The sequence below is a fragment of the Mixophyes fleayi genome, chromosome 4, assembly GCF_038048845.1.
Source record: "Mixophyes fleayi isolate aMixFle1 chromosome 4, aMixFle1.hap1, whole genome shotgun sequence".
Taxonomy (NCBI): Eukaryota; Metazoa; Chordata; class Amphibia; order Anura; family Limnodynastidae; genus Mixophyes; species Mixophyes fleayi.
In genome coordinates, this window is record NC_134405.1 from 78,721,015 (window position 1) to 78,781,962 (window position 60,948).

General features: G+C 40.7%; 1 protein-coding gene across 3 annotated transcripts; it reads right to left on the bottom strand.

Moving 5' to 3' along the window:
• Positions 1-13,072: 13,072 nt before the first annotated feature.
• FRMD5 (FERM domain containing 5) lies at positions 13,073-55,248 on the bottom strand. Of its 3 annotated transcripts, none has more exons than XM_075207512.1 (14): positions 55,073-55,248; positions 38,686-38,790; positions 35,265-35,307; positions 32,776-32,854; positions 31,274-31,371; positions 30,955-31,078; positions 30,349-30,436; positions 30,138-30,226; positions 27,428-27,491; positions 24,249-24,340; positions 24,061-24,135; positions 23,004-23,072; positions 20,024-20,130; positions 13,073-18,658 (listed from the first exon to the last, which is right to left on the bottom strand). In XM_075207512.1, exons 1-14 carry the CDS (start codon positions 55,175-55,177, stop codon positions 18,111-18,113), a joined length of 1,686 nt encoding a protein of 561 aa, XP_075063613.1. In that variant the 5' UTR covers positions 55,178-55,248; the 3' UTR covers positions 13,073-18,110. The 3 variants fall into 3 exon arrangements, with proteins under 3 accessions (XP_075063613.1, XP_075063612.1, XP_075063611.1); XM_075207511.1 differs by having other exon boundaries at positions 30,955-31,075; positions 35,247-35,307; XM_075207510.1 differs by having other exon boundaries at positions 35,247-35,307.
• Positions 55,249-60,948: the final 5,700 nt, after the last annotated feature.

Here is a 60,948-nt window from a genome sequence, read left to right on the forward strand (position 1 = left end):
GGTAAGGCACAATGATGATATACCGAATTCCCAACTGGACTTCCATGACCATCGCGATGATTTGTGGCACAGTGAATCGGATCTAAACATGTAGATATGGGTTCTTGATGTCTATAGATGCTAAAAACATGTTACACTCCATGCCATTGATAGTGCATCTGAGGAACTCCATCTTAAACCTGTCCACTCGAACCTGAAATCCTTGAACACCAAGCTTCAAGATGGGATGAAATTATTTGGCTTTTGAATCCGTATTGGTTCGAGTAAAACCCTCCTGACTCTTCTGCTCTGCTGGGATGGAGCCAACCAATTTGCATTTTATTTCTGGAGGCCCGTAGAAAAAAAAATCTGAGCCTCCAAAGGTCCAGGATGTAACCCTTCTCCATAAAGTCTGTTACCTACAGGGCTGAAAAGGAGACTGTCCACTTGTCCTGAAACAAGACGGTCTCCCATAGTAGCCTAATCTGTTTCATAGGCTCAGGCCTGTCTTCCCCTCTCTGTCATCTTGGATTCTACATCTGCATCCCTGGATAAGAGCCGAACAACACTAGTCAAAGCAGAGATCTTAGAGCTGGTGGTCAAGGTATTGTGACACCTCTTTAACATGATCTGCCAACAGGAGTAACTCTGATCAGATCTGCCAGACTGCAAGCATTCCAGCCGCAGATCAGATCATTTATATCTTGGCCTTGGCAACCCCACGCTGATGCTGAAGATAGGTCTGAGCATTGCACCATCAGCAAGATAAATGGATTTCAAAATGTTTTCACATTTCTTGTCCATTCCAACCTTGAGTGAAGCTGCATAGATATGGGTAAAGTGGTAGACTTAGAGATGCAATCCATGGGAGTACCCACCTTCGGTGGCTATTCCTACTTAGCCATGCACTCAATGGGTAAGGAATATGGCACAGGAAACTTAAGTTTAGTAAGAAATTTTTACCCGGCTTATCCCATGCCTCTCCCAGGAACTCAGATAATTGAAAAGATGAAGGAAAATAGAACACTTTTTTCTTTTAAATAATGCTGCTTCAGCAGTTGGAGGGTCGTCCACATCTAACATGTCCAAAGCTTGATGGACTGCCAGAACCAGTTCATTAATGATCTGGCCTCCAAACGATTCAGCCAAATCCAGACGGGTCTTCTGGGTTTGTCACCCAGAAGTTCCCCTACTTCCTGCATGTTCTGAATCTGAATTCTCACCTACGAGAACTTGTGTAACCTGCTTGCGTTTACATTGTCTCTGATCATTTGGAACTTAAAGTTTTTACAATGCGGAAGACACTCAAGACATTCGGATCTCTCCAATGTTTGGGGCAGAACGATGGCTTAGGGGTTAGCACTTCTGCCTCACAGCACTCGGGTCATGAGTTCGATACCCGACCTTGGCCTTATCCGTGTTGTGTTTGTGTGTTTTCTCCGTGTTTGCGTGGGCTTCCTCTAGACGCTCCAGTCTCCTCCCAAATTCCAAAAACATACTGGTAGGTTAATTGGTTGCTGTGAAATTGATCCTAGTCTCTCTGTCTGTGTGTGTGTGTGTGTATGTTACGGAATTTAGACTGTAAGCTCTATTGGGGCAAGGACTGATGTTAGTGAGTTCTCTGTACAGCGCTGCGGAATTAGTGGTGCTATATAAATAGCTGCTGATGATGATAATGTCTTGGCCCATACTGGACCAGCAGAGGGAGGGAATGAAGGATTTATACTTGCTTCCCTTGTAGTCGCAGCCAGTCTAGTCAGCTCAGCAATAGACTGAGCCAGAGATCTTACCCAAGCAGGTTCTGCAATCTTTGGTTCTGTTAAAAAAAATATTTTATAAGCTACAGACAAGGTGTCAGACAATTACCTGTGGGTGAAAGGATAAAAAGATTAGTTATCTCTCATACCCTCTTGCTAGGTGAAAACATAACTAAGATGAATTCCTGTATATTTTCGAATTATACCATATAATTCTTAATACACTTGTATCAAATACAGTTTGAGCAGACTATTTCTGCATCCATGCTATCTATGGAACCACAGAGCCATTACTGTTATATATAACCATATTGGAAAAGGGGGCTTTTTCTGCACTCAAATGGCCAAAGTAGATCTAAAATATATAGATTAATAGTTGGTAGGTGTGGAAACTAGGTGATGTTTAGTAAGATATGCTCACTGATCAATAATACCTTATTGAAATATTCAAATCACACAGTTAATAATGGATACTGGGAAACCTACAAAATAAGCACACAATATTGATAATAGTACAATAATAATCTCTCTGTTACATGGGGTAATTGATCAGTCTATCTCCGTGTTAATATTGTTCCCAGTGACAAGATTTCAAAAAATAAGTTCTTAGGTTCTTTCCTGGAATAATTCCCCCCTGCTTGAATGAGATAGTGTGTGGCTATTTACTCTAGGCTGACATTTTCTGTAATATATTTTGTAATTCCCTGGAGTATGTGTGGTGCAGCCCCAGTGCATCCAGATCTGTTTTATTTACAGGTCACCATTTCTAGAATTCCTCTGGTGAAGTACACTCAAAAGTAGAGAGAAATGCAAGAAACATTGTAAAGTTCTGCATGGATTACATTTTAGATTTCAAAGTTACACTTACATCATAATAGTAGATTTAAAATCATAACAGTAATAATTACAGAGTCTCTGGGCGGGTGTTGAAGTCCAGGTAGATTGCAATGCACTCTGACGGAGATTACGTGTGGACCTTTGTTCTCCAACCATGTACTAAGAAAATGTATCTGTAAATTAAGAATGCTTAACACCAGGGCTGTGGAGTTGGAATGTGGAACCTTCGACTTTCAAGTCTCTATTTTAGCACAGACCGACTCCTTCATAAGTGGCAAATGTATATTAATTCACATTTAGTGCAGCAGAATGGCAGCACAAGGCATTTTCATCACACACTGTAATTCAAAGGGCTATTTGGATTAATTGAACAGAAAATATATTTTATTAACATTTCTGAACAAGAAAACTGCTAAATTCCTCTGAAAGTAAATATGCAGCAAACTATGCATTTTATAAACAATAAGATAAATCTTCAAACTGAAGAACATATAATATATATATATATATATATATATATATATATATATATATATATATATATATATATATATATATATATATATATAAGCCTAACAGAACAGGATCATAATAAGCTGTCCTCTGCTTACAAAAGTTTTATAATTATATTAACATATGTTTTCCTATATATTTAACTCCTTCTCTACTGTGTATGGTAAATCGATAATATAATAATTACAGAAAAATGGGATTTCTCTTTGATCAACATTATATAAATAGGACTATTAGGGGCATATTCAATTGTCGGCGGAAACACCGAAAATCTTGCGTTTGTCGCACTATTACTGCAGTAATAGTGCGCGTAAAAACGTTAATACAGTAATTTTCTCGCTGGATTTCAGTTCGCAGCTCGCTGAGCCGCGAGCTGAAATCCAGCTTACTATTACCGTATTAACGGTAATAGTTTTTACGCGTCGTGGAAACGGCACAATTGAATATGCGCCTTAGACTACAAAATATATTTAATTGAGAAAAAAAGTGGAAAAAAAATGCTGCAAGATGAAAATAAACAATACTGTTACTCAGTGTACACTTAGGGGGTAAGTGTATCAAGCTCTGTTTTATTCAGTGATTTCAAATTGCCGTAAATCGCAGGAGATAACCAGCAATTTGAGTCCCCAAGTCGCCATATGAATTAAGTAGCGATTTTTAGTCTCTGTTTATCTCTCTCGATTTGCAGCGATTTTAAACTCGCCCGTGTTTAGCTCAATATTACCATTTGCAAACCAATACTCATTTCTGATTGGTTGCAAGTTTTACATGCAATCTGGCAAGTTTAGGCTCACTAACATTATATTATTTTAAAAAACAATGTGTGGGGTCCCCCCATCCAAGCACTATTAATCCAAAGTCCATGCTTGAAAAAGTCTTCTTTTTTTTCTGGTCACAAGGACCCCATTTTGTAATTCAACCGGAACATACTTGAATGAAAAAAACAAACTTGTTACATGGGAAACCCCCTTATTCTATAAATAGAACATGCGGCTCTGCTATTCTCATTTGGGTTCCGATGCTTGTGTGATACACAAGCATAGTAACGTCATCTATGATGGGCTTATTTTTTTTCATTCAAGCATGTTCCGGTTGGATTACAAAATGGGGTAATTGTGACCAGAAGATAAGAAGACTTTTTCAAGCATGGACTTTGTGGAATTACAAATTATATCTGGACATCTTCATAGACCTTATTTGGAATTACAATTTATTTGGACATGGCTTACCAGGCAATTACAAGACGCTGGGAACAGATGAATACATCACATTTGTGAGTATTTGGGGTGAAATGTTCAAATACTGCTAATTTTATGGGAAGCTTCTTTGGCATTGACAAAGTTTGTAATATATAATTTCACAATTAAAATTACTAATATGGTTCCTGAAAAAAGGAAAATTGTTGAAATATCAAAAGTATAAAATGATATATTTACTACATGTAAAATTATATATTTACCATATATTGTGTTATTTATATATGTCCTAATCCTCACCTCTGCTGTACCAACTACCAACATTATTGGTACTCCTCATCTATCCCCTGTACTATATTATCATTTTGTGTGTTATTTAGGCTAGGTACACACTGAAGAATTTTCTGACCTATGTGTTATCTCAAACGATTGTACCTACGACTGAAGGTCCGATCAGTCTGATGATTCATGCATACACACTAACACGATTTACCTTCAGATCTGTGCTCTTCATCTGGTCCTTCATCTGGTCCTCTAGTCTTCAAAGAATGACAGCACAATATTCATTCATTCATTCTTGTCACGTTGTCACACTGATTAAAACGCCTTGTTATAGCTATCCACATGTCCTAACGAATTTCGTTAGCTTCTGTGGATCTGAAACGAAACATTCTGTCTCAGAATGAACAAATGAATTATTCCTTCTACAGCAGTCTCTACATTTATTCACCGGGACATTCATCGCTAGCATCGGCTGAAAAGAGCCCGACTCTGTAAACTCTATGGAGATCGTGTGTATGACACCCGACACGGACAAAGGCAAATGTTATGATGTCAAGATCACCTCATTTTCAGGCAGTGATAAAAATGCTCCTATAAGAGTTTCCATGAGTGCATACACGCTACATGATCATTCGGTGATTGGTCGGAAAATATTAAACAGTGCAACCAACCAAATGAGCCGACAATCGACACTTTGGAATGACTTTGGACCATTGTGTCACTATACACACTAACCCTACTTCCGACCAAACGGTCGTATGTCGGCTGATTTGCCCGATTATTGGACATAAAGGGCCTGAGTCATTAAGGAGAGCAAAGCATAAAAAAGGAGTAACATTTGCACCTGGGTAAAACCATGTTGCATTGTAGTGGGAGGTAAATTTAAAATGTGGGGACGGATTTATAGTTGGAGTAGGGCATGTAATAGATCAACTTTACATTTCAGTGTAGTAATAAAGCTATTAAGTATTTGTGTGCTAGATGAAAAAACAGCCAGTATTTAACTTATGTGCAAAATAATAAACTACTTTGCACCCCTTGCATTGTAACATGGTTTGTCCCAGAGAACATTTACCCATTTTTTGCCTTAATGACTCAGGCCCAAATGCTCCAGTGTGTACCCAGCCTTACTCTCACCGATCTCAGACTCTCCCTGGACAATGATCACTTCAACTTCACTTCATTAATCAGGTAAAGTGTTTCTCCTCTTGTTTTCAACCAAGAGAAAACTACCCTGCCCTGCTATTCTGCTATTGGTTTCTTCCTATGCTGTGCTTGTATCGGGTCTTTCTCCTCCTGCTATTGCGCAAAATACATGTTTTCACTGTAATATATTTTCCAGTAACTAATGCACAATGCTGCTAATCTTCACCCCTGCTGTACCAAGCTACCAACATTATTAGTACTCCTCACCTATCCCCTGTAATAGTACCAACATTATTAATATTATATTGTATGTTACTTACAGTCACAGATCTATGCTGGACAGTGGACACTTCGTGCTGGTGCAGCTACAGTTTTCTCCCTTCTTGTTTTCTATCAACAGAAACAACCTTGCCCTGCTCTGCTTGACTTAGAATGTATTGGAATGGGGGGCTGCAGTATGAGGTGTTCTCCAGCACCTCTTTAATGCTTTTAGCGCACAGGGCACGCTAAGCAGCCGGTCAACCATTGTGACTGTGGCAGCAGCTGAAAGTAATCACCTACAAATAAACCTAAGTTAACCATTTAGTGCTGCCCTAGGCAGCACAGTAAACAGAAGTGCCCTGCTTTTTACAAAAAAAAACAACTTGCTCCTTGCTAGTGTATATAGAGGTGCTTAGACTTCAGAGAGATTTTTTAAAGTGTTCAAGCTCCTGCTTGCCCACACCCCTATACCCTGCCTGGTTCCAGTGCCCCCCAGCGGATGCCAGAGAAAAAAAGAATATTGAACCTCAGAATCATTGTCACCATTCATCATCACAGCAACAGTTACCAAGGAGTCAGAACCCCAAAGCCCCATCTCTGCTTGTTTCCTTTTCTTCCAGCTCCTGTCCATTAATGAGAGAGCTATCCACACCTTTTGTCCTATATGTATTGTATTTACTGTCCACTCCACCAGGGCCGGTGCTAGGGTCCTTGGCGCCCTAGGCACACTTTCAAAATCCAGGCCCCCCGTCTTTCCTTACCTTAACTTGCCTCCATAAAGCTGCTCCTCTCTGCTCCATCTCCTCCCCTCCACTCACTGACACTATCGGGCCTTGATGATGATGTCACGCCCGACAGTCAGTGAGTGGAGGGGAGGAGACGGAGCAGAGAGACGGCGGTGGTGATCCATAGCCCCTCCCCGTGGATTTATCGGAAGCTGTGCGGCTGCCGTGGAAGATATGGTCAGCGGTTGCCGCAGTTTTAAAGTAATTTTAATTCTGTGGCACCCTCCAGAGCCCGGCGCCCTAGGCAACTGCCTAACCTTGCCTAATGGGAGCGCCGGGCCTGCACTCCACATTGTTAGGTAAGACAAACACATGTCTAACCAAGGTACCTACAGGAAGCGCCTGTTCTTCATAGGGGTAATCTGTACACAGTATTCCCCAAGAAGATCTTTGATAACCCCTTTCTCCCAGTCCTAATCCTCTCCTAACATATTATCAGGGATAAAAAAAAATCAGTTGTGATTAGGAGCTAGAATCTGTGACACCTGTTTGTACATGTGTGTAAATACATTCTACAATCCCTGCTTCTTACCCCCTATCTGCACAATATTACTGGTATCTTAGACATGTGTATAACTTCTGCCTGCAGTTGTCATTACTGTTAATGGTGAATACCCATAGCTCGTCAGTGACTATGTGCTTACCTCCTCATGTCAGTTTATTCAAAGGTATAGAATTTCCTATTGGGTACAGCATCCAGCTTCTTATAGAACCTTGTCCCACCCCCTTAATGTGCATGCTGGCATGAGCTTGCAAATTGGATCCTTTGACAAACCATTTATTCTTTCCTTCAAATTTATGGGTAGATGTTAGGGGATGTGGAAGATCCAGTGCATACCATTCTTCTTTTCCCAATGTCTTATTTTATGACTTGTAAAATGAGAACCTTTATTTGTTTAACTTCTTCAGGCACCCCATAAAAGTGATTTATCTATCCGAGCAAATTATTAATGAACAGCTGAAAGGAATGTATCATCTATCAGCTTCAGGTAGCTATTTGGGGACGTTTTTGTTCTTAATTGGATGCAATGTCCATGTTTTTGGATCATAAGTGCTCATTATTTTGGAATACAATCTTTTGAATGAATGAACCTTTTAGATATTTAGATAACAGAAAGACTTTAAAAATTCCTTTGTTTTATTGTGCTTGAATATCTATAATTTGAGGATCCCCAGCTGATTTTTTGTTATTTCAAAGTGTGCTGTTTTTTTTTTTAAAAGGAAGTTGCTTCATATATATACTTTATATAGATATATATTATTTGTATACTATTTTTCTATATTTTATACATGAAGTGAAATATTAATTTACATAGTTAATTAGCTTTTAGCCTAGATGTATATTCTAGTGCTGGTTTCACTTCTGGTATATTGTTGGCACCAGATATAGCTCTTCATTATTAGACTCCACAACAGATGTGGCTCAGCATATTATACATGGCACCAGATATGGCTCTGCATATAGGACATAGCACCAGATATCGCTCTGCTTATAAACCTGACAGCACATTATATTAGGTATCAAATATGGTTTAGCTTTGTGTATCAGGTATCCAACATGGTGCATAAGCCAAACTTCTTTTTAAAGCTGGCTCTTAGAGTTCAGACATAGTTCTTGAGATCTGTTCATACTTTAAGTGCCTCTGGAGTAAGCTGTTTACTACAGCGTTGGTGAACAAGGATAGTACTGCGCAGGGTAATACAGTCACTTCCGGTTTAGAAAACATAAAGCACAGCTGAGACACTATGGGCTAGATTTACTAAGCTGCGGGTTTGAAAAAGTGGGGATGTTGCCTATAGCAACCAATCAGATTCTAGCTGTTATTTTGTAGATAGTACTAAATAAATGAAAGCTAGAATCTGATTGGCAACGTCCCCACTTTAGTAAATCTAGCCCTGAGTGAGGGAAACGTGAACTTATTTAGTGCGGCTATGAGCAACCTGACCAACTGCAGAGTCCAACTGCAGAGTAGTAGTTAAAAACAATATATAGTAAAAGAATGGTCTGTGTAAATTGTGGCTTATATGATGGGGTCTAAACTGTGGCTTATATGATGGTCTGCATATACAGTATGTAGCTTGTAATTAGTGTGTTCATATGAATGCCAATGAGGTATGTGAAGCTGTGTTTGGTTTCTGACTTAGCATTCAGCATATTGGATTGCCCCACCATGATTTCTGCCCATTGCTCAATTTTGTGTAAAACAGGGCCTGCTAACATCTTGACACGTGCCCCAGTCACATTCACATGGTAGTAACTTTTGTTAGTTTTTTTCATTTTAATATTAAAGTGGACCAACCAACCAAATATCCTCCCCTTTGATTCATTCAGGAGAGACTTGGTACGTTGCAGGCAATTAACATGCATTGCTAACCACAAAATGAGCACTATTCTGCTTTTCTATTGACTCACACTTCCTCTATGTCAGTGCTCTAGACTAATGAGCTAATATGGAGTAGAGGGCTTGTAACGTAGGGACAGAGTGTTGCACAGTGAAAATTAACATAAGGAGTGAGCTTCTTAACTGTCCCTTTAATTGGGGAGCCCATGGGGAAGACTTTACAGTTAATAAAAAAAGGCTTGAAGCTTAAATTGGTTGGTAAGAATCACTATGCTCCCTCTCCTGTATCCCCGGTGGTCTAGTGGGACAGGAAGTGTGACAGTGACGAGGCCGTCCACATGACGCTACTGTGCATGTGCGAACCAGAAGTGTCGCTTCTTCCATTTTCAGTGTGAAGAGAAGACGCAGCATTATTAGCTGCGTGGAGGCACATGTAGTACAAGTGACCTGAGGCCATTATATAAACGGAGCCTGTCCCATAAACATTACTGCATGGAGGTGCACTGTACCAGAAGCTTACAACCGCATGTATGTGTATAAGGATACTGCTCAGTATACATAACTTGCATAAGACTGTTGTATTACCTGAATGCTGCTGCAGCCATGAGCACTGCAAGTACCTGCATTACTATTACCATTGCAAGTTTTCAAATAAACAAACAACTTGGTTAAATGTAAACAAACGTGTGTAGACTGACATCCATATCCACCACTGCTGACACCTTACAAACACAAGGTTCAGCCAATAATATTGTCTTACCCCTACCTTACCTTTGTGTTGGGCCTTATTGGTAAAATATGTAGTTCCAGTCTCTTCAATAGTGGGAAGTCCACAGTGTTTCCTGACAGCACAGTAGCTGTCAGGGGAAGGCTGCCAAAGTTTAGCCTGGGGGGCAAGACGCAACTCAGCAGCCTATTAGGAACAAAAATGCAAGTGGCCCAGTGACCCAGCCCAAGGTAGCCGGTTATGGGACTGGCCCGGGGGCCACATGCCCCCCTCCCCAGCCTGCTCCTGGTAGCTTTAGTACTATTACTGACGATCTGAAAGGAAGCTCAAGCCCTATGGAAAAAAACATTATCTTCATGGCCTTGTCTGTTCTGGGATAAAGATGTACTTATCTGAGCATTCTTCCTAAGTGAAGGACAGTTATGATAGTTATGAGAAATGATTACTATCTGAGCTTACTGTCAACAAAACTGGCACTTTGCTCACATGAGTGACTGTCAAGTGATGAATTTCCTTGAACTAACCATGAGAGAAGAATCTATCTAGCCCGCCTCATAAAGTGAAGGATACACATGTTTTGCCTTCTGAAACCTGGGTTACTCAGATTCCATTATTATCCACGTTTCAATTTACATTTGCAATAAAATCTATCCTACATAATCTGTACATTGAATATTGTTCATGCAAGACAGAGACCACTTGCACTGATAGAGCAGCAATACAGTACACAGAAGGAGCAATAAGGGTCATTTCGCGAAATTGCACCCTTTTGTGCAAATGCCAATATGGTGGCAAATGCTAGAGTACAATTTGTCCTATTAAGTCTGATTTCTGTCTTATATTTGTTTTATCTGTAGTTTTTTTTAAGGCAAACTGCATGAGTACTAACAAAAAAATAATAAAAAAGTATGTGCAATAAAAAAAGTGAAAGTAATCTGCCATTAGAATCATTGCATTGCTCTGCACTAATGCCATTCATTTATTTTGTGAGTGCTCCCCCTACAGGTGACAGATTATCATATACAATACTATTTAGTAATATATGCATGTGTTTAAGTGCTTTTATTATATTAAGCTACAGTAATTTCATAAACACTATATGATCATTACATGTTTTTTTTAAATCATTACTACTGCACTCTATTTCACACATTATTTTCACTCACCAGCCTTGTAGATACCAAAGTTCTAGTCTCTCAATTAATTTGTGCTGATCCAACAAATGGCAGTGACATCTCTACCCAGGGTTTCAGCAGTTCCCAGCTGCCTTTTATATTTTAAGGTTTTTTTTCATATGATTAAAAAGTGGATTATTAAAGTGGAAATGTCAGATGTCCATAAAAGTGCACTACTCAGTTTATTCTGCATTAAAGTAAGGATACGATCCTGTAATTCACGTGGTTGGAGCCTTCGTCATTCATCTTGTATGTAGCGATCAATTTGGATTATAGGTTTAAGCCCCAAGTACCTGCTTCTTTTTATTCCAGGACATATTTGACATCTAGTACCTTCGATACCAAACTGATACTTGACCACATTCCCAGTTAAAAAAACTGAAAGATACTTGGACATGTCTCCAATTCAATTAAACCACACCCGTTTAATAACCGAGCCCAAAAAAAAACCATGAATGTTGAGAGTGTCAATCATGATAATTATAATATTCAGGGTTTAGGGAGAGGCTAAGAGCAGAGATTAGAGAGAGTAGTTTGGAAAAACAAGAAGAATGTGATAAATTAAATGGGGATGAACCCAAGATGATGGTGGGGATGTCAGAAGATAAGGTATCTGAGAGCCAGGCTGAAAAAAGTTCAATGAATTGTTGGGATAGTCCAGGGAAGAAGAGATCACAGCAGCAGCCAAAGAAGAGAAGGTGAATATTCCAGATACGCTTATTCCCCTGCCCGTTCCACCCCATGAAATCATAGGCTGTAGTAAGGGTCCTTTGTGTTTAAAGATGAATTGGATGTTACTGCGTTCACTGACGTATACACTGGTTCTGGGCATGCGCAGAACAATTTTATGCAAAATACGGCATTTACATTCTTTGAACATTCAGGACCTTAATGTTAAGCCCTTTTCTAGGCTTTTCAGAAATTCTGTTTATTCTAGAGGGAGCCTGCTACTCACTCGAACATTAATCTGGTGCTGTGACTTCCCCTGTCTTCCTTTCAACCCATGACCTTTGATGAGTTCAAGCAGCTTACTTGAAAGACTCTTTTTTTTTTACTAGCCATTTGCTCAGCCAAATCTAGGAGCTTTCTGGTAGATCGCCATGGAGGTGCATCTATAATTAAGGAGATAATTCTTAAGAGTTATATCTTGGCTTCCAGGACTGGTCTCTGACTTGAATCAAGTGGGTCTTGGAAGATTCTTTCTCTGCACTTTTTCTTGGAAGCTTCAGATATCTACTGGGCACATACGTACTGTATACACAATACTGCTTCCTATCATGAACTGGAGTCTACTGCTATGTTTAGATATAGGACTTGAAAGTTAATTGATACAATTAAGTTTTCTCACTCTGTCAGTTTGCTTTTCAGTGAAGAGCACACTACTAGTGGGTATTACTTCTGCTTCATGGGTTCTGCATATATAGCTTTATTTAGCAAATTTTTAAGATAGCTACATGATTGTCCAGACATGTGTTTGTGTAAGAAATGTAGATTTATTCTTACCATTCAAACCCTTTCTTGTAGGCTTGTACTATCAGTAAACTTAGTCCAACACAATTTTTCAGGGACATGTATTTCTCTTTCACTGTCCACTCATCTTTTTGTTTTATCTATTTCCCATCTATCTATCCACTTCTGATAAATGGAATACAGAACCCACAGGGAGTGCAGCCACTGCTCGGCCCAGAGGTGAGGGGGGATATTATGCTGCCCCCATTCGTCTCTCAACAGAGGAGAGTGGAGACCTCTTCTGGGCCTGTGCAGGACCGTGAAAGCTCAGAAGATCCTGCTCTGGAAGAGAGGGGGCCCGGCGATCTGCATTTCTGACCCGGACTGACAGTTTAGAAGAAAGGTATTTAATGGTATGCATAATATACATTAATATATCAAGGTAAATCTGGGCAAATTGTTTGCACCAAATATATCAAGACAACATTATCCAGATTCTACTGTTTTATTTGTCTTTACAAAGATTTGCCCGATTGCTTTGATTAATTCCTTTAATCTTTCCCCGTCCCCATCTAGAGAGTAACCACTTCATGCACAAATAAGCCACACTGAGCCCAAGCAGATCATGATAGGACTTTTATTCTTGTTTCAAAATATTGTCCAAGGTAAGGACTATTATGCAAGTCACTTCTCCATAACCCATGGCTGGCGCAGTGGAAAACATGACTCGGAATTGGCACAAGGACGTCATTATTGCCTCTGTATGAGACCTATAAGATTCACAGTTGCAGTACGTTTCCTCAGCAAATACATCATGCGGTCTATTGGCTCATGCGTGAGCGCAATATATGTGCAGGAAACAGGGAAATCTGGGGAGAATACATGACTTTTCTATGCCAAAAAACAGCAATGGGATGTGCCCTTTAAGGCAGCTTTTTGTTCTAATGCTTGATACAGTCACAAAGCAACTCAGCACCAGAATGAATTAAATATTTCTAGATCATGTTCTAGAGAGAAAACTGCATAGAAGATTTTCTTTTTCTTAACACACCATGAATATGAATTTAAGCTTACTACATAACTAGCCCTGGAATCTGAGCCCTGCCTGTTTCTCAGTCTGTCTGCTAAGGTACCCTTCAGATGTTACCAGTGCAGTATTGCCAACAGAGTGACAATGGAACTGGATTACAGTCAGGTTCATCATTGGACAGAGCATAGAGACCAGCTATGCAAGAAGGAAAAGGAAGAGGACAGACATGCACTTGTAACAGAATGGAGGGAATATAAATGGCTACTTTCATCTGTGTGGCTTTATTTCCAAAGTCATTTAAAGGCTTCTTTCAAGAAAAAAAAAATGCTGGTTGTTAAGTCAATGCATTGTGTCCTCTTGCAGAGGCATAATTCCAAAAATGATGCAAAAAAAAAAAAAAAGCTTATTCTAAGCACGGTCCAGCACTGCCCTTCTCTAATCTGATCTATTTTTAATGTACCAGTAATGTGCAAACGCATCTTTAAATTGGAAACAGCTCTTTGCTTGCAGTTCTGACTTGTTTTGCATAGTCCAGTTTTCCCAAACTGGTTTGGCTAGCAGGTGTCCTTACAGCAAGCCCTGAACAGCTGTCAGGGGAAATGGCTTGTGATGTCACTGTGCATTGCTTCTTTCCAAGTGCACCAGAATATGCTACTTCAGCATCACCCAGGCCTGTTCACAAAAATGCAGCAAACAGCCTTAACACAGTCAGCCCAGCGATGTGAAGCTTGTGTGTGGCTCTGTAATGGTCATGCTAGATTTTATATTGTGATTACAGCCTTATTAGGCAGTCTGCTGTCAGACTGTTGTACACCTCATCACCTCCTGTACAGGGCTTGTGCCTTGTTAACAGGTAGTCTCCTGCTGTCATGTCACATTGACAAACCACCTCGGTGGATTCCACTTAATGCTGGGAGTCTCAACTTGCCCTTGTGCATTATGGGAATCTTAAATTTGTGGATTGCCCTGAATAATAGCTTTTTTCTCTCCTTTTTGCCATAATGTTGCTCTGTGACTATAACTCACTACATTTCTAATTTTTTTATTTTTTTTTACACACCAACAAAAAAACTCTAAAAAGCAATTAAAAAAACTAAAGGTAATTTTGATAACAAAATAATACTATTTTCTTAAAATATAACCTTAAAACAGTCTCTGCGATACAAAAGTAAGGTAATAAGTTTGGAGGCAAAGAGAGATCCCCACATATGCGAGGAATGGGTAGAAGGTCCATTGAAGATGATAGAGGCCTTTAGCTACAGAGCACAAAATAACAACAGCAAGAAGGGGGGAGGACAAAGGACAGATCACTCGTTCCATAACATACAGGCCCCAGGGAGCTACACCTCCTAATCAGACACTAAATTGGTTCATAAGCATCTATAAATAATGGCTTTCCTATAGGAGCCATATAATCTGCTATACTTTCAGAAAACGCATCAGGGGCATCAACTTCTCACCCCACCATTTAACTAGACATGTATTGATCACCTCTTTCTAATACAGAGAGATAGGAATCTCTCAGCTTGTCTAATACAAAACACAAGGACAATTTATGTTTCTAATGCAAAGGGATCAAAGACTTAAATGCGAACACTATTGGCAGTGACAGAAATGCGTTTTATGGTGAAGAAAAAAACCCATCTGGCACATACTCCCTCCTCTAATAGAGGCATCGGTTCCATAATAGCGATCATGCACAGCTGTTTACCACAGATATAAAAAAGAAACATGTACATAAGGGCTGTCTGTCACTGATCTGTTCAGCCACCAAATACACTTCACCCAGTCTGCCTCCTAAATGTAAGCATGTATGTCTCACATACTAAGGCACATGTGACACCATACCCCTGGAACTCGCTTATAAAGATATGGATGCAAACAGTAGGACGGAGACTTCTCTCCTCCTCCTAAAACACAGACATCAGGACACAGACTTTTTGACTCCTCCTGAAACACAGACCTCTTGCCTCCTCCTAATACAAGGGCATCAGGACACAAATCTCTTGCATCCTTCTAACACACAGACATCAGGACACTGACTTCTCATCTGTTCCTTACACAAAGACATTAGAATACAAACCTCTCACTTCCTCCTAATACACAAACTTCTCACCTTCTCCTAATACACAGACATCAGGACACTGACTTCTCATCTCTTCCTTATACAAAGACATTAGAATACAAACCTCTCACTTCCTCCTAATACACAAACTTCTCACCTTCTCCTAATACACAGACATCAGGACACTGACCTCATCTCTTCCTTATACACAAACCACTCACCTCCTCCTGATACACAGACATTAGGACATAAACCTCTGTCCTCCTCCTAATACACAGACATCAGTACACAGTTCTCACTTTCTCCTAATATACAGACATCAGGACACTGACCGCTCACCTCCTTCTAATACACAGACAACTCTCCTCTTCCTAATACAGACATCAACCTCTCTCCTCCTCCTAATACACAGGTATCAGGGCACAGCCCTTTCTATTACTCTAAATACACAGACATCAAGACACAAACTTCTTGCCTCCTTCAAACATACTGATATCAGGACACTGACCTCTCACCTCCTCCTAATACACAGAACTTAGAACACAAACCTCTCATCTCCTTCTAATACAAAGGCATCATGACACAGAGTTCTCATCTCCTACTACACCGATATCAAGGCACAGACATCTCACCGCCACCTAATACACAGACATCATGATCACAGACCCACCACCTGTTCCTAATACAGAGACATCAGAAACAGACCTCTCTCCTCCTCCTAATACACAGACATCAGGACCCTTACTACTTATTCTAATCACAGACAATGATGAACTTTAAGCAGCCTGTTGGGAACTATAGAAGGGTATCCTATAAAAGTGGAGTAAGCAGAAAGTTGACTATAGTCTTTAACATAAAGGTAAATTAGTTCCATATCCTTTACAAAATACAACCACTTCAACTTACCACCATGGTGCTAAACTAGCGATAAACATGGTGGTATTTTTTTTAGACTATGGGGTCCATTTTTTGAAATATATACTCTCCGCTTACATCACATTCTATGGAACACCCCTTATGTCTTTGAATCACTGCGGAATTGAGGTGATGCACTGTACAATCCAGTCATATGATCGCACCAATAATTTGCTGCTTCAGCTCCACTCCTGCTTTCAAAACACTTATGTTCTCAAGGGGAAGTATCACTTTATTTACCGTGCTGTTTGAAGGAGCATAGCTGATTTCAGTATAATAGTAAAAATTTGATTGTAATATAAACAGAGCTCGGCTTTCTCTAATAGTCAGTCTTTAGTCTGTGTTCTGCTATCTATGGAAAGCATTTTGCTGGCAGAAACAGCACTCGCCATAGACAGCTATGTGATGCTCTGCTGGCAGGCTCTGTGCTACAAGACAATTATACTTCATTTACATAATGTATTAAAGTTTAACAATACTTCCCCTTTAAATGAACAGCAGATTAGCAAAGCAGCCTATTTATGTATTATAATCATGTACTTCCAGCCAGCTCCTGGGAAATGAAAGATCACAAACTTGATCTTGATATAAATGTTCAGTCTTCCATTCAAGAACCGCACGCACAGTTTGCATATGGAAGCTTACAATGACTGGATAGTATATAATATATAATACGATGCAGTGATTGTACTATTGCTCCATCTGGGATGTACAGGTTTGTAACCAGATTAAAACATTATCCCTTCAAATAGAAAATGTTATTTTCAATGGCTGGGAGCACAGGAAGCTCACAAACACGTCTAGCGAGATGTAATGTTACAGACTGTGGCATCTTACACACATTCCACTATTTATTTGTTATAAAATCAGCCAGTGAGAAATTACCTTTCATCAATCTAGTGCACAGTAATGAAAGCTAATGTCGGATTGGTTGGTTTATAACACATTCAAGGCCTTACTTAAAGGGGCGATAACAATAAAATATACATATTTTAAAATATATTGTGAAAAATATAACATAATTGCACTGTTTTTGTTTGTTTGCAATTTAGGTCTATTGACCGGTTCAGAGCAGTGTTTCCCAACTGCGGTCCTCAAGCCCCCTCCAAACAGTCCAGGTTTTAAGGATATCCATGCTCGAATGCAGGTGGTTTTATTAGTGGGGAGTTGAGGACTGGATTTGGGAACCACTAGAACAACGAAATCTCTCCATGTACAGCGGTGGAAACCAAACGCACCTGCAGGATATAAAGGACAAAGGTGCAGTAACCCATAGGGATCGATCTAATATGACACAGTGCAATGATAGTATGTGAGAACCTGGCTTATGAATGAAGTAGAAACAGGCTGCTTGATATCTGGAGCTGAATAAACACAATCCTGTGGGTCCCAGACTTGGCACAGATGAGTGTGACATTAGAAAGTGGTTGCAAAGTAGATCTGACTCCCATGCAGTGTATCAGGGCAGCCTTCACCTCTCTCTCACGTTCATCCACCCATTCACACCTGGAGAGCTCGAAGTAAAGGATTATTCTGATAACCTTTGAACCAAGAAGGGACTGTGAGACAAGACAGGGGTGAGAAGGGGAGGACACTGGAAGACATCACTCCTCACAGTCACAGAGAGCCAGTGTGCACTACCTCTATTAGATCAGGAGTCAATGAGGCGGATAAAAGGGTGCAGTTTGCAGGACACCCATCGCCGCAGAGGACAGAAGTACTGATAATGAAACTGCTGAAATTCCGGGGTGAGCCGGATGTCCCTCAGAAATGCTAACTCCAGGTCAGACTCTGCCAATATGACCAGCAGCAGAAGCAATGCCAACAGCAGGCATAGTGTGACTGCCAGCAGCCGGAGAACGCTTTGTAGAAACTTATTGGCCTGTTCTGGTTCAGGTTCCTTCTGACCAGCTCCCTCTGGCCCAGGTAGTGCTGGTGGAGGGATCTCCATGTCAGGAATGCTGGGAGCAGCCAGGTCACCCTCCTCATCCTGGGTAGTGCATGTAGTCCCATTTACCTGCTGCCCGATGGATAACTCCAGGTTGGACTCACACACAGGGGTTGGGAGAATGCTGCAACAAGGAGTGTATGCCTCATCACTGATCACTGTCTCCCGGGAGCCTCGAGGGGATAAAGCATCAATGTGGTCAGAGGAGTGAACTGGAGTAGAGTGGGCACTGTCACGAAGAGATTCCAGACCTGCACAAACAGGGACACTTAACAGACCGTATAGAGAGCAAATGAAAAAAAACTAGACAATAATAGAAATAAGCAATATGAACCTGTACACTAGTACACACACAATCATGCATATATAAGACCCTATAGTTTCTATATACAGCCATGCTGCACATTTTGATATTCACCTCTTAATCCAATTTCTCTAATGCTTGCAGTTTGTGGAGTTGGTGCAGGGACCCCTCCAAGTAGAGCTGGAAACAGGGGCAATGCTCCCAGGGCTCTCCCTAAGAGACGGGGCCCAAGGCTGAGCACACGGATCTTCACATCGCGATAACAGTGATTGATCATACGCAGGTGTACATTCACCTTGGTCCTGATACGGATCAGACACTTCACCATGATGAAGGAAGAACAATATTCCAGTATCTTGTTGTACTCCTAGTGTCACTTCCAATGTAAAGCACTCAGCACATCCAGTTGTTCCTCTATACACCACCTTCCTTTATGCCTTTCTCACACCGAACGTGTCCTTACAGTTACCTAATAACCTGCCGCCTCTCTCTGCTTATGCACTTTCTATACACTCTTTCTTCTACCTCCCTCTTTTTGCCTCTCTCTTTCTCTCCTCAACCCAAGCCTCTGTCTCTCTACCATCTCACTCCCTCTGCTCTGACATACAAGGTGAAGCTTCTGACTCCCAGCAGCTATTTTGGGAACTTATATATTTACTACTGAGCTCAGGCAGATAGAGCCGAATCTGTGCCCAGCTGTCACTTACCACTCCCACATAAAAACTAGCAATCTAGCACACACCTCCTTGCAGACACTCACAGTTCCCAAACAAATGTACACTGCCCACTACACACTTCAACCTCTTATGAAGAAGCTCTCTAAGTGGGCTAACCCTTCACCATTCATACAAGAATCCTGCACAGTATCCCATTATAAACACATTAGACTAGAGCAGGCATTCTCACCCTGTGATACGTGTACAGCGAGTAGTGCATCTATATCATACATGTAATCATCCTATTACATTTATGTAAATGGAAGGAATTAGGTATATATGATAGATGCTTCTAAGAATAGTAATCAAAGCTTATGTGACTATTGTAAACTTTATAATTGTGTCTATTACTATTTTAACAAGAATTCAAGCAGCCACTGTGGGTCATTGCATTGATGTAAGGCAACAAACCGTCCCCAGAAGTGAAACCCCCCCTTGAGTACACACAAACCTACAGACATGGCAGGAATTTGTAACCATACGGAGATATGTGGAAGACCATTATAGACACAAGGGCAGGTAATTGTGAAAGGATTACAGAGACAAAGCTGGTACCGGGTAAGAGAAAGGATGAAACACGAGAGAACCATACGTACCTTCCATGATAGATATGTGTACAGCTCTCCTGCGTGTCCGGGGAACACTGCTCAGCCGCAGTCCATGACTAATTGAGGGACAACTGCGACTTGGTACCATCCCTGCCCTGTGACACAAACACATGGTCAATAAGTGACTCCCTCAAATGCCAAGAATGGTCCACACAAATCAAAATGATGGTTAAAACATTATAGTGGAAATAAAATAGTTCTGCACACCACATTCTAATGTCTAACAATATGTTGGTAATGCTTTTTATGCATGCACAGAATCTGATATTCGTAATGAACCTGTTTTGTGTGGGAGCCGGCAATTCTCTACACTGATCACATTGGGCCTGATTCATTAAGGAAAGTTGAATGAAAAATTTACTCCTGCACAAAACCATGTTACAATGCAAGGGGTGCAAATTAGTTTTCTATTTTGCTCATGAGTTAAATACTGACTGTTTTTTCATGTAGCACACAAATAGTTGATAGCTTATTTGTACACTGAAATTTAAAGTTGATATTTGTGTGTTACATGAAAAAACAGACAGTATTTAACTCATGTGCAAAACAGAACACTCATTTGCACCCCTTGCATTGTAACATGGTTTTGTCCAGGAGACTACTTGCTTAATTTTTTACTTAACTTTCCTTAATACATCAGGCCCATTGTGTAGAAGTGGAGACTCTCCTGCTGTGGTTTATTATTCAGTTACAATATGAGTGCTCCTATCTTCTATATGTCTGTTCAAGTCAAAACACAAAGGTATTTATCAATGGGATATGCATAAGGAGCAGACTAGGGTACATACTGTATGACTATGGAGATTTAGGGAGCACATACATGTAGTATTAGCTCACTATATAGGGTACACAGAGGAACAGCTGGAGATATAATTAGGGTTCACATTCACACAATAAGCTAAATACACAAAAGATGTATTGTTTTTGAAGTTTAAAATCAGTTTTAAACACCATCTTAAGGCCGTTACAGTATATATCAGAAATAAAATATTTTCATTCATGTTACAAAGAAGAGAAAAATAACATTTTTATTCCACTATAAACGGAACAGGTTTTCTTTAATAAAAACAAAATATGGAAAATAAAATTTCAGCCATTTTAAAACATTATTATATGAATAAATATGTAACAAAAGACCACAGAACTGAATTGGTAAGAGTCTTGGTGGCATCTTGGGTAAGAAAAGGGCATATTCTGACAATATTTCAAAAGTGTAGGTGACAGGACTGGCGGAGAGGACTGGATGTGAGGAATAATGCAAACGGCGGAGTCAAGTGTGACACCAAAGCAGCGGGATTTGGAAACTGAGGAACTTGTGGTGATGTTGTCAGTGAAGAAGATTTGAGGAGGAAGAAAGACGATAAGCTCTGTTTTGGACATGTTGAGCTTTAGGTAGTGTTTGGACAATACATGTGCAGACGGTCTAATGAGATACAGGAAGAAATCAGATGATGAGGGGTAGATTTGAATGTCGTCAGCATAGAGGTGGTCCTGGAGGACACATGAGTGAATTAGTTGCCAAAGAGAAGAAGTACAGTGAGAACAGTAATGGGCCGAGAACAGTGAGAGTGGAGGGGCTCACTCCCTTAGGAAAAACAAGGGTAGAATAAAAAACATATGTATGACTCTCCTCGCAGATCCCTGATGTGAATGACAGAACAGGAGACCTGTCAGTAACTAACTATTGCAGAACGCGGCCTTATCCTGATTGACGACGTTTCCACTTGGGGTCTAGCCGCCACTTCATTGTAGCAATGAGGTTCATTGATAAAGTGTATGAATGAGCCTCCATTCGACTAGGTCCACACTGCGTGTTTTTCCTGTTATAGGGTGAACAAGCCTGTCATAGCCTGTAGCTGGTTGCCGCTTTTGAGGGGGATGTCTTAGCCTGTAGCTGGTTACCGCTTTTGAGGGGGGATGTCATAGCCTATAGCTGAGTGCCGCTTTTGAGGGGGGCTGTCATAGCCTATAGCTAGGTGCCGCTTTTGAGGGGGGCTGTCATAGCCTATAGCTAGGTGCCGCTTTTGAGGGGGGGATGTCATAGCCTATCGCTGGGTGCCGCTTTTGAGGGGGGGGGGCTGTCATAATAGCTATGTTGACAGCAATTATGTGAACACGCCCTGACTGTACTCCCCCTACACCTCCACGCCCCCATTCCCTCCAGTGTTCCACCTCTTCAGGTGTAAGGAGAGGTAAGTCAGGTATACGCAATGCGTATTTTACGCGAAAAAAAGGGGGCTTGCTTCCGACTCAAATGAGCCTGTGGTGTACATTATCATGTGAACAAAAAAAGTTCAGGATAAAGAGACTAAGGGGTATATTTACTAAACTGTGGGTTTGAAAATGTGGAGATGTTGCCTATAGCTAGAATCCGATTGGTTGCCATAGGCAACATCTCCACTTTTTCAAACCCGCAGTTTAGTAAATCTAGCCCTAAGAGTGGAACACTAAGCACCGTAAGTAAGTCAACACAACACATAAAATGTGAGAAGAATACAATATATTTTTGCTATCTTTTGAGAAAATTGAAAGTTTAAAAGTAATCTTGTGAAAACCCAGCTTTGTCCCCACAACAAGCAGTTTTGCTTTCAGCGACATATTTTTATATGAATTCCACATCCTGTGGCATCTTATACCCACGCACATCAATATCTAAAATGTACAGTATACATGATACAGGGTGGAGAGAGAAAACAGTTATATCTGGAAAAAAGCAAACTATTTCCACTAAAGTCAACAGTAAGATAATGAAAACATAAAACGGAACCACTGAAATGGAACCATGGGTCCAGAGAATAAGAATAAGATCAAAATGAATCTGGGTCTCAGGATAAAAAAAAAAATCTAGAACCCTGCATTAGCACAACATATGGACAATGAAGGTGGAACAATGGGTGTAAGTTAAGGAATGCATGAGGGTATATTTATAATAAAGGAACAGAATTATAATATTATACATATCACATGCCTGTGAATCTCAGGAGGCTCTCTCTTGATTTTGGCACTTGATTCCATAACTTCTTTGGCAACTCGACCACTAGGGAAAAGCAGGTTTTCAAAAAAGAAGCACGAGAAAAACAAGAGCAAAGTAATATAAATGTTGTGGTTATTAGGATTTACAATATGTACAGAGCAAAAGACCCGGGAGAGCGACATAGAGGAGAGAGATCAATTACACAGCACTGGGACAGAAATACAGTGGGGAGACTTAGGGGCTTATATCGAGATGGATGCATATGCACCTTTGGAGTATGGACACACGCAGGAAAAAGCGTATCTGTGTTTATATTCAGAATCGGACACATCTTGTGAACAACTCAAAAAGTGATACTTACTGGCATATCAGTGTGTATATGTATACCTGACGGTAGTATAGACTACGCCATTGTTGGGCGTATGTGTTTGTACTCAATGCGAGATGCAATTACCCTATTTGTAGACAACGCTGTAATGTGAAAAAAACATGACTTAATACATTTTTTTGTTGAGCACAAGTAAGTAATGCGGCCAGATACACAAGAAAGAATAATGTCTTATTAAAAAAGCAAAACGTAAACGGCAACTGTCTTTCCTGCAGCAGATCAAAGGTAAAGCGAATAGACAGGATACAATATAACTGCAACACTAATGGTTTCAGTGCTGTCAGCTGGAGAGGTCAATCCACAATCCGCCAATCAGAAGCGGTTACACAGTACTGCTGATAATAATCATCATTATTGCGTATATTTGCACCAGCCCTTTAGCACCCACAAAACATAAGCCTCCTGCATATGCATCCACATGCAATAGAGTCGCAAGTATGGGAACATGCCCTCACTGTTCTCGGCCCGCCCCCATTCCACCTCTCCAAGTTAAAGAGTTGTAAGTCGTAGATAAGCAAAATATCTTGACACAAAAGCATACGCAACATGAAAATGCGTGTCTTACAAAAGGAAACACTAACATCCACCTCCAAATAAGGCCCTTACTGTTTTTCAAAAGAATATGGTAGTTTGCATTCGGAACTTAAGCATTTTTTTACCTACCTGTATCGGAAGCGGCTGCCTTTGAAGAACAAGTTACTGCTGGAAACTGTGCGAACCTGGTTGGAGTTCTCAAGTCTACACAAAGAATGCACAAGAGGAAAGCATTGATACCGTTTGAAAGAAGGCTTGGGAGAATGTTCTATCTAAACATGTGGAAATGTGCATGGATAAGAAAACGGAATACTGACTTGTAGAAGGATTGGTTCTCCACTCCACATTTCCACAGGTGTTTGCAGGCCTCGGGAGTAGGCGCCAGGAACGTAAGCACCAAGCGCTTTTCCTACGAAGACAGACATTTTAAAATAAGCTGAATTTCCCATTGAGGTGCCAGGGTCTATGTTATACCTAAAATTCAGTGAGCTGAAGAGATCTAATTAAATGCTGTCAAACATGTCATTACTACAAAGTATTGCAAGGTGCCTCTGGCAAAGGGGGCCTACGGTTTGACAGCCCTCGATCTATCTGACTTAAGTATCCAATAGCCCATGTACATTATATATATCCTGACTGACTGGTATATATAGGGCCTATATGACTGATGAATACACACACTGTGGGTTAAATGTACACATGCAAACTTTTTCATAACATTCACAAATGTAAGAACGGTGCCAAATAGCCCAGCAGATAAACATGGGATATGCTCAAAGACACATTTATGATAAGTGTTAACATATAGGAGGAACTGATGGAATTCTGTCAGTCTTATAGGACAGTTTGGAAAATAAAAACAAACGTCTCATTTGTTGCTTAGGGTTACAGCAGTTACTTGTCCTATGCTATGTTCAGGTATTTTCTTGTAAAATGTCCTACGTTCTGCCAAGCTGAAAATGAGACAAAAGTAGTCTCTCACAGGCAGCTGTAATGGTTTTATCCCAAGAACACCAGAGTACTAACCATCCAGAGAATAGGACATGTTTAGGCTCATTTTCAGCACCCTAATGGGTCCAGGAAGAATGTGTTTTTGGACATGTTCCCCTACTCTGCCCTCTCTCACGCTGTCCCCCTCCTCTGTCACGCTGTCCCCCTCCACTGCCCCTCTCACGCTGTCCCCCTCCTCTTCTCTCACGCTGTCCCCCTCCTCCCCTCTCACGCTGTCCCCCTCCTCTGCCCTCTGTCCCCCTCCTCTGCCCTCTGTCACACTGTCCCCCTCCTCTGTCACGCTGTCCCCCTCCACTGCCCCTCTCACGCTGTCCCCCTCCTTTTCTCTCACGCTGTCCCCCTCCTCCTCTCTCACACTGTCCCCCTCCTCTGCCCACTGTCACGCTGTCCCCCTCCTCTCTCATGCTGTCCGCCTCCTCTCTCACGCTGTCCCCCTCCTCTGCCACGCTCCCTATCTCTGACCCCTCTGTCATGCGACAGCCATAGTAAGAGCAAACAACACAAAAACTTACCAATCCGCGCGGCGCCGGGACCCAGCATCCTCCTCTCTCATGCAGCTTGTCACTGAATGTCGATATTCAGTCACACGCTGCTTGAGAGAGGTGGATGCTGGGTCCCGGCACCGCGCGGATTGGTAAGTTTTTATGTTGTTTGCTTTTTCTATGGCTGGCCCGCGGCACCCCTGTGACAGCGCCGCGACACCCCTGGGAGATGCGGTGCACACTTTGGGAACCGCCGATTTAACACATCGAAACCACATTGATCGCAATACTTGTCTCCTGGAGAAAACCGGCTCAGGGTGCCCATACACTCTGCAATGTTGAAGGTCAATCTGGTAAAAAATGGGGCTCTGTCCCAAAAAGACAGCCAAACCGAATCAAAATCTTATTGTAATCAATCCACGGTAACATATACAGTGTATATATATATATATATATATATAATATATATATATATGTTGCAGACCACTCTAATAGTACACTATAGAATTCAGCCACTTGCTATGACAGAAGCTGACAATGGTCTGGCTCAGATCTCTGTCAGAGAATGTCAAGGTTCCAATTCCACTATGGGCACCTTAGCTCTTGCTTCCAGAGCCTGACATGGGCAAAGTAACACTTGCAATGTGCCCCATATTGCCCATTTTCATTAATTAACCCGTTGACTGTGGAGACTTTTCTCACCCCTGTGAGTAGGCACTTATTGGGCTGGTCACATTCCAACATCAATATCAGTAATGTGTTTATGTAGTAGCCACACAATTTATACCACGTTTCTTTCAGAAGACTTTGAATTTTCAGAAAATACCATTAGTTTGCTTATACCACACACGGCAAAGACAATCTAACCAACATGGCCTAAAAAGTGCTTTTGTTTTTTTGTTTTATTTAAATTGCAAGAAAGTGAACTAAAAGCAAATGTGTGCATTATTTTCTCACCACAACAACCACCACAACCACTAATAAATATTTTGTGGTTCTTGCTTTGGCACCAGTCCACCTTCCCAAGACAGCAAAAAGCAGGATTCTACACTTAGGTTTTCATAATAAAATTTTCTCATTTTTTTTTTACTAATTTGCAATATCTTTAATGAAATGTACAAAATGTGTAAGAACAATATTGCAGCCTAACAAGGAATACCATTTTGAAAACTAGAAAACCTACTGCATCAAATGACCGTATCCCTGTTTTTATTGAAACCAGGATAGGGGAGATCAGGGCTTTAGAAATCCCCCCATCTCTGGACGTTAAAGGAACATTGGTGTAAAAGTTTGCTACTACGCTACTAAGATCAAATCTAGTGACCAGACCACCATTCAGCCTTCGTGTCTGCAGGACCACAAACAAAGCCCTCTGGAATATTATGTTAGAAGCACACAGACTATATAATTGTGTGACATTTTTACACACTGTTTTCCCCAAAGCAATTGGATTGAAATACGGGGAGAACTGGAAAGCTTTAACCCAGGGATGAAGACCAACTATCTGCACAACAAGTGACAGGTTTTATACAACAATTATTTTTGACATATTGGCCAGTCATTCCCCTACTGAAAACAGCTAACCTTGCACTGCACAAATAACGTTTCATGCCTAGCATTGCATTTAACCTTCTTACTCACTGATTAGTTTCTAGGTATGGACATGGCTCTAGAATGGATGTGTGCTTGTGTGTAATCCCATCATGTTGTGAATGATTACATATTCTCTGTAAAGAGCTGTGCAATATGTAGGTGCTATATAACTAACAGTTCATAACTAAAATAGTTCATGTAATAATGTTCTGTATGTATACACATCAGTCATTCAGAAGAGGTATATATAAAATCAAACTATTAGTCCCTAAGAGGCGTACAGGTTAATCAGGCAGTATAAAGATCCCAGTCAGTTAGTGTATATATATTTATATATCAGCTAGTCACCCTGTATATATACCAGTCCATTTGTATATACCAGTCTGTCAGGGTATATATTGACATTTTACCTCCTTCTCTCTCACATATAAATGAAAAGTTTTTCCTTCAAATTTCATTTTTGTGGCATCACTCCTGAAATAAAACAAAAATAAATAAAAATCACAAAGACTTCCACAAGGATAGACATAATGACAGGACATGTACAAGTACAGTGGGTTGCAGGAGCAGCAAGAAGCTAGAATGACATTACAGAGACAGAGGTAGGATTTGGGGGTGTGGGAGGGATTGAGTTTCACAGTATGAACACATTCTAGTGTTAAATAATAAGGTTATAATACGGCTTCTCCACATTATAGCTAAATGAGATGTTTTCTTCTTGTGTAATCTAAGTGGTTACATTTGTCCCATCTCTGAAATACAATCTACAGTTCACTAGTATCACCTCAACTGCAGCAATAGGTACTAAGACCAGTCATGGGGGTAAATGTATCAAGGTCCGATTTTTTCAGTGATTTCAAATCGCAGCAAATCTTGGGAGATAATCGATAGCGGCTGAATCCCAAAGTCACTATATGTATTAAGTTGCGATTTTTAGTCTGAACTCGCTGTTCATCTCTCGCGATTTGCGTCGATTTCAAACTATTCCGTGTTTACCTGAAAATTGCCATTTGAAAGACAAGACTTCTTTCTGATTGGTTGCAAGTTTTACATGCAAAACTCTGGCGATTTTAGGCTCACTAACATTATATTATTTTTTTTTTAAAAAAATGCATGGGGTCCCCCCTCTAAGCACTATTAACCCTAGTGCTGCCAGCCTACTGCTGTTTGCGTGAAAATCGGGCAAAAATTTGCGTGGTGTCCCCCCGATTGTTACGCAGCCAGCACTAGGCAAACCAGCCAGGGTGGCACTATAGCAAGGGGACACACAGCAGGGGTCCCTCTGCCATAATGACAAACCAACCACAGGCTGTTCAGCGCTGGGTTGGATTTCCTAGGGAGTGGGGTCCGCAAAAAAAAAACATGCAGCCCCCCCTCTAGGAATAACCAGCCCACTGCTGAAAGCACTAGGGCTCTTCTTACACCCCTGGGCATTGGGTGTAGGGTAAGAATGGCGATTAAAGTGTAAACAAACAAAAAAACAGACGCCATTTTTGTTTGTGGAACTACAATTCTCAGCCTGGCCGGGCTGCCCTAAACAGTCAGGGCATGCTGAACTACAAACACTAGCATGCACAAGTGCAACGTATCACCAGAAGTCTATGTGTACTTTCCTGAAACAGTGGAAAAAGCTAAATATAAAAACAGTTATAAAAACCCTGTGATGGACATCTATTCATTATAGGCATCTATTGATACTGACAGACTCCACTTTTGCTGAATAGGGGCTAGAACGATAATTACTCTCAAATTGGGCAGTGCTGTGTTTGAGGTCCAAGAAAATTCTATAATGGAAATTATATTTTTAGCATTGGGACCTTTTTTAATGCTTACCCGAATAGTACGGTTCACCATAATCACAAACATATCAAAAGACGATTACAAAATAAATAAATGTAGAATTCGGGTGCCTGTTTCAAATGACTATGGTAAAGTACTTGATGTAATTCATATTATACTAGACCTTTACTGTAGACTGCATTAGGAGTCTATTTATTAATATTGGGCGATATGGAAGATTTTCTATCTCTGTTTATCGCAATCTTCCACCCACCCAGGAAAATCTCACTAGGACAGTTGAGCTATGCTCAGCTCTCTGGCCATACTGACTGTCAGCATTAGGATGCGGCTGACCACATGGCCATTGCAGGGTCCTTCTGTGTGTGTGTGAGCAGGCTTAGTTCTTCTATGGCCATCCTAAGATGGAGATATTAATAGGAGTACAATGGCAGTATGTGTACTGCCACTGTATATGGTACATAGGATTCTCCATGCTTTGCATGAGAGGAGATCTGCTACAGGTGAATAGGGAGGCCGAACATCTGGGAAAATCTCCCCTTCTCACAGATCTAGGGCTTTTTTCCTATTGATAAATAGACCCCTTTATATTTATCGTGATTAAGTATACCATGAGGACAGAACCAGCTCCTATTGGGGGAAGTGGTACAGTAGAAAAGAGTAAGAACTGGGAGCAGACTGTACAGACATTAGACACACAGTAAGATGAGGACATACACACTGCAGCACAAGTCACAAGACAAGACTCAAAGTGTCTTCCTTCTGGATTCAAATCACCTATCCCTCTTCTGAGAGCATTATAGAGGTATACATCACTGTGTTAGCCTTTAAAAAGTGTCTGACCTAATCATATAAATGTGACTACTACTGTATGTTGTGGCGGTTTGTACATAACTTAGCATTCTGGTTTAGTATGTCAAGCAGTCAGTCGTGGTGTGTGCATGTGGCAGTGATTTGCTTTGGAAAGCAATGAGGTTACACAGTGTATGAGAATGCAGAGGGACAGAGTTGGAAGAAAGAGGAAATTACAGTGTATACATATGGCGAGGGCTTAGTTGCACGATGGGTTATGGGAGGCTTACAGGAAGATAGATAAGCAGAGAGGACTTACTGAAAAGAAAGTATCAGGACAGGAAGGAACAATGTGAAAACCTGTAGCAAATAAGAAGGCCTGGACTAGAAAACATGGATTTATTTGTCTTTCTAATTAGCACATGGCGAGTTTAAATGCACCAGGTTAATTACTCACCCTTCAGTGGGAGGACAGACAGGGAACAGAGAGTGAGAGAAAACACAAGCGAGACAGTGGTCTTCCAGACTCACCATTTTATAAAGTGAACCCTCTTATTTCCCTGCAACACGATAAAGCCGAAAGGAGTAAAGGCCAAAAATGCAGAGTTCCCAGAGACATCCTGAAAGATAGGGAGACAGGGAATAGAAAGCACAGGAAGAGAAGAGACGGAGGGGAGCGAGGAAGGCAAGGGTTGGACAGAGAGGATGATGGGTAAAGACGATTGAGCTGACAATGAGGTACCTTACACGGATGAGGATCCACTCCATATGTCTCCAGGGTCTGAGCTTTCCTCAGAAAGCACAACTCTGCTGCAGCAGGTAACAAACCACTAAGAGGAAAGCAGGAGAAATAGGGCACACTACTTAAAAACGGTGTAAATGGCACTGTGAGCCCCTAATACTACAGCCTAATTTATAACGTGAAACTAAACTCCAAAAATGAAAGTAATTATTATAAAATGCATTCATGTGAAAGTGATAAACGCGGACTCGTAATATCTAGTAAGTGGTGTATGTTTCTGCTACACCAAGAGCAAAGGAAAATGCTCTCTTCTGGTTAACTGCTTATGTAAATGTGTAACATATGAAGAAGAATAGGGAGTAAAAGAAAAGCCTTCTGAATTATACATTACTGCTGTTAAATGCTTGTTTGTGGATGTGGGATGGATTCTCACAAAAACATGCTAGCACTCGGCAGCATGCAGTGAGCAGCCTTCAGATTAATTTTCTGACTAACCATAGATCTTATTATACTCAGAGTATGATAGACAATGTAGACAGTCCTCCTCTACAACTTTTTTTCAGGTTAATTTCCACTTTAGAAAGGGTCTGTCAATGTTCTGCTCACCTGAGCTCATTCCTGTGAATCTCAGCGATTCTCCTCTCCAGCTTTTCGGAGTGTTTGGGCAGGAACTGAAACTTAGAACTATAACCTTCTGGATGCTTTCCAGGGTCATAATCCCCAATCTCTGCTGCAAGACAGACAGAATATGAGGGGCAGGAAAATCCCATTCTATGCAGGTCAAATACATTGATCACACGAGCGGCAGCAGGAGAAGGAGTTAAGATTATATTACATAGACACAAAACACTACTACTACTACTGGAAGCATGAGGAACACAATAAATCATAACATAGGAAATTACAATCTGTCAACAGCACTTACCCTGTAATATGTAAGCTGCCAGCAGAGCGGCATCAGAGGTCTTACAAAGCAATCGCCCATGGTACAAGTCCCTCTTTACTTGCAGGAAAACCATATACCTGTAGTATAGTTACTTAGATGGTTAGCATGCCCAGTATTAGAGCAACAGCTACAGCATAGGAAAGGGAACTTTTAGCTAATAAGAAGTGGTGGTAGAAATACCATAAATACACTGTAACTCATAATACTCAATTAGACATTTCCTTTCATTTATCTAACTAACTTGCACTTGATTGAACAAAGACAAGATCTGCCTGGTTGCTAATGCTTACATCTGTGCTATTTGTAGCGAGTTATTAAATGTATCATTTCAACACCACAGTTATGCACTGAACATTTTTTGTAAAGTAACATTGATATAATACATTTATGTAGTTTATATGGTGAGCAGACACCTCATAATGATCATTTTTACATGTTTAGCAGACTGTTAGTGATGACCCGGAGTGTAATGAGAGTTTATCGTAATGAGTTAAGGATTTGTTGGCTATTGAGATACAAGATGGACGGATTAAGACACAAGTGAGTTAATGCATGGCAACGGCTCAAGAGACGATAGTACACAGAGACTGTGACAGATGCAGTAGAAGTTACTCTAGTGTAACTTACTGTCAGGGAGGGGGCATCGATTCACGACACTATAACAGAGTTATCCAGCAGGTAAGTCAGTGACGGCTTCTACATAACCCAAGGGTGCAAATGCACAGGGCAGCAATAGCAGTGAGGCTCCTTTCACACTGCATGATAATGAGGTCTATTGTACTGGGGGAAATGTTCTGGCACTGCTGCGTTGAGGATTTAAATGGTAAAAAATAGGTGCCACCAGGTTCATTATTTAAGGCACATGAAGATAATAGTCAATACGTTTCTGCTTGTTTACATCTTGCATCAAAATATATTGTGCTGTGATACCATATATGCTGTGCCAATAACTGCATAACAAATGATTTTTATTATATTTAAGGATCTCATAAAAAAAATAATAGTGCATATGTAACTTTGTGTACATTTCTATCTCAAGCCCTGTAACACAACTGTCTTAGCTTAGGGGTTATATGACTAGGACACTATGCTGTCTCGACTATAAAACCTATTTTTACCCTTTGACTATGAGATCAGATACACATGATATGTATGCTGACATCTTATAATCAGGATGAAGGACTCTCTCATGCTTCTCTTTGTGACTATTACCGTGCCAGTTCCTTCCTCTACAACACAAATGGGCATATGGTTAATTTCTCATATCTAACGTAATAGATATGTCACAAATGTGGACTATAGATATACGTCTTAATCTATGAAATGTATCTTTAAGGAGAATGTTCACACTACAACTTTCCCAGGGAATACAATAGGGGAATTACCACATGGGTTGGCTGGAGGTTGCAAATGCATGTCTGCATGTGACTGGTAGTGAATCCTGGGACAGTGTACGTGTACAGTGACTGCATGCCACTCACCTGGTGATTTCTTCCTTCAGAGCTGCCGGGTCTGGGGGATAGAACTTTACTCGAAAGCACAGGATAAACGGGGGGCGAGCTGGAGATGGACAGCAGATGATCACAAGAAGCTCAGTACTACATTCAGACTTCAACAAACAGCAGCACAACTGATATATGTGCAGATCACTTTTAAAGTTTATTATTGTAACAGTATAAAGGTGACATGAAAATGAGCTAATCTTTTTCAATCCTTACTAATTAAGGGCCTGAGTCATTATGGAGAGCAAAGCAGACAAAATGAGTAACTTTGCACCTTGGCAAAACCATGCTGCATTGAATGGGGAGGTCAATTTAAAATGTGGGGACAGATTTATAGTTGGGGTAGGACATGCCCTAGATCACCTTTCAATTTCTGTGTAAAAATAAAGCTATCAAGTATTTGTGTGCTACATGAAAAAACAGCCTGTATTTAACTTATGTGCAAAATAATAAAAAAAATAATAAATTAATTTGCATCCCTTGCAGTGTAACATGGTTTATCCAGAAGCAAAGGTACTCGTTTTTTTTTTAGCTCTCCTGAATGACTCAGGCCCTAAAGGTTTTTCAATAAAAAAATAAAATAATTATGTACTACCAGTGAGTGCCGCTAAGCTTTTAACTTTGTGTTTAGAAATCTTTCCATTTCTCTACATTGTGCCTGTTGCTCAGCACTCATCTCCAGTCTATACATTAAAGACAGATAATCAATTGTTTACTTTTGAACTTATTAATGAAAATATAATTTGTTGCATGTATTAAGTGTTTAATATATATGCAAAGATCGGTAATTGGCAACCTGATAGACTTCAGGGGCCACAAGGGGCTTCCCTCTAACCTTCAAAAGGGCCGCACATTACAATTAATCTCAGTAATAAGTTGAAACAATACATTTTAGTCAAAGAAAGAGGCACCTGATAGCAGATCAGCAGGCATTTTAAACACGTTACAATTATAACAAATCTGACAAATAAATCAGGAAGGAGCTGGAAGTGAAGGCTTGGATGACTGTGTGTGGCCCATCACTGGTGTAGATAAAACATTTTTTATAATAAAAAATAATTTAAGCCAACATTGTGAGAACATTCCAGTACCAGCTTAATGAAACCTAGTGACCCACTTATCTGTTGTAATACATTCCTTTACCTTTTGGAGCAAAGAGCCTCATTCTCAATCACTATTTTATAATAGTTGTCTACTGCTACAACTACAAAGAATGTTTTACTATGACACAATTGTTATACATGTTTGTTTTTTGTTTTTTTAAAAAAGCACATTTCTGCAATGACATCACATTTCTACATGCTTCCACAATAAGAAGGTGGCTATGTGTCCTGACTGTAGGGCTGGTCCCTAAACAGATATTTCAATAGTAAAGACATTAATAAACAAGATAATTTACTATATGCAGCACAAAAGAATGCATATGTGACTGGCATCATTACGGGTAAATGACATCATTGCTGTCAATTTACACAATATATGCTATTTATAAGAGAAAAATCCACACCCTTTTGAATGATGTGGTGCAAAGTGATTTTTAACAACTAATGGTGGCATATGTAAAGCAAAACACTAACGATGTGCAACATAAATGATTCTGATACAATACTCCACCAGGTAAACGCAATTTGTATACATTACCACTACGGGCCTGAGTCATTAAGGAACGTATCTGCTGATTTTGTGCCTATTGTTCGCAAAATCAGTCTGTGCATGCTCAGAACCAGACGATACGCATCAGAACACAGCCAGGTCCAAGTCATCTTCCAGCGCAAACGACACTTACTACAGCATACGATTTCAGGGTGACAACAGGCTGGGGAATGTGCGGATGCACATAGGCACTGTGCAGTAAGGGCGATCCCGTGCAGCCACGTCCAAGTCAGACTCGGGCGGACCTAGAAGTACGCTGGTTTTCTGGCATATCTCTTGCACCAGTCCTGAGTCTTAGTTATGTCAGTGTCATATGCATGCTATAACATGCGTCTGCAATTAGGGGCAACTATAAAAATGTCTGTTATGTAAAAAATATTTTTAAAGAAAAAAAAACATTTTTTAAAACATTTCCATGTATAATCATAAATGACTATAATATGGAGATGTAACATTAATTGAATATGTATAAATTTTTTATGCGCGTTCTATTGAGATTTTATACTCCACGTAGGTATTGTACGTATCCTACAGCGGAGTGAACCTACACCTGTATTCATCACCACACGTATCATGAGATCCGTTCCATGATGACTTCAGGAGTGTGCAGAGACGAGTTACGTGCAGTTTAAAACAAACATATGCTGCGCTCAGTATGCGTTCCTTAATGACTCTATATGAAGATTTCTCGGTACAGGACAGTAATGATTGTGTACTAAACAGGAGAGCTGGCCATGCTGTGGAACAGACATACAAGTTTAAGATATGCATCATCAAGCACATTATGTTATACGCACATTCAGACTCGGAGTTACCTCTCATTTGTTTGGCAATCCCTTTAGAAAATTCCAACCAGTGCTGAAAATAAGAACAATACAGTCATACATTATACAATGTCCAGGGACAATTTACTTCACACTCAGGACATCGCAGGAAGCTTGTCTCATATAACTGAACTTTATTCAATTAAAAGCATCGCAAACAAAAAGAACTATGTTTCAGTTGTTCTTAGTCATGGACATAATATTCTACTGCAAACTAAATATCCACCAACAAAAAATAGCAACATAATAAAATCAATTACTGAGCATTGTATAAGGCATCCAGAACAATATCCAGTATTGTTCTGAATGCTGTATGTACTCAGGATTAAAATCTTAAATACTGAAACATTACCAGAGACAGAAGAAGGGGAAACAAGTGTCTGTATGTAACTATGATATACCATGACAGTGTACTCCCGCACAATCCACGTAACATGTGACTCCACACCCCTCTCTTAAATAAATATATCTAGAAATTTCGGCCCATTTCAGACAATCCATAATTTTACATGTATTGTTCACTGTGATTTTCATTTCTTGGGCCCATAAACAAGCCTATGTGCATTGTGAAATACATGCAATAATTGCAATGACATATGCATTACCCTTACCCAGGTGTGTTTTCTTACAGTTTTGATAGCTGCTACTGTGTCTGTAACATGTACACTAATTACTATATTAAACATAAGTTTGTGAATAATTGAACGCCAAAGCTGCAGTGCCACCTAATGGCCACAGTATAGAACAAACTATGCTGGTTGACTGGGCATAAATGCTAAATGAATTACTAAGGTAACATACACAATATACTGGTACAAATGTTTAATCACAAGCATTTCAGTTCTGCAATTACAGTGAAGTTCTGAAGTAACCATTAGTCTACTGTTAGGTACGCTGTAAATTGTGTGCAAAAAAATTGAAAATATTTTTGATCAAAATTATATCACAGTAATCTGATGGTTTTACCAAACAGTTTCTCATTTCTAGCTTTTCCTGTAAATTCCGGATTACTACCCACTTGTGGTAGGTTGGTGGTAATTACCAGGGAGCTGTATAACTGTATAAACTTGTATATACTTAGATAAGTGGAGCCATTTGCTTGCATTGATTTGTTATACAGCTCTCATTGGCACAATTTATGGTGAACTATATGTCTAATGACTTTCAGATGGCAATGTACTGTTTGCAGAAGGAGATAACTTCAGCCCACTTGGTTGGAGCAAATGTGGTATCTAGTGAAACTACCAGCAAACATGTAAACTTGTATGTAATGGTGTAATTCTGGACATGGAGTAATCAGGTTGGGCAATTTGGTCATTTTTGACTATGCTGCTTCTACAATAGTTCTGTGTGTGTTGGGGGGGGGCAACCATGAAGACGTATTGAAATATTACAAAGAAATAATTTCTACTGTTCTTGTTAGGAAATTTGATCTACCAATGACCTATGTGTGCAGTCATCGACTAACTTCACTGCTTGTGCCCCACATGATCCAATTGCTGCCCTGATCACTAAATACTTGCATCTGTCTCATTAGACCTACCAAGTTTGTAGCCAAATTGGACATACAGAAAATCATTTGGCAATTATTCTGAATGACCTGATATAACTATGAATGATCATCTTAAAAAATGAGCCTGTTCACTGTGACAGCACTAACATGAAATATGCAGTGCTACTTGCAGCCCTTTACTCCTTACAAGGTTTCTCAGTCCTTTTCCTGACAGCTGTACTTTATTTTTTAATAAGTACCCTCTAATGAATGTATGTTCTTACAAAGTATTCCCTAATGTATGTTTTGGGAAGAAGAGACTGAACACGTTGTTTAACTGCCATGTAGACACTGGGCTCTATTTATTACAGGTCAAGAAGCCCTATCTTTGGTGAAAATGGGTGTTTTCACTGGAGATAGTGCTTCACCCTTCCTATCAAGGTGTTACCACCCCTCGTCGGCGAAAGTCTCACAAGAAAAGCTTCTCCATGCAAAGCCTGGGGAAGCCTATTTAACAAGGATGGCAGCGGTACAAGTATGTTGTAATCCTTCTTATGTTATCGCCATCTCGGGATTATTGCCTCTCTCATCGCAACCAATAGTGGGCAAAAATAACCACGAAGACAGATAATATTCCCATCAGATCAATATTGCTCATGTTTGTACATGCCGTCAGAAGATGTCTCTATTAGCATAAATAAGTATTATAGTGTGCTTTTAATGCATTTCATTTGATCTCATCCTTTGAGGAAACTATCTCATTGGGTTGGCACTTCTCATTCTCTAACAGCCTTACTGACTCCTTCTTAATGTGACTAACATAACTGCAGTTGCAATGACAGCCAAGCTCTGGGTATATTTGTATCAACTGTGTTACTGTGTCACCCAAGTGAAACAGGACTATTTATAGAGTAAGTGCAGATTACTAAAGTCAGTTAGTGAGTGGGGAATTCACTAAGAATAGTCCCCATGTGAACATAGCAATAAGAATAGTACTGAGAAGAGGAAACAGTTCACCTGGTGTTTCCACAATCACATATTTAGAGGTCTATTTGACATTGGTGTGCCATTTGTGGCAGTACTTATGGATCTGCATCGCTACTGATAACAGTGATATAGGAAGTTGTACCGCCACTATTTAAGAATACTTACCAGCTGAGTAACCACCGGTGAAAATTTCTCTCTGTAACAATACTCCGGCTTCGTTGCGAAAGGGACAGATTCCATTGAAGTGACAGAGTTGACTTACTGCGCATGCGTCTTTGTTTTGTTGCGCAAGTGCAGTAAAGTCAACTCTGGCCTAAGGATGGAAGGAGCATACAGCCAGCAAAGAGGATCCTCTCCAGCTGGACCGCACGCCATTGGAAAAGATAAGTAACGTCATCCTGAGAGAGTTCTTTTTTTAGAGCTAACGGTGCTAAACAGCTGAAGGTTGCTTAAGGCCAGAAACATCTCTAATTAAACCTTTGTTAAGTGGGAAGAAGCAGTAAAAGGGACTTTTTCAGGCATTTTGATGGATTTTAGACCCCTTAGTATACTTTACAGTCTTTATAAATGACTGAATATGGTGCTGTACAGTATATTATTACATGTATACACCATACACAATATGGCTCATTTATGAATTTGCAACATGTGCAAATCAGCAATGCCACTACACCCATTGTTGGGTCATTGAAAACACTACTATAAAATCAATGTTCATCTACATTTGCACTCTTCCTCACTCCCGCAGCTATCTTGGCCCACAAATCCATGTGCTTCCCTGTGAAAATGGGGGAATTAGTGCAAAAGTAGGAATGTGACATCACAAAACAGCATTTGCCCAGCAGGATTGTACTTTTGCATGGTCATACACAAGCTTCAGTCTCACGCTGCTACAGAACATTAATATACATTGACAGGTGTTGCCACACATACCCTCTGCTTGTCAGGATCTACATAGCGGATTCCAAAGTAATCTTTCTCCAGCAGATTCAAATGATGGCACAGAAGGTCAAACAACTGCTGGCCCTTTGCATCTCTCTGCAAGACAAGACACAAACACTTAAAATTCATACCACAGCTTGAATTGAGCACATTGGGGGGCAGTGGAAGAAAGGGGAAATACTAGGCAAGGGGAGAAAGGGAGTGAATGAAAGATCAATAGAGAAAATTAGAACAAGGAGTATACAGAGAGTGTACTTTGTGGAAAGCTGTGATACTCAATATACAAATATGAACAAATCGTTATTCATAGATAAACGCAAGGAAAGGAGTAGAGGAAAATAGCTGAGATTTAGGTGTTCATTATATCCTGGTAGCTTGTATATATTACAATAACAGGATTTCTAAACATAACTATACTTAAAACTACAGAGTCATTATCTGACTGAAAGAAACAAAATATATATATTCAAAACCAAGCCCTCAGATCAATGCGGAGCTACTGTACATACAATACTGGAGCAGGATCAACTTATTTTGTTACTAAGAGCGATAGTTTAGGCTGAGTGTGTGTAAAATGGAAGTGTGCAGCTGTGGGAGAGTTTTTAATTTAGAGATAATTAAAATATAACTAACTTTGTTTCTACAGATTCCTGAAAGCTTGGAGTGAGGATAAATGGTAATTTTTTAATTGTTGTGAAAATACAAGTACAAATGTAATGACTGTAAAGCCTCACTGGAATGTATGGTAACTACAAGGAAAATGAGTCATTTTATATAATATGCTCTAGCTATGTACTGCTCTTTCTTCCGTCAGCATTTACAATCAGGAGACTTAGAAGTGTGGAGTATAGGCATGCACTGATTTTTTTTTGACCCAATTAAATGTATTACAACTTTTGGATGACTGTCTAGTGATAGAGTATCACTGTAGATACTGTATTAAGTACCAGTGTGCCACTGCTATGCATGATGGCATTGTATTAACTTTCCTAGTATAGCGTTCTGTCTTTATACCGAAAACTCTTACAGTACCAAGCTTGCAAGTGTTTTATCTCAAGAAATGCGGATTGAAATAGAATAAATATTATTATTATCCTTTATTTATCAAGCGCCACAACATTTCCGAAGCGCTATACACAATACAAACAGTAGACTATACAGGGTGAAACAGTAATGAACAATAAACAAACATGCCTTTTCTTTATAATGCCATCCTTGTCATAAGGCCAATTGCGGTCTGTATTAAATGTCACTGGTACAAAGAGGAAGTATTGGATTTTATGAAAAGAAAACTTAATTGCGTTATCCTGTTCTGGGTTTGCTTCAGTCTTACCAAAACACAGAGCAGATTTAAATAATTGGAGACTGTAAGCACACGACCCTTCCTAAGCCTACATGTACTAGGAATACCGATTTACACAGCACATTCTACAGTCATGGCCAAAAGTTTTGAGAATGACACAAATATTGGTTTTCACAAAGTTTGCTGCTTCAGTGTTTTTAAATCATTTTGTCAGATGTTGCTATGGTACACTGAAGTAAAATTACAAGCATCTCATAAGTACCAAGGCTTTTATTGACAATTACATTAAGTTTATGCAAAGAGTCAATATTTGCAGTGTTGCCCCTTTTTGAAGACCTCTGCAATTCGCCCTGGCATGTTGTCAATCAACTTCTGGAGCACATACTGACTGATGGCCGCCCATTCTTGCCTAATCAATGCTTGGAGTATGTCAGAATTTATGGGGTTTCCGCCTCTTGAGGATTGACCACAAGTTCTCAATGGGATTAAGGTCTGGGTTTTTTCCTGGCCATGGACCCAAAATTTTGTGAGCCACTTAGTTATCACTTATGTCTTATGGCAAGGTGCTCCATCATGCTGGAAAAGGCATTGTTCGTCACCAAAGTGTTTTTGGATGGTTGGGAGAAGTTGCTCTTGGAGGATGTTTTGGTACCATTGTATATTCATGACTGTGTTCTTAAGCAAAATTGTGAGGGGATTCATCAGAGAAAATTACTTTACCCCAGTCATAGCAGTCCAATCCCTGTACCTTTTGCAGAATATCAGTCTGTCCCTGATGTTTTCCTGGAAAGAAGTGGCTTCTTTGCTGGTCTTCTTGACACCAGGCCATCCTCCAAAAGTCTTCGCCTCACTGTGCATGCAGATGTCCTAACACCTGCTTGCTGCCATTCCTGAGCTAGCTCTGCACTGGTGGTGTCCCGATCCCGCAGCGGAATCAACTTAAGGAGACGATCCTGGCGCTTGCTTGACGTTCTTGGGCGCCCTGAAGTCTTCTTCAATCTCTCTCCTTGAAGTTCTTGATGATTCGATGAATGGTTGATTTAGGTGCAATCTTGCTAGAGGCAATATCCTTGCCTGTGAAGCCCTTTTTGTTCAAAGCAATGATGACTGCACGTGTTTCCTTGCAGATAACCAAGGTTAACAGAGAAAGAACAATGATTTCAAGCACCACCCTCCTTTTAAAGCTTCCAGTCTGTAATTCTAACTCAATCAGCATGACAGAGTGATCTTCAGCCTTGTCCTCGTCAACACTCTCACCTGTGTTAACGAGAGAATCACTGACCTGATGTCAGCTGGTCCTTTTGTGGCAGAGCTGAAATGCAGTGGAAATGCTGCTTTTGGGATAAATTAATTGCAATTCATCTAATCACTCTTCATGACATTCTGGAGTATATGCAAATTCCCATCATAAAAACTGAGGCAGCAGACTTTGTGAAAAATAATATTTGTGTCATTCTCAAACCTTTTGGCCATGACTGTACACATTTACCATACTATTGCAGAGTATCCCTAGCCTCTCCTCAGATTAACAGTCATGGGTTTACTTCTCTTACACTGTCAATTAAATTTTACTTGCTGATGAAAGGAAGGGAAAACAATTTTGAGTTATGCACTGTGCAAGGACACTATGGGGGGTATTCAATTGTTAGTGAGACGGGTGAAAATCCCGTGCTCGAAAAAAAACAAAACGCTCAATTCAATTGTTAACATTGCATCCACCCCCTCGCGCTCTATTATTGGTCCTAGCGAGTTTGAAATGAGGAGTGGTTAAGGCAGTCATTTTAGTATAAAAAAATAAAATAAAATTAATGCAATCAAGAAGGGCCCCAGCACTGCAAAGGAGATTGGGCCCCTACACTGCAATCAAGAAGGGCCCCAGCACTGCAAAGGAGAACGGGCCCCCACACTGCAATCAAGAAGGGCCCCAGCACTGCAAGCAACAATGCCCCCCCCCCCCCCCCCCTGGACAGCAGATAGATTTTACAAGCAGGTAAATTTTTTGCCATTTACAAACATTTCGTGAACACTGGCCAAGCATGGACATTTATAAGGTACAAATATTTGTTGGGACTTTGTGTAAATGAGTGTGTGTAGGTAAAGCATCAGAAAACTGAGGATTTCATCCATGGTGAGTATTTTTTTTTTTTTGTTTTTAATAAAAATCTATGGTGTACTTGAGGGTGTTTACTGCATTTCTTGGGGTTTTATTATTTTTAATAAAGATTTGTGGTTGGAATGAGGGTGTTGTGCTTTTATTTAATATATTTCTTTGTGGAACTACAGATCACAGCCAGCCGTGGGTGTAAGAGCATGTTGGCACTTGTGGTTCTACAAGTGCAAACATGCCCTGGGTGCCATGGGTACGCTGGTGCTTGTAGTTAGACAAGTAGCAGCATGCCCACACTATTTAGGCCAACATGGCTGGCTGGGACATGTAGTTCCACAAGTCAAAATTTTTTTTTAGTTTTTTTCATACAAAATCCCCATTTATTACCCTACTACCCACAGCTCAGGGGTAGTAGGAAGAGCCCTAGTGCTATCGGCACTGGGCTGGGTGTCCCTAGGGGGGTGGCCCGCTTACATTTTTCAGCGGACCACACTCTCTAGGGAATCCAGGCCAGCGCTGAACAGTCTGTGGGTGTTTAGTCATTATGGCCGTGGGACCCAAACTGCGTCCCCCCCCTGCTATAGTGCCTATCACCCCGGCTGGTTTGCCTAGTGCTGGTTCAATGAAAATAGGGGTGAACCCTACGCAAAATTTTTCAAAGATTTAAACACACACAGCAATAGCCTGCCAGCACTAGGGTTAAGACTAAAGTATAGAGTGGGGAGCAAACGCTTTTGGTTTTAAAAAATAAATAAATAACATGCTACTTTTCACAATTTTGATGAGAGCAGACTGAGGTCAGGCACAACCACCTCCCCCCCCCCCCCTAAAAAATAAAAATAAAGTTTAAATACATGCACCACTAATGGATTTTTTTAAAGGGGGAACTTTGAAAAAAATTTTAATTATTACACTGTTATTTTTTTTAAAAAAAAATAGTACTTTTCAGGTTATTTTAATGAACTTTTACACCTATTTTTTCAGTTTAATTTAGATTTTTCTTAACTTAATTTTTTTTTTTCTTCTTTGAGCAGACCAAGGAGGTGCGAGATGCAACAGCAGATTTGCCTGTTTCACCCACAGCGTTAAAAAACAATTCAATAGCTTTTTCCGCTGAGGGTTCGCGTTCAGCCTATACTTTAACATTGACAAACGGTTGGAGTGCGATTAGACCGTTTCGGTAAAAAAAAAATAAGATTAGAATTGCGGGAGAAGTTTCCGCGCTCAAAAATAAGAAAAAAAGACTTAACTCGCTTGAAATTACAAACTCGCTAACAATTGAATACCCCCCTAAGACTCTTGGCTTTTACCACCTCCAGGAACAGAGCTAAACATCCCTGCTGAAAGATGTTTTACAGGGCTTTGGTGGACAGTGCTAGTATAAGGAGTAGAACTATATATAGGGCGTAGAGGAGAGTATGGCCCAGCGATGCTGGTTCATCTGCTATGCTGGCCCCCTGAGTATAAGCTGGACGCTGCACTTGTTCAGAAGCGCAGAGCAGGTGCCTAGGAGGGGATAGGTGGGGGTGGAAACACATCGCTGTAAATTTTGCTAGGGGGCTCTGCAATGTTACACCCCTGGCTGTTATTGAAAAATATAATGCACATGTAAAGTAGGGATCAATGCAAAAACATCTCAACCTGTCACAACTACTATAGGATGAACCACAATTTAATAAACTAGTAATACAGTGGTGCTAATATATACACTCTTTAAACTCTGAGAATTACAAGGTGAAAAACCTCTCTGGCTAGATCCTGCCTCTCTCTTCATATCAATTCTCAGCAATGGACCTGCAGGCCTTGGGTTAAATTGAGCGGGTCTGATTTTATTGTGTGCTTGAGTGGGCTATAATCTCTTAACAGGGAAATGTCGGCATGGCATGAGCTGAAACACTGTCAGCGGCTCTACAATATTTTCCTGCTCTGTACTGGCATACATTATCCCATGCCTCAATGTAATGATTTACTGTGCTTCTCCTCAGAGGTAATGCACCTGAGACTCTTGAGATGTACTACAAGGCCCAGCAGGCCCTGCCAAGCAGAGGTGACTGTAAATCGTAGCTTCGCAATAGCTAGAGAGCCACAGGTTGCCTACCGATAGTATACAGAATGATGCCCTACATTATTAAATGACAATGCAATGGTAAATAGTTAATGATTTCCTCCCCTATTAATATCCTGTGCTAGAACGAAGTGCCATATTATGTCTAATATAGTGTTTGCTAATGCCTGTAATTAGACTTTTAATATGATAGTGATCTGGGCTTTTCGGAGCCTCTTCAACGGTATGCCTGCTTTATCTTAATTTCAGGAGCATATTTACCCTTTAAAATAGCATTTGCTTTAGCACATATCTCCAGAGACGTTGCACAGAAAGAAAGTGTCTGATGAAAGAACACAGATTTCTCATCAAGTCATTTAATTTCTCAATTCCCTGAGCTCTGGTTTATTTGAGTCTCTCTCTGCCAGTGAAGCCTGTTCCAGCTATAGATTCACCTCCTTCCCTCATGCTGCTGTTAATAGAATTCACCCTGACTAATTCCTGTGATAACGAACAAACACATCCCAGCCTCTCTCCTTATTATCACCACATGCTCTATCCCCCCACATCCCCTCCCCTCATTTCAGATTTGAAACGTCAGTGATTTTATAAGGGAAAAGGTACATAGAGTTAAGTATAGTATATGAAGTGACTCTCGTGGCTATATTTGTTTTGCTATACTTAAAATGTAAATGTTGCCTACACATAGTGGAGACAGCCATTTTGTGGGATTCGTTTATGTTCATGAGAATGCAGCCAATCAGTTAACTAGGAACTAGTGACATCATTGAGGCTCATTAATGTCACTGGTTCCCTGGTACCTCAGTGTCACTAGTTCCATCAGTAAGATGGGTCAGTGATGTTTGGACTTAGTAGAAGGGGAAGACTGACGTGAGTTGGTCAGCTTAACACTGCAATATGTGGAAGTAACATTTCATGTTTTAAATCAAGAAAAGTAGTTAAAACAGCATTAATTGTGTATTTGATGAATGCAGAGTATCCATATTTTTTGTTTATACAATGTGGGCAACCCCCTCTTGCACCCCAGTTTGTACATGACAGGTCTGATTCATTAATGAATGTAAATGCCAATATTTTACATAAAATCGCACTGCGCATGCCCAGCAATGAACTATGCGCCAGTGAACGCAATAACACCTAATTCATCTTTGAGCGCAAAAGAACAGTTACGACAACCTACGATTTCATGGGCGGAACGGAGATGAGACTGGGCGTATGGACATAGTCAATGTACAGTAAGGTCATGTCACGCTCGAGCAAACACAGCAATGTTCGGTTAGAGGTTTGGGAATCTCTAAGGAATGTGTTTTTCTGTTATATCACTTGCAACAATTACAGAGCAGATGTAAGCACCGAGTGATAGTGATAACGGGTGTGTATGCATGATAAAACATGTGTTTGCAATCGGGAGCAACTGTAAAAATGCATTTTCGGTACAGTAAACATTAATAACATCATAATAAATGTAAATCAAAAAGAAAAATGTAAAAAGAAAACTTTTTAATTTTTCGTTAATTACTATATTTTGAACAGATGTTGATAATTGATTTTTTTTCTGTGCATTCTGGTGGAACTTTATATTCCCCATATGTATTGTATGTATCCTGCAGTGTATTGTGTCTGTCAAAGCAAAGCATACATAGACCTGTATTTAACAATATATATATATATATAAATTCACACACACAGAGAGATAGTGGTCTAAGTGGAAATATAGTAGTGGTGGTATAGACAGGGCCGGATTAACCCGAGGTCTAACTGGGCTACAGCCCAGGGGCCTCGGGCATCCAGGGCAGAGCTCAGCCCCTGTCCCGATCAATGCTGAGCTCTGTCACTGCAGTCCTCCTGAGCTGTGTCACTGCAGTCCTCCTTCTCCGGCGCTCAGTAATCTCCTTACTGAGGAGATCTTGCGAGAGTGTCACGAGATCTCCTCAGTAAGCAGCTTACAGAGCGCCGCGGAAGGAGGACTGCAGTGACAGGAGAAGGTAAGTGCTAGGGGGGGGGGTCGGCTAACAGGGGGGCCAGTCTGCTAACGGGGGGGCCTCACGGGGGAATGGGGGCCCCCTTAGCCCAGGGGCCTCCATTCCGTTAATCCGGCCCAGGGTATAGAAGATGTAAGTGAATGGAGTTTTACAATGATGGTAGTAGTAGTGGTGGTATGGAATAGCACCGTTTACCAGCCCACTTCCACCACTGTATCTATATATAAACATTGTCCAATGTGGTTATTGTGGTTCCAATGCACAAAGATATTTAATTGCAAAATATAGGGGCAAAAGACTAATCGAACCATCTAGTAGCTGGTTCGCTACGACGTTTCCAATTATTTGACTTTCACAGTATCATTGTTGCTGCAATTTCCCAAAAAATAAATATTGCAATACCTAGCTATCCCAGTGATACTGGCCTGGAGTGGTAAGGGTTAACTCCCATTTTCGCCATCATTAGGTCTTTTCGCCAATTGATAAATCAGCCCCTATGTTACTGGCTGTCCTAACTTACAAAACTTAAACTTGCACTACTACCTACTTGATAAATTTTACTGACCTTCCCCTAGCTGGAGCCCTGGGGGCTGCTTCATGCAGTCATCTTCCCAGGTCCATCTGCCCTGTAATACAGAACTGGCAAAACAATTTTGTTTACCACTTTAATATGGCAGTCAATGGGGGAAGGGGGTGCGGCTGGACCAATCACAAGCTGCAATCCCTTCATTGCACCTTGTGAGTGGATGTCCTGCATACACACACCCCCTCCATAGCGTCACACAACTGAGATTTTTGGCTCCTTGCAGCCGTTTTTCCAGGGATCTGTCTAGGGAAAGGAGATTATTAGTCAAATATATTAATTAGGTGGTAGTGCACCCATAGCATCATTAAGAAGGCGTCCCATGAATACCACTTATTCCTCCTCTCTGCTTATCTGCTAGTAATAAAGACACACCCACTCACTGGGATCTGCACTATCCAAGCACTATAAAAATCACTGCAAAGCACTGATTGCAACTGCAGCAAACTAAACATGCATTATTTTATTATCCTCATTAGCTGTTAAATCAAACTGAAGACTGAATAAATGATTATGCAACAAGACGAATAAGGCCCTTAGAAGTTTTCCTCTGGGTCCTGTGCCCCGAAAGCTGCAGGACCTGACAAAAGCCATATGGGCTGCAATAGCTATGTTGCACTCTTGTACAGAGAGAGCAGTTAGTGGAGGGTGACTGAACAAATAATCAGTTGTAGTCTTTTAGCTAAAAAAAATACCTCCCACAGCTTAAATACAAAGTGTTAGGGTTATTAACACCTTGTATTGAAGCTGTGGGAGGTGTTAGTAACTTTGGCCAGGGCGGTTTCAGTGGAGTGTAGGGGGCGGAAACCGGATTGGAGAGGGTTGAGGAGGGAATTGTCCACGAGGTGACTGATGAGACGGTTGCAGACAACCCGTTCAAGTAATTTAGAGGCATAGGGGAGAAGTGAAATGGGGCGTTAGTTAGCAAGTGAGGTGGGATCAATAATGTTTTTTTTGAGAATGGGAGAGATAAGGGCATGTTTAAATATGGAGGGGACGATGCCAGTGGAAAGTGACAGGTTGAAGAGGTGTGATAGGTAGGAGCAGGCAGTGGGGGAGAGAAAGCGAAGGAGGCGAGAGGGGATGGGATCCAGGAGGCAGGTAGACGGGAGAGAGGAAAAAATGAGGGAGTGGACTTCTTCATCCAAAGCAGGGTGGAAGGAGCACCAGAGTTGGTTGTTGGAGAAAGGTGGAGCGAAGAGGGTGACAGAAGATGGAAGGAAGAGTCTAATGGCATCAATTTTGGTGGAGAAAAAGGAGGCCAATTCGGTAGCAGAGAGGGAGAGCGGGATAGGAGGGGGGGAGGAGTGAGGAGAGAGTTGAATGTGGCAAAGAGGAGGCTAAGATTAGAGGACTGAGAAGAAATGAGGGACTTAAAGAGAGACTGTTTAGCGAGGGAGAGGGCAGAGCAGTAGATAAAGAGAATAATTTTAAGGATAATTTCAGGCAGGGAGCGAGATTACCTCCAAAGGCAATCAGCAGCGCAAGTGCACTTCACAAGGAAGCAGGTGAATTTGGAGTGCCAGGGTTGGCGAAATAAGTGGCGACGGCGGACAGAAGAGACAGAGGGGTGGCAGTATCCAGGGCAGTGGTGAGGGAGTGGTTATAGAGAGAGGTTGTTTGGTCAGGGCAGACCAGGGTGGGAAGAGGGGAAAGAAGAGTTTCAAGAGAGGAGGAAAAACAAGTAGGGTCAAGAGTGTCAAAATTGCACTTAATGAGGGTAGCTTTAGGCAGGGGGGAACAGGTGAAAGGGGCAGAGTGAAGGAGCGGTCAGAGAGTGGGAAGGGAGAGTTGGAGAAGTCTGAGAGAGCACATAGATGAGAGAAGACGAGGTCAAGGGGGTGACCAAGGCAGTGGATTGGGGGTGAGGTCCACTGAGTGAGGCCAAGGGAAGAAGAAAGGGCGAAAAGTTTGATGGAGACAGGGTCAGAGGGGTTATCAATAGGGATGTAAAATCTCCAAGTATGATGGAGGGGAGGTCAGAGGAAAGATAGTGGGGAAGCCAGGCTGCCAAGTTGTTGAGAAAAAGGGAAGTGGGATGGGCGGTAAATGACAGAGACACGTAGGTAGACAGGGGAGAAGAGGCAGATAGACTGGACTTTGAAGGAGGAGAAAGAAAGGGAAGGCACACTGGGAATGAACCGAAATGTGTAGTTAGGAGCTAAGAGGAGGCCCACTCCACCTCCCGGATGGTCCTCCAGTCTGGTGGAACGGGTGAAGGAAAGGCCTCCATAGGAGAGAGAGGTGGGGGAAGCAGTAGAAGAGGGCCAGGTTTCGGTGATAGCAAGGAGGTTAATAGAGTTGGAGATGAAGAAGTCATGTATTGCAGGCAGTTTGTTACAGATGGATCTGGAGTTCCGGAGGGCACAAGAGAAGGGGAGGGAGGGAAGTGGGGAGATATGAATGAGATTGGCAGGGATGCAGGAGTGAGTGGGAAGGTTAAACTTGGGACAGGGTTAAAGTTACTATTCTAATGAGAAACTCCATGATCACTGGTGACACAAGGGAGGCTACTTTTCCCACAATATTCTATTATTGTTCCCACAACTAAAGAGACTATAAGTACAAATTAGAAACATTAGCCAAATTACAAACTTCAAATGTTGTCACCACTCCAGCCAGACTACACATAGAGACAAACAGGACATGGAGAAATTGTATGTTTCTTAGACGTCTAATAGCCTTCAGTTTCAAATGGATCACTAAGCACTTTTTCCCATTGCAATTTGGATGGACCATTATTCTCTGTGCAACTTATGGGCCTATTTAGCAAACGGAGAAAAACCCTATCCCCGACGAAATCAGGTGTTTTCTCCCTATATATTAAGGGATTAACGCTGGCGATAGTACTGCTATTGCTGGAGGTAGCCCACGCTGGCGATAAGATTCACATGGGGAAGCCAATTTAATATGGATATTTTCTGTTATTGCCAACTCATGACAGCAATAACAGAAAACAGTTTATTACTTGAATAAAACATTTTTCCCTTAGGCTAGCGAAGCATTAAGTAAAGCCTTACCGCTCCTGGCCTGTTTCGCTGAGACAGAAGAGTATCGCTCAGCTGCCTCAGTGAGATTTTATTGATAAATCATGGTGATAGGTGGTTTTCTATTGGTGCGATAAAACCGCAATAGAAAACCAGCCCTATTATCATGTCTTAGTAAATAGACTAGTTAACCTCATATATCAAACTCTTATTATTCTATAGATTGTAAACTTGCTAGCAGGGCACTCTTACCTCTTGGTGTCTCTATTAATAAACAGTCTTGCTTTATTACTGTGCTTGGCTTCAAATCTAAAGAGCTGCGGAGTGTGCTACTGTTATATAAATAACTGTTAATAAATAAATAATGCTTTATCACTAGCTCTGGTAATTTGTGGTTCTCCAGCTGTTGACTCACAAGTCCCTGGAGATGCAGCTCTTGTTTTGTGGTCTGTACCTGTTGTACTCGAGCACTATTCGCTCACTATCATTTGTGCATATAATCACTTCCTTGTTTAGCAGCTGGGATCCATAAGCAGGAGCAGAAAAAAAAGGTGCATTGTTATTTTGCCCTACTATATCAAGGCTTTACATTTCTAGAGTGTTTCTTATATGTTCCCCTTTGTCGTAACATCTGTTTTTTTGATAAGACAGTCCTGTTTTCTTGTTGTTAAAAGGCTTAGCAATTTTGGGCAAGGTTGTAACAAAATGGGCAGAGTTGCCAACTGTCCTTAATTTCCAGGGGCATTTCCAGGGTTAAAGATTTTGTACTTTAAAGATTTGTACCTGGAAATTTCCCTATTTTTCTGCACTGACCAAATACACAACAACATCCCTATTTTTCTGCATGGTAGATGCAATTCTCACCATATTAGTATCCCATAAGCTTTAAAAGTTAATATTAATTGAAGTGGAGTATTTAAAAAAGCAAAAAGTATGTTATTATCATATTCACTAAACAAGACAGGATGGGAATTGTAGTGCTCCAAGGCCCGGTGATACGGCACCAACCATACCCTGTGTGGATGCTCTACCTCGACAAGTGTCCCTGGAAACTATAAATGGTGTATAGGGGCATTGTGGGCTGATTTTGCCCCTCAATTACTGTAAAGTTGAGAGGTGTTTTTTTGTGTTTGCAAATGTGTAGCAGATGCGGACATCCAGACTGTCTTTATTTTGAACCTATATACTACAATCGCTTCTTCAATATTTTGCCTTTTTGAGCGTCTGCTAAATAGATGTTGAGGGATTCAACCCGTTACTGACTCTCAAAAAGTCAATATAAGAAGAAAATACCCTGATAACCTTTAATATATTAATACAAGACAGTGATAATAGTTGGGAAATAATGCATGCATAACAATCACTGGATCTCTTTTTACATAAAAGTGTAAAATGGAATAAAAAAGTGATTACATCAAAACGACAAAATAAACTAGTGCAAACTATCAGGATTTAGGGGCCTATTTATCATCAAGTAATAATAAAAATGATTTTTCTTTGCAGCTTGTGGAGGCGACAAAAAATGTGTTATTGTTGCAATTTATCAATAATCTCTCTTCAAGTCAGGTGAGTGATACTCAGCTGCTGCAGCAACATTGGCCTGGAGCAGTAAGTGTTAACTTAATGCTTCCCCCGTCGTCTCTGCCGATATGTGCACGCGCAAGCCTTTTAGTTGTCACCAGACTTGAAGAAAAGCTTAGTGAAGAATAAATAAATAAAATTGATTTAAAAAATTTTTTTAAAAAAATTATGAAACTATTGACCATTGAAAAAATGCTTGCCACCCTGGCAACAACAGAACAAGTATTTCAATTGGACATGTACTGTCGCTATCTCAGTTAAGTAAGCATCCCCAATAGAAGCTATAACAGTAACCCCTTGATGTACATATCAGCGGTGAAAACACCCATTTTTGCCAGCCATAGGGCTTTTCATGCTTTGAAAAATATAAAGAGAGATTAGCAGATATATTTAAAATAAATGGTGACATTGTTCATAATTAAATTATGATCCATTTTGTAGATAAAACTGTATTACTGGATAACTTAACTAAAAACATTTGAAAATAATAATAAAACTTGCAAATTTAACAACGCCTGCAGCATACAGCAAGCAAATACTGTCAATCTAAGTGTACGCCTACAACAGGGCCGGATTTACCACTAGGCAACCGCCTAGGGCCTAGCGGTACCCAGAGGGCCCAGTCAGGACTGGCGGTGAGCGGGGTAGGCAAGGCGGAGGGGCGCCTGCCATCCCTCTCTGTCCGCCGACATACTAAAATAAGCTGCGTCCGGAAACAAAGTAAAAGACAAACCAGTCATGTGATTGCATGCGCGGCTCCCGGCAGTCTCTCCTCCTCTCTGCTTCCACTGAATGAGGAGGAGAGACTGCCGGGACGTGTCGCGCGATCACGTGACTGTTTTTTTTTTTTAGTCTGTTTCCGGCCACTGTGAGGAGGACTAACACAGAGGAGCTGCGCGGGAGAAGAAAAAAGACAAGAAGACCAGAAGACAGAAAAGAGGAATTCAAAAGAGAAAAAGACAGGTAAGTAAAACGGAGGCACATAGACAGAGGTGACATAATGAAGGGGCACAGGGGTAATACAATGAAGGGGCACAGGGTTAATACAATGAATGGGCACAGCGGTAATACAATGAAGGGGCACAGCGGTAATACAATGAAGGGGCACAGCGGTAATACAATGAAGGGGCACAGGGTTTAATACAATGAAGGGGCACAGGGGTAATACAATGAAGGGGCACAGAGGTGATACAGTGAAGGGGCACAGGGGTAATACAATGAAGGGGCAAAAGTGGCAATAAATGGGCATAGTTTGATGATTGATGGACAAAAGTGACAAGGGCACATCCTTGGATTTATGTGTATTATTTTTGCAAACAACTTAATAAGTATTTGTGAATTTCTGTCTTAAATGCTTATTAGGTTGTTTTGACCCAACTACTTAAAAACCGGGACTGCTCGGTAATTATCGGGTGCCTTTTTCTGTAGCCTTGCTCTTTTCACATGTTAGGCACGCCCCCAAAGATGCAAGCCACGCCCCCACCACCTTTGGCGGCGTACTTTCACTTCTACTTAACTATAGGGGTATATGGTAGGCTACAAAAATATAGTGCTATGGATTGTTTCAGGGAGGGGGCCCAAAAACAGTATCCTGCCTAGGGCCCCATGAGGTCTAAATCCGGCTCTGGCCTACAACATAGGAAGCAGTGTGGTAACAAAATAGTCAATGAGAGTAGTTTAAAAACATTGCTCAAAGGTGCAAATCTGCACTAATCATAGCAAAAAATATAGTGAACAATCTGTCTTGTGCAGCTTAGAAAATGAACGCAAATCTGACTATAGATTTACTGCAACTTTGCATCATTGAACAATGTTAGTAAATAACCCTCAGTAACAGTGATTCATTAATGTATCCTTAGTGAAAATATAGTAGCCCTGTGTAATAAAGGATGCTAAGTACAAATTCTAAAAAGAACATTTCATGGATTATAATGGCAAAATGGCATTCCCACTTTGAACCATTTCATAGATATTGCAGGGAAAGAATAATGCAGGGAGTTTTATTTGTGAATTTAGTAGTAAAATTAAACTGTATCTTATAAGAACACATACAGAGACAGAGGTTACATCCCAAGTTCGAAAAGCACAGAGATACACATATGTAATATAACACACACACAGGGACACTTGTTAGAATTCAGTATATTATTGTAGCGTGCAAAGAAATAGAGGCACATTGTGCAACAGATACTCTGATAGTGGTAATTGTCACAGTTATAATGTAATACTAGAACTCATTGCATTCACCAGTCACAAAGAGTGTCTCAGTACTATAAAAGCCACAATGATAAGACTGTTTTGTGCAGTAGACAAAGTGATAATGGTTACTAGCAGTAATACTCAGGAACATTGTCTAAAGTAATGATAGAAGTGTATTATGTAACACACAGTACTTACAAAAAGGCAATTAGTAGATCAAACTAGGAGACAGCAGTCAGTGAGAGTTTAAGACACAGAGCAAGTTTAACACACAGAGAACATTTGCTACAAATAACACATTCACAGCCTGTTGTTGGGTGTTAAACTGAAATGTTGCCTTCTCTTTACATAGACTTTTGACAGCAAATAAAGACCAATAGGTCCGGTTAGACTGCCCGCACTATGATTCAACTATTCAGTAGATCTGTTCAAAAACTGAATGGGCACACAATTTGGAGACATGTCTGACTATTCAGGAGCCAGGCTGAGTGAACATGTTGTAAAGTGCATTTGGCTGCTACGTGTTCACCTACAGTTCTGGGTGTCCTTCTGTTTAAACACAAACAGCAATGGAAGCTATCAACATATTTTTAATCCCAGATGGAAAAAATACAGTCCACTTAGGTCAGATTTTGAACTGGCATGATGGGGACATAGATTGTTCAATGGACAGCTAAGACTGGACAACCAAATATGATTGTGTGTAGCCAGCAGGTTAGACTGAACAAAGAACACTTTCACAATGTGTCATGTGAGACATACAACATTACTACTCACTGAGAATACATTTTAAAGGAGTGACATCACTACTTGCTAACTAAAACTTATGTCATCACTACAGACAAAATATAAGGATTCATTTTACAGTTTTTACATATAATCATGTTGCTTATGGACTATAATTGCATTGTGTCAGGCACTTGCCTATATGACACATAGACTATGAGTTTAATGCACACAAATAAACAAGTATATATGTGCAATTCACAGGAATAAGAGCATTGTGTCAGGATCTTGGTTATAGCGCACAATGTGACAGTATGAGTCACAAGCAAGAATATACTATATGTACATGGCATGTCAGGCACATGGTTATAGCACACAAGTAGACAGCATGAGCATAACAGGCACAGGAATAGAAGTGTTTTGTCCATCAAGCACTTGCTTATATTACACAAGTAGACTTAATGAATCAATCAGACATAAGAACATACATGCATTGTGTGTTAGGTGGATATAGAACACAAGTAAAACATATGAGTGCAACACACACACACAGGTACAGAAGTACACTGTGTGTCCGGCAATTAGTTATATACAAGGTGTGCACAAGGTGAATGAATACTGTATGTGTGAGAACCACAAGAATATAAGTACATTGTGTGTGTCAGGCACTTAGCTACGAGCACACTGTACTAAAGGTGACCGTATGAACGTAACACACATAGGACCTGGACTAAACAAGAGGCACACACATGTGTAGATATGGTCACACACAGGCCCACCCGTGCCCTGACTGTCCTTCGTGTCCCCCCACTCCTCCATCCCGTCCCCCTGGTCCCTCCTGTCACCTGCACATTGCACGTATACTCCGAGTCGTCCAGCAGCCTCACAGTGCACACACATGGGAGCTCCAGACTGCGGCTGCTTCCGCTCATCAGGCGACTTAGCATCATCCCGAAACCGGGCACACGACGGGCACACACCCGCTCCGGGTCACAGTGCGCCCGCCGGGCAGTGCTGCAGACACAGCCCGCCTCTACAGTCTAGCCGACCAATCAAGGCAGCAGCAAAACTGAGTGATAGCTCTGCCAACCAATAAGGACGACAGAATCTAGGAAGAAAGAGCCACTATCCGCTACTAGGTGAAAGAGGCGGCCAGGGGGCGTAATTCCATGTCCCCATCATCGCTACAATAATTGTTGGTACCCAGAGAGGACAGTGACACTGAGCTATGTATATGCAGATAGGGTTACGGCTCTGTGCAACCTGACAACGTAATATACAGTCCTACAGGAGCTGCAGTCACCTAGGTGTGTGAATACACAAGATTAATAGGTAAAATCTTAATAGTTATTAATACATCTCATTATACTCAGTATACCAAGACAGATCTTATTCAAAGAAAGTAGGATTCTGCTTCACAATACACACAAATCAGGAAACACATTTAAACATAATTATATTGACTGAATACAGCATCCAACATACTCCCAAACAGGAAAACATGGGTTCCTTAAGGGATGATGTTTCCCTATTGTAGATCATTACCATTGTTTATTTTTAAGGTACCACACAACTCTGCAGCACCAGACAGATCATAAGGATCTAATACAAAAGTGATGTTAATATATGTATAAACTTGTGTAAATATATTTGTATAAAAGGTGAGTTCTTAGCTAATCACTTCAGCATTCATTTTGAAAACTTCTGTATTACAATGAATGATACACTCCCCAGGGGCAGGCTGGGTTGGGGGGCATCTGCCCCCCGGGCCAGTCCCATAGTGGGCAACCTTGGGCTGGGTCACTGGGCCACCTGTATTTTTTTCTTTTTTAAATGTTCTTAATAGGCTGCTAAGTCAAGTCTTGCCCCCCCCCCCCCCCCCCCCAGCTAAAATTTGCCAGCCCTCTTCTGGCACTCCCTACTAGAAATTATTACAGATAATAAATTTTACCTTGGAGAGCCATGACCTGTATAAAAATACTCCAACTGTGGCCCTGTGCCTTTATATGGTCACTGCACTGTGTTATTTATAATGTCCTTATCATTTATATAGGGATACATTACACCATATATAAGAAAACAGTGTAAAGTACAGGACCACATAACAAAATCTGGAAGAGGCCCCTGTCCGTCAATTATACATCCTAGCTGTTCTCTATTTCTAAAGTCATAACTATTCAAAGAGATCTTTCTCACACCAAAACAAGAACCAACATTTCCATTAATTACATCATTACCAATCTGATACAATTTCCACTATCATATAGGTGTTCCTTTTATCCTTTTATAAAATGTAAATGTAAAATATGAGGTCTGAGTAGATAAATATGAATACAGCACAGGGTCCCTCATAGAGGCTCCTTATGCTCCTGGGCCCCACAGAAGCCACATGGCCATCAGCCAAGGGCTTTTATATTGGTAAAGGAACTTGTGGTTTTTTGAGTCATAATCAGTGGTGGAAGTGGGCTGGTATATGCAGGGCCGGATTAAGGGAATGGAGGCCCCTGGGCTAAGGGAGCCTCCATTCCCCCGTGAGGCCCCCAATGTATGCCGCCCCCTGTGAGCCCCCCCCCCAAGCACTTACCTTTCAGGGCAGTCCTCCTTCCGCGGCACTCTGTAAGCTCCTTACTGAGGAGATCTCGCGAGATCTCCTCAGTAAGCAGATTACTGAGCGGCGTCGGGGACGGAGGACTGCACTGACAGTGCTCACCAGCATTGATCGGACTGGGGGCGCCCCCGCCCCCGGACCGATCAATAATGCTGCTGAGGACTTTGAAGGGCCCCCTGGATGCCCCAGGTCCCTGGGCTATAGCCCAGTTAGACTTCGGGTTAATCCGGCCCTGGGTATGTGGTAGTATGAAGTACCACAACTTCTCCTACTGCCTTCATTGTAAAACTATCAAATTCCATTCACTTACATTTTCTATACCACCACTTCTACATTTCCACTATTTGTTATAGTAGCATTTTAAGAGGTACAGTGACTAAACATAAAACTAGACAAGAGTATATACACCATGTTGGTGCCATGGGGATATTATTTTATTCATAAAATGGCAAATTATTCTGCAAGCATCAAAAAAAACATAACAAAGCCAGCCACACAAGATACAATGCTGCTGTTCTGCCCTAGTGTCGAGAGATATGATTAGCATTCAGTTTGACAATGCACCAATGTGGCCAATTTAGATGGGACTATGTGCAAATAACACCAAGCTGTAGAATCTCTTCGGCTTCATTGGGACCTGCTAATGTGGTTGGAAGATGATGAACAGGGATCAGTAGCAGGTCTCTTCTGTCCGCATTTATCAACATTGATAATGATCCAAACTATTTTAATCAGATTATTAAGTATAGGGGTAATTTTGCGGCCACACACGCTGTAATATTGGGGTAGTTGCACCTCATATATATTAATCATGGTAATAATGGATCTTAATTTGTGTTTATTACGAAGTACCCAACACTTTGTTTGATTTTGCACCATCACATGAAAGGGTTTTTGTCTCTGCCCCAGGGGGTAAATGTATCATCCTCCAATTTCTGCAAGGCGCCGGAAATCGGCGACTTTGTGGTGAAAATTGAAAGCGGCGATGGCTTATTAAGGCAAACTTGCCTTTACAAGCCATTGCCGCTTTAATTTTTCATTGCAAAGCCACCGAATTCCGGCGACTTGCAGAAATCGGAGAATGATACATTTATCCCCAGGTGTTATAGGAAAAGAAGTCTCTTCTTTCAAGCGTGTTGATCAAATTGACCTATGTGATTCTAAGCTCTCTAAGCTCATGTAAAAGATGTAAGAAACAAATTGATTCTAACATTAACCTAATAGTCTTAAACACTTCTGGACAACCACCTCTTTATATAACTTGCCCCCTGTGCAGCAAAGGGCCTTGTTCATTTTCACTGCAGTGATGCTGCAAATAAAAGCTGAGTACCAAAGGTCTTTATATAATGAGGCAAACTATGGCAGCAGATTCAGGGAACAAGTTTTGTGGAGGCAGTTATATGAATGGAGAGAATTTACAAAAATCTAATATTCTTGTTGCAAAAGTCTATTTTTGTGGTATGCACCTTGTTGGTAGACCTAGTCATGTGAAATATTAAAATATGTTTATTATTAAAGGATTAAAATCACATAATGGGGCATATTCAATTGTTTAGAATCCCAGCGACGTTAAAACTATTACCGTTATTACGGTAATAATAAGCTGGATTTCAGCTCGCAGCTCCCTGAGCCGCGAGCTGAAATCCAGTGAGAAAACTACCGTAATAACGGTATTTATGCGCACTATTACCGTAATAACAGTAATAGTGCGCGCGCCGCAATATTTTTGGCTATAACGCCAACAACTGAATATGCCCCAATGTGTCAAATCATTTTAGAAAGTTCAGATGAAATTACCAGAGAAAAGAACACATCATCCACTTATCTCCCAAAACGAGGGTGAGCAGATATGTAGGATGAATACATTAGTTCCGGAAGGCATCAATGTACATTTTGTTGTAAGTATTGCTGCCTGCTATGTGTAGGAAATCACAGTGCAAAAGTGCAGAGTCTTCTAGGCTAATATATAATGGGAGTACAAGGCACCCTTATGCCGTTAGCCTTAGACCCCTAAATATCACCGGGCCCCTTATGCCTCTTGGCCCTGTAACAGCTGAATGGATACTATATCTATACATCGTGATACAGAATGTACTGATATATATGCCTCTTATGTAAACCAAAGAGTCAGTAACATATTAAATTACACAGCTCATGTTTTAATGGCACCGCTTAAAGGGCTCAGGATTTGGTTGGGACTGATGGTGAAACTGGACCCAGTGTGCCCATATTTTATGAATCACGATAGAAGAGCCTCTTAGGATAATGGTCAACAATTCCATTTGTTAAGTTTTCATTGATATTTTCAATAAGCCGTATTCTGGTAGGTGGTTGCAATAAAGTCTAATATGTTTATTCTTATGTATGGGACTCTCCAGAGAGTATAGCTTAAAAATAGGTCAAATTTCAGCTACAGAAGAAAGATAATAGATGTAGTAAAAAAAAATAATTCTGATACGTATCCATAAGGGTTGAATGTTGGGATAGTTCCAATCAATCTGATGATTCCTACAACTCCTGTCCTGCACCTTGGTCAGCCTCCTGATAGAGCTTATGGAGAGGTTTTGAAAAACCAGAAAAGTGTTGCAGAGATTAGAAATAAGCCTGTTAGAAAAGTAATTGCTACAAACGCTACACTTTAGGTATATTTACTAAACTGCGGGGTAGAAAAAGTGGAGATGTTGCCTATAGTAACCAATCAGATTCTATCTTTAATTTTGTAGAATGTACTAAATAAATGATTACTAAAAGATGATTGGTTGCTATGGGCAACATCTCCACTTTTTCAAACCCGCAGTTCAGTAAATATACCCCTTAAACAAGTTAAACCTAGTCTAGTCTAGCTCTCCTGAAACTGGGATGGAAAGCTAAAGCAGATGTTCTCTCTGATCTGCTCGAAAAAACACTGCATGATCACAACTGCTACACGGTTCTCAAACGACCTACCCCACATTCAAGCTTACCACATCCATTTATTCTCCTGGTGTAAAGTTACCTAATAGAAGAGAAACGTTCAGATTTTTATGCAATAGAGGTGCCGGACTCACACAACAGTTTAAGTATAGCAGCAAAGAAAAAAAATAAAATGTATAAAACAACACTTTTCTTTTTTTAAATAGCCTAGATCATGGCGCTAGAGACTCTGGGCCTCTTAATACCAGGAACCAGCTATGCCCCTTCTTATGGCTCCGCACAGCCCTATCTTGTAATGTCATGTCCTACTTAATACTTTTATTCTTTCCTCATATGTTCCTACTACTGCTACATCCATTTACATCCACTACTATTCCACATCTAACAAAGCACATTCTTCAAGGACAAGTTGACATAAGGACTCTACCAGTCACATCAATGAGCATAAACATTGAGCAAAGAGACAGCCTGTTTCATAGACTTTCAAAGCACAGAGCAAATTTCTATAGATAGAATGACAAAAGCAATCTCCTGCTTATAACTTGCCCAAAGGGAATACATTGCAAAGTTTTCTGACCAATGAAGCGTATCTTTCAAATGTTAAGCTGTTGAAGTGCACTCATCATCTACACGTAGTAAAAGCAACCGGTTTGTGGGCTGAATCAATATTCATGAAATTTTAGCCTATCAGTTCACTAGGAGCCATAGATCACTAATTTATAATTAGGACATAGGCTACTGGATCTTATCAATGTCAATGGTTCTCATTATTATTGGTTGAGCCCACAAAATGACTTCCTCCACTGTCTTTAGGCATGGTCCTTATTTCTATAGTGTCTCCATGGCTTGTAACTCTAATAAGCACTTTATGATATTCCAATATACATACTGTACAATATCACATGCAGTGCTGTAACTATACATTTTGGTGCCCTGGGCGAGACAGGGCACCGGCGCCCCCCATCTAAGGAGGGGGGGGTGTAGTAGGACAGAAAGAGAGAGATATTTTAACTTACCAGAGTTTGATGCTTCAGCCGTTAAGTTCCGCCGTGGAACGCATGTGCGTTCCACTGACAGGAAGTTTGGCATTTGGAACGCACATTCGTTCCACGGCGGAACTTGGCTGAAGCATCAAACTCTGGTAAGTTAAAATCTCTCTCTCTCTCTTCAGCCCTTAGGCGGAACTTAAGGGCTGAAGGC

Coding starts and splice junctions, on each gene's coding strand:
- FRMD5 (XM_075207510.1), bottom strand. CDS start 55,177: ATGATGCTAAGTCGCCTGATGAGCGGAAGCAGCCGCAGTCTGGAGCTC. Junction 24,136..24,248: donor GAGAACCAATCCTTCTACAA/GTCAGTATTCCG, acceptor TTCTTTGTGTAG/ACTTGAGAACTCCAACCAGG. Junction 18,659..20,023: donor ACACATATCTATCATGGAAG/GTACGTATGGTT, acceptor CTGTTTGTGCAG/GTCTGGAATCTCTTCGTGAC.